This window comes from Grampus griseus (assembly GCF_964374135.1).
Source record: "Grampus griseus genome assembly, chromosome: 16".
NCBI classification, from domain to species: domain Eukaryota; kingdom Metazoa; phylum Chordata; class Mammalia; order Artiodactyla; family Delphinidae; genus Grampus; species Grampus griseus.
Genome location: NC_139010.1, coordinates 41779364 through 41850212, shown reverse-complemented (window position 1 = coordinate 41850212; position 70849 = coordinate 41779364). Strand labels below are relative to the sequence as shown.

General features: G+C 49.7%; 1 protein-coding gene across 5 annotated transcripts; it reads right to left on the bottom strand.

Moving 5' to 3' along the window:
• Positions 1–25579: 25579 nt before the first annotated feature.
• Positions 25580–53925, bottom strand: CXCL12 (C-X-C motif chemokine ligand 12). 5 transcript variants are annotated; one of them, XM_082673798.1, is made up of 5 exons: positions 53794–53925; positions 49454–49571; positions 47189–47275; positions 32961–33067; positions 25580–25902 (listed from the first exon to the last, which is right to left on the bottom strand). In XM_082673798.1, exons 1-5 carry the CDS (start codon positions 53852–53854, stop codon positions 25877–25879), a joined length of 399 nt encoding a protein of 132 aa, XP_082529924.1. In that variant the 5' UTR covers positions 53855–53925; the 3' UTR covers positions 25580–25876. The 5 variants fall into 5 exon arrangements, with proteins under 5 accessions (XP_082529924.1, XP_082529926.1, XP_082529927.1 ...); XM_082673800.1 differs by lacking the exon at positions 32961–33067; XM_082673801.1 differs by lacking the exons at positions 25580–25902; positions 32961–33067 and adding an exon at positions 38757–41967.
• Between the last annotated feature and the right edge of the window lie 16924 nt (positions 53926–70849).

The following is a 70849-nucleotide window of genomic DNA, read 5'->3' as shown; positions in this document are numbered from 1 at the left end:
TTTATCCTTATTAAGTTTTGCTAGCTTGTGGTTTTTGAGGACTGGACCCATTTCTTAACCTGGACCCATTTCTTCTAAGTTATTGAATTTATGAGAGTAAAATTGCTCAAAGTACTTCCCTCTTATCCTTTTAATGGCTTCAGAATCTGTAGTGACATGCTCTGTTTCATAACTGATGTTGATGAGATGTGTTTTCTCTCTTTTTTCTTGTTAGCCTTGCAAGAGTTCTATCAATTTTATTATTTTTTTGAAGAACGAGTTGTTTGTTTATTGATTTTCTTTAATTTATTTTCCTATTTTGAACTTTGTAAATTTCTGCTCTTCTTTATTTTCTTTCTTCTGCTTGTTTTTGGGCTTATTTTGCTCTTTTTTTTTTTTTCCAGTTACTTGAAGTAGAAGCTTAAGTTATTGATTTGAGAACTTTTCTCTTTTCTAAACTAAGAATTTAGGACAAGTTTCTCTCTAAGCACTGCATTAACTGCAGCCCACATAGTTTAATGTGTTATATTTTCATTTTGATTCAGCTCTATATACTTTTTACTTCTTTTGAGATTTCTCTTTGCCCCATGGGTTATTTACAACTGTGTTAACTTCTTTTGTTAAAAAAAAAAATTTAATTAATTAATTTTATTTTTGGCTGTGTTGAGTCTGTTGCTGCACATGGGCTTTCTCTAGTTGTGGCGAGCAGGGATTACTCTTCGTTGTGGTGCATGGACTTCTCATTGCGGTGGCTTCTCTTGTTGTGGAGCACAGGCTCTAGGGCATGTGAGCTTCAGTAGTTGTGGCATGTGGGCTCAGTAGTTGTGGCTCGTGGACTCTAGAGCGCAGGCTCAGTAGTTGTGGCACATAGGCTTAGTTTCGTTGCAGCTTGTGGGATCTTCCCGGACCAGGGATCAAACCTGTGTCCCCTGCATTAACCACTGAGCCACCAGGGAAGTCTTGTGTTAACTTCTAAGTTGGAGATTTTCCTGTTGTCTTTCTGTTATTGATTTCTAGTTTGATTTCCATTATGGTCAGAAAACATACTTGGTATGATTCCAATTCTTTTAAATTTATTGAGGTTTGTTTATGACTCAGCATATGGTTCTATCTTGGTAAATGTTCCATGGGTGCTTGAAAATGATGTGTATTTGGCTGTTATTAAGGAATACTTATGTCAGTCAAATCCTGTTTGTTGACAGTAGTTGTGCAGTTCTTACATGCCTGCTGATTTTCTCTCTTGTAGTTCTATCAATTGCTGAGAGTGAGGTGTTGAAGTCTCCAACTGTAATTGTGGACTTGCCTATTCACCTTTCAGCTCTATCAGTTTTTGCTTCATGTATTTGAGGCTCTGTTGTTTGGTGCAAGCACATTTAACATCATTATGTCTTCATCGTGGTATACTTTTTTAATTGTTATGTGATGTCCCTTTTTGTCTCTCTTCTTTCCTCTGAAGTCTACTTTATGTGATATTAAGGTAGCCACTCCTGACTTCTGTTTTAATTAATGTTTTCATGGCATATCTTTATCCATTTTTTTGCTTCAACCTACCTAGGTCATTGTATTTGATGTTTATATTTGTATATGTCTTGTACATAGTGTATTTTTGACCCTATTGTTAAATCCACTCTGTCAATTTCTCTCTTTTGATTGGCATTTAGATCATTCACACTCAAGGCAATTATTGTTGTGGCAGGACCTAAGTTATCATTTTGTTGTTTTCCTCTATTTCTTATTCCTTTGTTTCTCTCTTCTTGCCTTCCTTTAGGTTACTTGAACAATATCTTAGGATCCCATCTTGATTTACTTGCAATGACTTTATTTAATTGAGAGGAGCTGCCATCTAGATGGCATGAGCTTTTCTGTGGGAAAAGCCACAGCACCCATGGCCCAGGTGTCTTGGGGTGGATCACCCATAACTGAGTTCAGGACTTTTTCCACCCTTCAGCATGAGGAACCTTTGACAGAACTTAGTGTCTGCAGCAGTGGAGCCTCTGGATGACAATAATCACCAGGGCTGAGCTTCCAGGACTGAGAAAGGATTTCTCACATTTATCATGGGAGGGAGACGCCAGATGGGGAAGATAGACTTTCCCACAGCTTGCAGGATGAGTGCTCCAAATTTAATCCTATAAAGCTGTGTTGGCCTTAGTTTGTACCCCAATCTAGTGAAAACTATTCTAGAAATGCCAATTCTATCTTTTCCTTAGCCAGAAATAGCGTCTAACTGCAACCTTCCATGTAGTGACATTTGGAATCCAGATTATCTGCCTTAGATGGTAGAGAAGAATGGAGACAACTTCAGCCACCCTACACGCCCCACAGGAGACAAAAGTGCATGTTCATAGTCCTGTGGCAAGCATTTTCCCCCAAGATGCTCAGAGCACTCACACTCTCAACCTCATTAGTCCTTAAGTTAAAGATCAAAGTCTTTATCCCTCTCGTATGAGTGGGAAGATTAAAGAACAACAGATACTTGCTCGAAGTCACATGCTAAGCCAGGAGTTGAATTAGGAGTTAAACTCCCTCCTTGGATTTGTGAGATAATCAACTACACCAGCTGATATCTGCAATGCTGATTATTTCTGGTGCTTAATTTATAACCCAAACTGAGAATTCTGCCTTCTCAGAAAGGAGCATGTAGTCTGATTCAGGGAGACCTGACTCAGTCATGGTTTATTCAGCACGATATGTGATGTTGTGTGTGATGTATAATGATTATAGTTCACCTCCTCCCAAAGCTTTGGGGACTTTCGCTGAGAGCTTTCCTTGGATTTATCCATTCGTTACTTCCTTCATGCATTAAACAGTCTTTGTCAAATGCCACCAGAGCCCAAGAATACTCCTGACTATGGAGATATAAAGCTGAAAGGTGAGGTAGGCAGCCAGGTAAACAGAGACTCAGAGATATACGATCGAAAAGGGAGCTATGTAAAGCCTGGAGATAGAAAAGAGAGCTGAAGAGAATTTTTCAGAAGTGGCTGGCCTTTATTCAGAAATGTGGCAGGCAGCCAAAAGGGCCAAAGCTATTCTAAACAGAGAAGTGTTCCAGACAGAAGGAACAGCAAGTGCAAAGACACTGACTTGAGCGCTGATGTGCATCCATGAAAGGTGAGGAATTCCATGTGGCTGGAGACCAGGAAGGCAAGTATAGATTTATGGCAAATTAGACCAAGGAGAGAAGCAAGGGTCGGATGATGGAAGGCCTTAAGTCTCTGCCATTTCCCAAGCAGTGCACTGGGTAGAAAGAGCACAGGCAGTGGAATCAGATCTAGTTTTCATACCAGCGCTGCCTTGTGTAGGGCATTCCTTGCTTCCCCCTCCTCCCAGCCACCCAAACAGTTGTCCAAGGTGTCTAAGGCATTAGACGAAGAATGGATTTACAAAGCCATAAAAATACCAGGGCAATGTCATCTAATAGTTTGTGTGTATGTCTGGATTTAAAATCAGCCAAATGAGGCTTAAGCCACATTGCTCTGGTTATAGGATCTGGTGAAGCTTAAGAAATTGGCTGGGGACCAGGTCGTGCATAGTATTTGTTTGCCAGCATCTGCCTCCACGGTACCAGGAGCCACTTCCTTCAGCGTCAGATTTTCCGCTGCTCCCTCACCTTCCTCTCCTCTTGGGGGTGTGTTCCCCGGGGCACAGCTCGGTGTTAGGAATGTTGGCATATAGATCTCAAGACAGGTTAATTGTGTCCACCTCTGGCATTTGCCTTCACACCCTCCTCCTAAACTCCTCCCTGGGAGAGAAGCTCCTGGGATCATTATCGGTCAAGATTGATGCCTTTTCTCTTCTCCCTCTTCTTTTTTATTCCTTTATATTTCCTCCAGAGGAGATGATTTATTGAGTACAGTAGTCAAAAGTGGAAAACATCTAATACTGTGTCTATTAAACCAAAACCAATGGACTTACCATTCCATTTAGAAAGCTGTCTACACCTACGTTGCATAACAGCTGTGTTGACAGTCCTGGGATGAATGAGGAAAATGTTACAGAGATTTAAAACGTGTGACTAAGTGACTCAGTTCTTTGATGCTCCAGTCTCCAAAGAGGGCTACTTGGAAAACTTGGATTTTTCTAGAGCTGAATTCAGCAACAGCTGAGGGTGGTCACAGTTTTTCAGGTTTATTTAAGAACAGCCATTCGTTGGACACGCACTACTTTGTACACACCTCACACCTAAGGATACACACATAACACAGACACACACTGCAAAATGTGTTCATGCATCTTGCAATTTCAAAAGGCCATTGCAGATATTACCATTAGGCACCACCCCCTTGAGGAGCAAGTGGATCAACATTATAGCAGGTGTGACCATGTATACTTATACGATAGCCCAGGTACTCAGATAACTAACCCTTTGAGGCAGGCATTGTCCTCTTTATTCACAGGTAAGGAAACAAAGGCTCAGTGAGGCTAAGTTATTGGCTCAAAGTCACACAGCAAGGAACTTGAAGTTTATCTGATTATCAAGCCCATTCTCTACCACTTCAGCAAACCAGACCATCTCCTACAGACAAGTGAATCAAAGAAAAATATGAAGAGGCCTGATTTCCATAAAGAAGTATAACGATCTCTTCTACTTCCCATACCCATCACGCATAAATTAATTCATCCATTCAACAAATATGAACATGCAGGTCTACTGCCTGCCACACATTGCTCATTTTGAGAAGCCCATCCCAGCCACAACCAAACGTACTGAGAAGCAGCTTCAGATCTAGGACTTTATTTCATTTGCATCTCACATGCCAAGAAGCAGAGATAATTTTGCAAGTCAGGTCATCCAAAGAATAAGAAATTAGAGGTATCTGGAAATGTCACCTCAACTGTTTCAACAGGGATATCCCTTCTCACTCCTGAGTAGGTGTGTTAGTGTCCTAGGGCTATCATAACAAATTACCACGAATTGGGCAGCTTAACACATCAGAAATGTATTGTCTCACAGTTCATGAGGACAGAGTCAGAAATCAAGGTGTCAGCAGAGCCACACTGCCTCCAAAGCCTCTAGGGGAAAATTCTTTCTTGCCCCTTTCAGGTTCTGATTGTCGCAGTCAATCCTTGGTGTCCCTTCGCTTGTGGCAGCAGCATTTCTGCTTCTGTCTTCACATGACCTTCTTATCTATAAGACATGTATTTCTGCATGTCTACTCCTTTTCCGATAAGGACACAAGTCATATTTAGGGCTCACCCTAATCCAGGATAGCCTCATCTTAACTGTTACATCTGCAAAGGTCTCATCTCTAAATAAGGTCATAGTCTGAGGTTCAAGGTGGACATGTATTTGGGATGGGGTGGGGGTGGGGGACACTAATCAACCCACCATAGTAGGAAAGAAATCAGGGAAAACCTAGCTTGGCTTCTCATCTACTCCCTTGCTACCCACACGACTATCTACTAGTTTCCCAAATTTATGTCTTGATGTCCCCTTTTCTGACCCTGTACCTCTTGACTTAAGAAAAATCTTAGTTGGAGAGTCCTTGGAGTCACTATCTTGCCCCATGAATCTAAACCCTTGGGCAAGTAATCTTACTTCAGACCTGGACACCCAGGACAATGGACCCGGTGCTCCAACACTCTTACTTAGCTAGGGGAGGGTGTCAACCCAGTGGTCAACATGAATGAGATCTGGACCAGACTAGCATGGCATTAATTTTCAGCTCTACAACCAACTAATGAGGTTTTAGGAAAGTCACTTTAGGAAAATCTCAGTTTCCTCATCTGTAGAATGGGTATGTATAACTCACAGGGTTACTGAGAGGATTAAATTAGGTAATAATTGAATGTTTTTAAATAGTAGCTTTAGTAGTAGCAGTAAAGGGAAAGAATCACAAGACCCATGGGAAGGCTACAGTGAGCTCTGCTACCTGGTTTACTGGGAGGAGTATGGCTGGGGTGGAAGGAAATCAGAACTCCCTCCCATGTTCAGATTACTCCGGAAATGGTACGGTCTTCCCACTGGACCTGAGAGACCTATTTTACCTGAAGCAAGAGCTTGACTGAAAGAGAAGTGGAGGTGGGGAGAGAGATCTGAAGACCTCAAAACGCTTAACAGCTCATCCTTGGCTAAGCTGAATACTGCTTCTCTGGAACTTCATGGAATTCCTCCGGGTTTTGTTCCCAACTATCAACTCCTCTCTCACTACCTGTCTCCTTTCCTGGTAAAAGAGTGAAACTAGGGCTTCCCTGGTGGCGCAGTGGTTAAGAGTCCGCCTGCCGATGCAGGGGACACGGGTTCGTGCCCTGGTCCGGGAAGATCCCACATGCCGCGGAGCGGCTAGGCCCGTGAGCCATGGCCGCTGAGCCTGCGCATCCGGAGCCTGTGCTCCGCAACGGGAGAGGCCACAGCAGTGAGAGGCCCGTGTACCGCAAAAAAAAAAAAAAAAAAGGAAAAGGCTTTAGTTTCCTTGACGCCTCTGGGAATTGCCTGGTTACCCTCCCCTCTACACGGACCATCATCTCCAGCCCCATTTAAAACATCTGTTCTCATTTTTAGTTCCAGGAATCTGTTCTTCTGCATCATAACTGGACCCTTCCCTTCTTTTTTTTTTTTTTTTCTCTTCCCTTCTTTACCATCTCTGTGATGGGCAGATGGTTCAAATGTTTAAACCTGCTCAGCCTGGCCTGAGCATCTGTGGCCTCTCAGACCCAGGTTTCCAGAGCTCCTCCTGCATAAGAAACAAAGTTTCAACCCACAGTCTCCCCAGAATTCTAACTCTAAGCTTTGTTCATGGGAAATCCTAGGGGTGAGAGCCCAGTTACAAGCCAGTGCTGATGTTTCCACTGAGAAGTGGTCCAGATTGCGCAAAAAATTCAGTTTGGGGATACCCAGACCCAAATGTTGAATTTCACTCCATATCAAGTTTCACTTCTCAGCTGCATTGAGGAGCATCTTCATCAGAGGTGAGAGGACCTTGGTTCAGCCTGGGGCCCAGAGCCATGGTTAAGGCAAGTTAACACGTCTCCCTCTGTGTCCCGGTACTAGGCATGGTTACATCTCATCCTCTGCTGTGTTTCCTTCTCGACTGAGCAGAGGCACAGAATTCACAGTAGTTCTGCCTCTCCTCTTACTAGATGATGTGTTGGATGTATGACGTTTTGCTACTCATCTGATCCATCAATTCTTTTTTTAAATTTAAATTTTATTGAAGTATGATTGATTTACAATGTGTTAATTTCTGCTATACAGCAAAGTGGCTCAGTTACACATATATCAGTTATAGATATATCTCTCTATATATAGATATATCTATATATACATTCTTTTTCATATTTTTTCTGTTATGGTTTATCACAGGATACTGAATATAGTTCCCTGTGCTATACAGTAGGACCTTGTTGTTTATCCATTCTATATATAATAGTTTGCATCTATTAACCCCAAACTCTTTGTCTGTGAGTCTGTTTCTGTTTTGTAGATGTGTTCATTTGTGTCATATTTTAGATTCTATATATAAGTGATATCATATGGTATTCGTCTTTCTCTTTCTGACTTACTTTGCTTAGTATAATAATCTCTAGGTTCATCTATGTTGCTGCAAATGGCATTATTTCATTCTTTTTTATGGCTGAGTAGTATTCCATTGTATATATATCTATACCACATTTTCTTTATCCATTCATCTGTCGATGGACATTTAGGTTGTTTCCATGTCTTGGCTATTGTAAATAGTGCTGCTATGAACATAGGGGTGCATGTATCTTTTCAAATTATAGTTTTATCTGAGTATATGTCCAGGAGTGGGATTGCTGTGATCCATTCATTCTTGACACAGCAGGGACCTCAAACGAGACTCTTAAAACCAGACTCTTGAGTAAATCCCAGGTTTTGAGAAATCAGGACCTCTACAAGAAGTGAGAGGAACTATGAGAGGAAGGGGTCTTCTAGGGGCAGAGATTTGGTCCAGCAACAGTCAGGAAGTAGAAATGTGATGGCATGGTGTGGGGGGGCAGACATGATTGGATCACAGAGAGATTTCTCTCTTAGCTGGAGTCTGAAATTTATGCAAGTGAATAAGTAGAAAATAAGGTCTGAAAGATAAGCCAGGGTCCTTTTTTGGAGGTCTGAGAAATTGGTACTTCTATCTATTGAGGACGAAAACCATAATCATTTTCAGAGCAAAGTAGTGGAATCACTGGGATTTATTTTAATATCAATACTTATTGAGCTACCCAGGCTACAGGAAATAGGCACCCTTTTACTGCCTTACAGAGTCACTCGATCATAGGAAAGTGACCACGCGCACCTCTGTAGGAGCATCGGCTTGTCTACACCTTGGGAAGACCTAGTTGCTGACAGAGTTCACTGTCCTTGAGCCAGACTCCTGGTGTGTGCACTTTGCCTCTTTCCTCTCTCACATCCCATGTCTTTGCTCCACCTTCCTTTATTTATTTTATATTTTTAATGACTCACAGGCACAGATTGCTAAGTACCCATGGAGCCTGATGCTCCTGAAGTGTTCTCAAGCTCCAGAGAAGTGAGCAGGTCACAGAGACCCACCCCCACAGCCCTTGGAGCAGTCTGGAGTGCAGTGTGCACGGGGCCCTGAAGCCACTCACTTCCCTTCTAGGAAGGACCCTAAAGAACCCGCTCCCCACCCAGGACACACGGTGATTTGTGCATGGTGCTGTTCATAGCAGCAGTGTTTATAGGAAGAGAAGCGTTAGATAAATTACGGCCCATTGTGTGATGAAATGGTGAGCATGCTCTCAGATGCATTTTTTTCTAAGAAACTTGAATAATGTGGGGAAAATGGGGAATTCCCTGGTGGTCCATTGGTTAGGACTCCTCGCTTCCAGTGCAGGGGGCACGGGTCCGATCCCTGGTGGGGGAACTAAGATCCCACACGCCATGGTGCAGCCAAAAAAACAAAATGTGGGGAAAATGTTTCTGTTAAAATAATAAGTGAAAATCAAATCTCTGCATATTTATATATATATATATATAACTATATATAAATAATAAGTGAAAATCAAATCTCTGCATATTTATATATATATATAACTATATATAAATAATAAGTGAAAATCAAATATATTTTATATTTATCTATCTATCTATATAAAACTTTATATAAATGATGCCCCCCAGCTTTGTTAACTATGTATGTAAATGTATGCATCTATAAAAGACCAGAAGAAGATGTGTTTAGATGTTAACATGTATTTGTCCAAGTGTGGAAATTTAGAGAGTTTTTATTTTCCTCTTTATACTTATCTCTATTTTCAAGAGTTCCTACAGTTGAACTCATATTAATTCCATAACTAAACACAAAAGGTGTTACTTAAAAAGAAGAATAAAGTACTATACTTAACAGCTGTTAATACTTATTACATGCCTGGTACTGGTCTGTTCTAAGTGAAGAAATAGAGAAGGAGAAAGGGGGAAAAAAGGAAAACAAAGCCCAACTTTCTTCCAAAAGGAAAAAAACACCCCCTCACGTCCTGCACTGTGTGGGTGGATCACAGGCTGGGCTGGAGAGAAAGACGTGCTTCCTGCTGCAGAAGCTGAGCTCAGGTGCTTGAGACCAGGTCGACCCACACCCCGGGAGCATTTCAAAGTGAGGGGCTGGGACTTCCCTGGTGGCGCAGTGGTTAAAAATCCTCCTGCCAATGCAGGGGACACGGGTTCGAGCCCTGGTCCGGGAAGATCCCACATGCTGGGGAGAAACTAAGCCTGTTCGCCACAACCACTGAGCCTGCACTCTAGAGACTGCAAGCCACAACTACTGAGCCCACATGCCACAACTACAGAAGCCCACGGGCCTAGAGCCTATGCTCTGCAACAAGAGAAACCACCGCAATGAGAAGCCCACACACCGCAACAAAGTATAGGCCCCGCTCACTGCAACTAGAGAAAGCCCGCGTGCAGCAGCGAAGACCCAACGCAGCCAAAAATAAATAAATGAATCAATGAATCAATAAACTGAGGGGCCGTTCTGGTCTGCAGGGTCCTGGCAGGCACCCAGCTGGGAGGCAGACCTCTGATTCCAGGCCCAGACCTGCCCCTGCATCTGGGTGTCAGGGAGCCTTTCCCTAATCCTCCAAGTCCCCTCTGTCCCTTCAAGTTACCACAAATGAAGACCCCAAGACACTCTGTCTTGCAGCTGTGAGATTCTCCTAGATAACACAGGCTTGCATCCTTCCTTGACGCATGCATGGCTTTCTCCCAGATCCAGCTGTCCAATACAGATGTCCTCACAGCCCAGTTTACAGTCCAGGTCTAGACGTCATGGAGGCAAGAAGGCCAAAGTTCAGGAAAGGTGGATTTGCTTTCTTCTTGCTCAGCTATAAACGATGCTGTTCTGAATAATAAACTGGGGATAATTACTTTCAAACCCCCTTAGATCCCCAGAATCACCACCTGCTTGATTTCCCAGGGGTGTAAGGTGATCCCCTATGGCTCCAATCACTTCCACGTGCCTGCTGAGCAGGGCCTTCTCCTTTCTGGCTTTGTTTTGTCTTCTTCCTCTCTGTCTCTTTACAGATCCTTTTGTAGAGACTACATTCTGTGACTTTTGCAATGATGCATATTGGGAGCAAAGCGTCTGTCCCATCTGTGTGGTCTCTGAAAGTGCACATAGAACCAGCCACAGTGTCCACATTCCACAGGCTCCACCCCACACTGAAGCCCAGCATCACGTTTCAGGCACAGGGCAAAGGAGCCACTCTCCTCTGTCCGTTTGCCCGGCCCTTGGATTACCTAGAAGACGAAAATCAGCACTGCCACCTGCTTCCCTAATGAGGCCACGAGAAGGATCAATTGCACTTTCCCACGTAAAAGAGCTCTGAGATTTTCGAGGTCTTGTGCAGGGGTAGCCATAGTTATTATTAGCTGGGAGATGGTCGTGACTCATAGGATACAATTAGAGACTGATTCCCTGCTAAATCCCGTGGCCCGGACCACAGCTGTGGCGAAATCGGGCTGCAGTGAGGCCAGCGTGACCACGGAGTAGAGGGACGGAGCTGGGAGGAGAGGAGGATGGACGTGGAGGGAACACTGAGGGGAGGGATGCAGATGGCTGCGTGCAGGTGCACCAGCCCGAGCTCCCAGCCTGGGACACACAGAGCCTGCCAGCACTGGACAAGCTCAGGGGGCCCCATCCTGTAGGAGTGTGTGTTTGTAAACTCTTAGTTTGAAGGTTTCCCATTTAAATTCCAGTTGAGAGTGGAACACAAACTTTGAGAGCGTAACTGTGGTTGTGAGAGGGCTGGTGGGTGTGAATTTCAGTGGGTCACACCTGGTCTGTGTCCTTGAAAAGATCATGTAATCTCCCAGTGCCTCAGTTTCCTCATTTGCAGGATAACAAGAGAAGCAGCCCCACTGGGTTCTAGTCTGCTCACACACATTAATACATGGGAGCCCCCTCACCGAGGGGTCTGGCACAGAATAAATGTTAGCTATTATTACAGGGATGCCTATAATTTAAATTTAGATCAGTCCATGATCTACAGCTACAGTCTGAGAGCCTTCAACTCTCACGTTCCTAAAATGAGTGCCTCTGCCTGCACATCACAGGTGGGCACAGAGCAGGTGATCAAAAATCAACCAGGAAGTGCTAGAGACATCTCATTGGCACTGTGCCCGACCACTACAGATGCAGGGAGGAGTCAGAGACCCGCACACTCAGCAAGCCCCAGGCCAGCAGGGGCTTCGAACAACGCCTGTGAGGAAGCAAGACATAAGGCGGGCAGAGGAGGTAGGCCCAGAGGTCACCCGGCTCGGTGTTCAGGGGACTCCAGCCACCCGCCACAGATTTGCAACTGGAAGTGCAACCTCCCAGCTCCACCCCTGCCCCTGTGTGACCACCCAGGCCGTTGACTTTCTCTGGACCCCACCTCTCAGGCTCTGAGAGAACCAAACAACCTGAGACGAGGACCAGCTTTCTGAGCACTGTTGGTCTAACCGACCAAGCACTGTCACCTTAGGAGGGGGGGCTGGGCTTGCTTCCTGCACTCAAGCCTTTGGAAAGGATGAGACACATTCACAGTCAGGCCTCCTGCCACATAACCAAGCCCAAAGCAGAGGACAGCGGATGCGGAGGGCCAGGCACAAATGATAGAGAAACCTTCCCAGTCAGCTCTGGTGGACAAATCTGGAATGGTTTTCTGCATTCAAGCTGAGCCTTTATCATGGATCTGATATAAAAACTGCAAGTTAAAAGGGGGAGGGTGAGCGGCACTCCAGGAACGAGGGAAGGAAGAGTCTGGAACATAATCAGGGAATATTTATTAGTTTCTCTGCATATATGAACACCGAATTATGCTAGGTATATGCAAAGATGAGTAAGAAAGGAGTTCCTACTAGGCGGGCGGAGACACTTGGGAGAACAATGGGATGAAGGATGCGATAGACGTGCGGGGAGCCCCACCCGTGGAGATTTAGGGCTGGGGAACCAACGGCTCTGGTCTGCTCAGGACTGTCCCAGTTTTAGCATCCACAGTCTCACGTTGTAGAAAACCCCTCAATCCGCTTCAAACCAGGGCAATTACTTCCCTACTTGGGGCTTGGTGATTTGGGCTGAACTGTGTCCCCCCAAATTCATATGTTGAAGTCCTAACCCCCTATACCTCAGCATGTGGCTGATTTAGAAATAAGGCCTTTAAAGAGGTAAGTTAAAAGGTTACTAGGGTGAGCCCTAATTCAACATGACCAGTGTCCTCATAAGGAACAGAGGCTGGGACAGAGACATGTACGTACAGAGGAAAGACCTTGTGAAGACCCAGGGAGAAGGTGGTCATCTGCAAGCCAGGGAGAGGAACCTGGAACAAACCTTTCCCTCATGGCCCTCAGAAGGAATCAACCCTGCCCACACCTTGACCTCAGTCTTTCCAGCCTCCAGAACTGTGAGAGAATAAATATCTGTTGTAGCAGCCACCCAGACCATGGTATTTTATTGTGGCAGCCCTGGCAGACAAATACACTGGGTAAGAGGTAGCCTTGAAACAAGATGGGGGTCATTCATTCAAGGGGTCCAGCATGTGAGAAGACACACAAGTGGCAGTGACATTGTGGTTTAGTAAGAACCAAAATAGGTGGTCAGTCCAGAGACACAGCCAGGACTCCAATAGTTAAAGCCACATGTGCCAAACTGAGGAGTCTGGGAATTGTCCTCAAGGACGAGGGGATGCTGGGAGGTGACATGGGGCCTGAGACATCTGATCAGGTTGGAGTTTTAGCCAGTTTCTCTGCTGGGTAGAGTAGGAAGCAAGTGGGCTCGGAGAGACCCAGCGGAGACACCCAGCACAGCTGATGGAGGGGCTCAGAATCCCGCTGTTCACTTTCACCTTCGTCTCTTACTGACACGTGTCTTCAGCACCGTTCCTCCTGGCCTACAGCCCTCAGTTTCCCCAGAAGTAAACAATACCCAAAACGCAGGCCCCCAGGAGAGCTGACGCAATAATTTTCAGGCCAGAACTCTTCCAGGTGGTACCAAATCTCACTCGGGTGTGGAGTCCTGGAGAGCAGGTCCCCCCGCTTTTGCTTCTGTGGCTTCTGCTGAAACATTAGTCAGTGAGCAGGTCTGCGGGCTCAAGTCAGAGCCAGGCGACTGCCAGAGACAAGGCTAATCGCAGTGCGCTGAAGACCAGGCTCGGCCACATGTGCTGAAACTCCACTCGGAAATGTCTGTCTGGGCCTCAACAAGTCCCTAATAACCAGTCGACCACACACGGGTGGGTGACTGGACCACTGGGCACTGGAGGGCTAATTTAATATTTTAAATGTAAAGCTTTTAATGTTTTAATGTTTCAGTATTTCAAATCTGCAAACTTGGCAGATTTACCAAAGTATTTATTAAAGTCTCTAGCGATTTACATCTGATGGATTGGCAGGTCCTAAGAGAGCTGTAGGAGTCTGGGCTGTGAGGCCTCCATATTCTGCTGATACTGCCAGCCCCTCCCTCTCCGAGTCAGGCAGTCCAGGGGGATCCACGTGCTGATTGCCTTTGCCTGTCCTCCATCAGAGAATTCCTTTACGTCCCGGTGCCCTCCAGGATCCCTACAGCAGCACAAGTGAAACATCCCTTAAAACATCAATAAGCTGATAAAATCATCACATCCAGTAAGATTGCCCAAGTCTCAATAAAGAATCAAAAGAAACAAGTTGTTGATAAATCTGTTTATTTATATGGTCACTGAATTAGTCATTTTGCCAATTGATTTGTGACTTAATTGGCTTTCATTGAATTGGAAGCGCAGTTGGGGACAGCCCAGAAAAAGAGACAATGAAATCTGCAACACTCCAGTGGGGAACCGGGCCTTGAGCAAGGAGAGAGAGGGAGGCACCAGGAATGGATGTGGCCTATGGCCACTGAGCCTGCACGTCCGGAGCCTGTGCTCCGCAACGGGAGAGGCCACAACAGCGAGAGGCCCGCGTATCGCAAAAAAAAAAAAAAAAAAAAAAAAAAGTGAAGAACGGTCTTCCCTTTTTTTTCTCATTTGATCCTCACACAGTCTTGTGAAGCAAGGCAAGTCTTTTAATTCCATTTGCAGAAGACTAAACAAACCTAGAGATGTGGCTTACCAAGATTAAAATTAAGACTTTACAAAACTTAAAGCTCAAACCCAATTTTTTAGAGTCTAAGCTCCATGTTCTTGTCTGTTTCACAGGTGAGCTCTCAGTAAAGGATAGACAGACCCAGAGGATGGATCACTATGTTCTCAGTGCTTTGCACACGGTAGAAATGTATCTTTAATAAATGAATACTGATGATGACAACGAGGATGATAATAATTAAAATAGCTAATATATATTGAGTTTGCAGGAATTATTTAATTTTCAACCATATGTGATAGTTCGTATTATTAAACCCATTCTGCAACAGCATGACGGAACCAACAGACCTTGTAATGAAGCATGAAGAAGAAAACGCTGGACCAAGCAATGCTTTCCCCCAGGAAAACTGCAGAGTAGCTTGATTGTGTAACAGGAAACCGCGTCTGTAATCCAACCCCCGGGTCCTCAGTTTATACTCAGGTTCCTGGGCCACGTGCTTCAAATATTTAGAGAAATTCTAAATAGTCCAACTGTGCCTGTTAACTATTCGTCCTTAGAGGGGATGCTGTGGGGAAGGGACCACTATCCTCACCAGTTTCCAAGTCCCAGGGCTTTGCCTGTCCCGGTGCCTCGCCCATCACTTCTGCCCCATCCTCCACTCCTCCTGCACTTGTACGATTGTACAGGACCTCTTTCCTGGAGACAAGTATCTGCTTTCTCATTTCAGCCTGCCCAACACACCACAACCAGGGCAATCTGCTTTAAGAGGATCTCAGATCACAGTACTCTCTTGCTCAAAACTGCTGCGGGAGCCCCCAGTACCTGGGAGCAGAGGGTCTCAAACAAGAGCCTGCCTCAGAGCTTGCTGGGCCCCCTCCCCAGAGTTTCTCATTGAGTAGGTCTGGGGTGGGACTGAGAATTTGTATTTCTTGTAAGTTCCCAGGTGGTGCTCGTGCTGCCCTTGCTGCTGGTCCAGGGATCACATTTTGAGAAGCACAGCTTTAAATAAAAGCCAAAGCCTCAACCTGGCATCCCAGCCCGTTTTCATCATCAGGTGGCAGTCCTCATGTCCTGCATCTACTTCCATGAAATGTCTTAGGCACATTCAGCTGTTAACAGGGCTGCCATGTGTGTTCTTGCCTCTGCATATCCACTCATCAAGTGTCTCTGACAGAAATGCCTGTGCCTCTCCACCTTCCCCACCATTACCCCAGCTTCTCTGCACATCTGTATCTTACACAGATCCTTCCCCCCTCTGCTCCAAGCCACCTGCTTCAGGAAGCCTTTCCGTACTTCTCTGAGCAGGACAGGTTCATTCCTTCTTTGCTCTTAGAATAATTTATCAGCTCCTTTCTTCTAGTACTTATCAATTTCAACCTCAATTTCTGGTCCTACACATCTGTGTTTTATGTGCCCTGCTAGAATGTGGGCTCACACAGAGGCAGGGTATAGCTGAGCTCGTTCAGGTCTCCTCTCTGCTGCTTACTAGCTGTGTGAACCACCACTCACCTCAGCCTCTCCAGATCTTAGTTTCCTCATCTGTAAGAGGAGAGGAACAATAACATGTGATGGTTTTTAGCATGTCTGAAAGTGCTTTCAGACTCCTTCCCTTAAATATGGCCTGACCTCCGTGATGCTCGCAGCTGATAGAATGCAGTGGAAGTGATGCTACGTGATTCCAAAGTGAGGTCACAAGAAGCTGGCCAGCTTCTGCCTGGTTCTCTTGGGCTGTTCCCTCTCAGCACCCAGTCACTCTCCATGAAGGACCAATGCAGACGTTCCAGCTGACGGTCCCAGTGGAGGTTCCGTGACAGCCTCAGCAGCCAGACCTGTGAGCGAGTGAGCCTCAGGTGACTTCGGCCCTCACTGCCACCTGAGACACGTCCATGGGGCGCTTCCAGCTGAGCTGAGTCCACCCAGAACCACAAGGATGGATAACGAAATGATTGTTCCTGCCGCACGCCACTAGATCTGAGGGTGATTGGTTCAGCAACAACGATAACTACTCTACATGCTTATTTGAAAAGTTAAATGAGACAATGAAAGAGTTTGAGTACAACCTTATACAGTAAGCACACTGAGAGGAGGTGTCTTGTGGGGCGTGCCCTCGGCCATCCCCTCAACCTGACCCACATTAAAATTTTAGGTTCTGCCTATATGCCCTTTTCCAAGTTGTCTACTCTGTCACACAGATTAGACCCATGGTACACAAGCCACAGCTTCTCCCAAAGCTCAGAGCAAGGCAGCAGTTCTCTCGACGGTTGGTCCTACCCAAGACCTAGGACAAATGTGACCTTGACCATCCCCTCTTGTCTCCAGTAAGGAAATGCATTCAGAGGCTGTGTGATGATGCCAGGGCTCTTGGCACAGACACGATCTTCAATCTGTACTTCGTCTGGCTCCTTAGATAATTATTGGGAACCTTTACCCTGTGTCTTAGCCTAGTTCTCAAAGGGCCATTGTGGATTTTATAGTGGGCAGGCTGTAAGACATGGACCCACATTCCTCGACACACTTCCTGTTGAGAGGTGGCCTACACGCCCTCCCCCTGAATCTGGGCTTAACCAACAGAGCATGGAGCAGTGACACTCTGTGCTGGGGCTCAGCCAGGAAAGGCCCAGATGCTTCAGCCTTCCGATTAGGTCTCTCGGGATTGTCCCTCTTGAGCCCCTAGGTGGTAGGGTTCTCTAGAGAAACAGAACTAATAGAAACAGAACAAATAAACAGAACTAATCACATGTTTTAAGGAATTATCTCACCTGATTGTGGAGCCTGGCAAATCCAAAATCGGCAGGTAGGTGGATAGGCAGGCTGAAGACCCAGGGAAGAGTTGATGTTACAGTCTTGAGTTCCAGGGAAGTCTGGAGGCAGAATTCCCTCTTTGGGAGAGGTTAGTCTTTTTCTCTTAAGACCTTCACCTGATTGGATGAGACCCACCCACATTACGGAGGATCATCTGCTGTATTCAAAGTCTACTGATTTAAATGTTAATCTCACCTAAGAAAAAACAAAACCAAAACCACAGTAAAACAAAACAAAACAAAAAAAACGCTTCACAGTGACATACAGACAGTGTTTAACCAAATATCTAGGTACTACGGCCATGCCAAGTTGACACATAAAATTAACCATCATAGGCCCTTTCACTTGGAATCCAAGAAAGGCTACATGGAAAGGCAAGGCCTTCGTGCTGTGGTTGGCAAGTCACAGTGGAGCCTAACCTGCTGGCTGTCTAGCCCAGGTGCCAGACATTGAGAGAAGGCACCTCCAGATGACTTCAGTTCGGCCCTCAGCTGTGAGCATCACTCCTGGCCATTCAGTTCTTTCCAGCTGAGGCCCCCAAGTGCATGGAGGGGAGACCAGTCACCCCCTTCTTCCCTGTTCAAACTCATGAGCCACAGACTCCATGAGCACAGTGAAGTGGTGAAGTGTCTTTATGTCACTGTGTTTGGGATGGTTTGGTAGACAGTAATACACAACTGAACTACTCACATCTTTAGGAGAAATATTCCTCAAATATTGCTGAGGGAGGATTTTGTTGGCATGGCTGAAAGCCTATAGCTCCCCAAACAGTACTCATTACACCAAATACTAAGACTTCTCACCTCTTCCTGTCTCATCTTTCTTTGTTTTCCTTCCCCAGAAACATAGCCTTCTCTGAACCAGCTCAAGAAATCTCAATTTTAGAGGGTTAACTCCCGAGTTCCCCTCATTTCATCCTCTCGTGTTCCACTGAACCCTCAACAAAAGAAGTCTATAGGATGGATCCGTTAAAAGCTTTAAAAGGAATCCAGTTATATATAGGCTCTGGAATTTATATTTGATAAATTGCTTAGCTGAGGCTACATCGGGGGTTACTCTATTAATAAAAAGAAAAAAAAACATCATAATTACTGGAGTTAGTGAGTGATTCTTTCCATCTACAGGGGCTCTCTTGTGAATTTCATAGTTTCCCTTGAGCTGGCTGCGAGCCACTTGTGATGAAGGACACTGAGAACATACACAAATAATAAGATTGCTTTGGAGGGAAATGCATTTCTTTAGGGAGGGAAGAGAAAGGAACAGACTATTTGTTTCCCAGACTCCACCGCCCAGCCCAGCTCGGTGTAAAGAGCAATGCCCACTTCTGTTGAGGGGAGGGAACAAGGGGATGGAACATCTGGCTCTCCACATCCCGCCTGCAGAAGGACTCTAGGCTCATCCTTTCTCTTTAAACTTTTCTGAGCAAGAATGTTTGGAAAAATGTCATTAGAACCTTGGTGTATCTCTAAGATGTGAAAATGGGATTGCAGTGGGCAGCGTGGGGCATCCTTTCCCCATGGGGTGTAAATGGGTCACAATCCAGCTGAGAGAGGCAAGGATGACCGTCAAATGGATTAGACGAAGGGGAGTCCTTGATTCCACCTTTTCCCCTGAGGGAGCGGGGAGTCTCAGAGCCCTGCTTTCTAGTCCAAACTCAGCTCTTGGTGCTATTTCTTAAAAGGCACCTAAAAAACTTGAACAGTACGGAAGAGATCCATGGCAGTAGTGAAGGAATTAAAAGACACGTCCCAAAGGAAAGAAGGGGACATAATGCAAGTTAGTCCTCGACAAGACCTGTCGCCCGGTCTCTCTCATCACCTGCAGACTAGGGGAAGAAGGGTTGAGGTGCCGAAAGGGCATTTGAGACGTTGGTCCACTATAGAAGTTCTGATCAAGACTTTGACCGCGTGTAGATGGAGGAATTTCAACTGCCTTGGATGAAAGAACCAAGATCCGAAGTTAACCTACCAACCCAGAAATATGTACACAATTTAGCAAGCCCTACTGCAGAGAAAAAGACAGGTGAGAACTTGACAGCCTTGGACATGCAGCAGTCATGCATCTTAGGGCTGCCTTGAAGGTTACTGAGATCTTGGGGCGTGTAGATCGGCGGCAGCCTTCCGAATGCACGCACACCTCTCCTCTGCACTGCTCAGGGACCAGCCCTTTCACCCCACATTTTGGAGACTGTCACTCTGAAAAGGCAGAGCCCCAGGGCAGAGGACAGGGCAGCCGTGGGTGCATGGGCAGTTAAGAGTGCCTCCACGGGGTGCCAGCTACATGTGAACCTGGACGTGGCAGCTGCCCAGATCTAGCTTCCCAACCTGACCTGCCACATCTCATTTCTTAGTTAAACTAGCGTAGCTGCAGGGCGTAACTTTTCTTGCATTTAACTTTCTGTACTTTCTTCCAAGGTGGGGCTTGGAAGCATCAAGCTAACATAGATTCCTCTGAATTTCCTGTACATTGTTAAGTTGTCCCTGGGGCTCTTTGGGGGAAGAATCCCATGACTTTTTTTAGGGGGTGGGGGGGACTCTGAAAGGATAAAATATTACATGTCCTATACTTTTAAAAATTAATCAATCTGTTCTTACATTCAGATTCATACCAACCACTCATCCCGCCCAAAAAGTGGCTTCTTAACACAGGGTCACCTGGAACTTGACAGAACACAGGATGTGCTTTCGAATTTCAATAAACTGGGGAAAGAGAGAACTTGGATTTCAGGGACTTGAAGGAAATGACAGGAATCTGCCACAAACTCTTAATTAGTGTACTGCATGTTGAAGCTCACGATTATTTTTAATGACCTCGAGTAATGAATCCAAAGTTTAAAAACACCAAAATTACTTAACTGGCAATAAAGTCAGAGTGCGTATTAGAAGAGCAATTATTTATTTCTGCTCTGGAATTCTTTGGAAAGGGTTTGGACATACTGACCTCCCTGGGTGCAAGCTGGTCAGATGGAGTTCCCTGGTGACGATGTCTCTTTAAGGGGTGTTCATAGTGAGCTCTGAGGAATAGCTCCCCTTTTAGTCTGGTTGCTAGGAGGAGACAGCAGGAACAGCTGGGAGGTCTCCTGCAGTTTGACCACTAGAGGGTGGATATTCCTTTCTGCCCCAAGGTCCGGGAGGGAGAGACACCATGGTGCTGCCAGGACATACTTCCCCAAGAGGCTACATCAGCACAAGAGGGCTAGGTACTGACTACACAGGAAAGTCACATGGAAGTACCTCCAAAAGGAGATGTCATGTGTTATATGATCTTGGCCCTCCACAATGGGTGGGGTTTGAATATGTTGAGAAATGACCCTTTAGGCAGGGGAAAGAACAAAGGTGAGCATGTGGAGAAGGAGCTCAGAGGAGCCAAACTGGAAGACCTCCAGGGGCATCCTCCTGGAAAGGGGGCGGGGCGCAGACTGGGAAGGTCTGGAACGTCAGAGGGAAGGACTTACTATTATGTTCTCCAGCGTTGGGGAGCGCTAAGTGAGAACCCAAGAGAGCAATGTAGTGATCAGCTGTGGAGTCACTGCAGGCTCCCTGCTTCAACCTGGTGAGCTGTGCCACCTCTAAGCTCAGTTTTCCTCTTATTTATTTATTTATGTATTTATTTATTTTTTTTAATTGAAATATAGTTGACCTACAAGAATATGTTAGTTTCAGGTGTACTACATGATGATTTGACATTTGCATACATTATGAAATGATCACCAACATAAGGCTAGTTACCAGCTATCCCCATACAAAGTTACAATATTATTAACCATATTTCTTATGCTGTGTATTACATCCCTGTGTCTTATTTACTATATAACTGGATGTTTGTACCTCTTAATCCCCTTCACCTATTTTATCCGCTCCCCCATTCCCCTCCCCTCTGGCAAGCACCCCTTTGTTCTCTGTATCTATGAGTCTGTTTTTGTTTTGATTTGTTTGTTTGTTTTGTTTTTTAGAATATAAGTGAAATTCCATGGTATTTGTCTTTCTCTGTCTGATTTATTTCACTTAGCATAATATCCCCTAGGTCCGTCCATATTGCCACAAATTGCAATATTTTATTTCTATGGATGAATAATATTCCAAGGTGTATATACACACACACATATATATATATGTGTGTGTGTGTATATACACACCACATCTTCTCTATCCATTTTTCTATTGATGGACAATTAGGTTGCTTCCACATCTTGGCAATTGTAAAGCTACAATGAACACTGGAGTTCATTTCTCTTTTCACATTAGTGTTTTTGTTTTCTTTGGGTAAATACACAGAAGTGAAATTGTTGGATCATATGGTAGTTCTATTTTCAGGTTTTTGAGGAACCTCCATACTGTTTTCCATAGTGTCTGTACCAATTGACAATCCCACTAATATTGCACGAGGGTTTCAGTTTTCCTCTTGTACAGGGATGGGGGGAGAAATAGGGGTACGTGCATAACGTGGTGACTTTGATGAGCAGGTTGATACCATGTATGTGAGATGCTTAGCACAGGGCCAGGCACACAGTAGGACATATGTGTACGTGTCAAATATTAAACCTTGGCTTGAGAAAGATTTAGCTCGTCAAATGCATTGGAATGGAGGAAAACTGAAGAGGGGGACAAATGAAGATGCTACCGCATAGTGCTGTTTGAAGAAGAAGACGAGTTGGGGCAGCAGAGAGGGGACAGGGAGGGTGGCAGGGATGGGGCTCACTGGGCTTCACAAGGGAGTGATTTCCATTTAGGTGGATGGTGGTGTCTGTTATCAATTTATTCACTCAGTGAACAGCCATTGATCACCTGCTTCATGCAAAGGACCTAGTAATGTGTGGGGAGGTGGAGGAATACTGCAGAAATACAATTGCTTTCCAAGCAATCCTTCTACTTCTCATTTTTGATGCACTCCTTCTATTTCTGTATATTACTTGATGATCAGAGGCCAGATTTTAGTAAGTTTGAGGGGTCGATGGGGCATCAGGCTGGAGGTGGTAATAGAACATGTGAGACTGAATTTTGGAAGTGAAATGAGGACAGAGTGGAGATTTGGGAAAGATTTACGTGGAACAATTGGGCTAGATAAGCTCTGGGTGGGAGACTGCGTAGGAAGCAGGGAGAAGAGGGCTGGACAGACCCGGCAGGGATGGTGCTAAGCTGCCTTATCTCTCTTCTCCACAAAGAGCACACACTAGAAAACGGAATTTCTGGAGAGACCCGTTCCTGGAAAGAGAGTGCTTCTGACTCGGGTGTTTGCAAGCAGGGGCTCCACAGAAGTTCTAACCTGTGAAACTTCATATGTTGATCCCTTCAAAGTACCTCTAGCTTTTCAAAGTTCCATTTTGTTTAGTTTTACTTCAGAGAAATTACGTAATCACTCAGCTCTTCCTTTGCTTCTTCCTCGGTGTCTCACCCTGTCCTTCATTTTCCTCGTCTTATTTTCTTCCGCTTTTCACCCTTTTTCTCATGTATCCCTAGTCCCTCCCTCCCTCCCCTCTCCTCTTCTCCCCTCCAGTCCCTCCCCCATGGAGATTGAGCCAGGAAGGAGGAAAGTGTCCACACTTTCCAGTTTGTTTTCCTGCACTGGAGCTGTGGCTTCAAACCAACAGAGAAACTCTTTGGGAGAAAGAGACCCCCGAGGATTCCGCCCTTATCAAAGGCACATCAGCGTCCGGGCAGTGGACTTCCTGTTTACACAGCTCTCCCCCTCTGGGAAGGCTCAGCTGAGCCTGGCCAGCTGTGGCCTGGGCAAGCCGCCTAGCTCCAAAGCCCAGCATCCCACTCGTTGGTGTCGGGCTCAGGCTTGCTGGAAACCCACAGCATCAGCACCTGTCCTCCGCCACACCTGAGTGTGCTCCCCACACCTGAGTGTCTTCGGTTTCTGAATACCCACTTCTCCTGCATCCCCAGTCTCTCTGCATCAGGTGCACTGGGGGCCTGCACTCTTCAGAAGCCAGGCTGGGACACTTCCTACCTCTATTTCCCTGTTGTGTAACTGGTCCACAGGGGGCATGGCTGCCTGGGCTTCTCTGGGCTCTCTGGCCTGGAGCCAGGACCCCCCTGTCTCTAAACTGTGAGGCACTTGGGGAACCATCACCCATCCTCACCTATTTATTAACCCCCTACTATGTTCTCTTCACTGTCCTAGGGGCCTGCTGACACAGGTGGAAATGAACAGGCTCTCTGCCCTTACACGCTTACGTTCACAGACAGACAATGAGGGAGAAAATGTCAAATGATAAATGGGTTGGGGGAAGTTAGGGTGCAGGCAGGACTGAAGAGGAGAGGGTGTCTGCCTGAGGACCAGAAGAGGGCTCCCTGGGGGGGCTTCTTTAAGGTGGGGGTGAAGAGGGGGCAGTGTGGGAAGATGTAGGGGACAGTGCTCTAGGCAAGGGAACCCTAAGTACAAACGTCCTGGTCCTGAGGAGGGAGCAAGTGGGGCTTGGTCAAGGGACAGAGAAATGGTGGGGAGATTGGATCTCAGGAAACAGGTGATGGGGTGTTTTTTGATGAGCACTGGAAGGTAACCAGAGGCAGAGCTTCCTGAGCCTGTGGGTGGGCTCTAGAGAGATGCTTGAATTTTATTATAAAGGCACAGAAAAAAAGCATTGAAGAATTTTACTCAGGGAGAAGGGTATGAACAAATTTATATTTTAAAGATCAGTCTGGCAGCTGGGAGCTGTTGGATGCCCAGTAGAGGGTCTGGTGCCAAAGAGAACCCCACTGGTGGACACGTGTCCTGCAGCTGGGCCTGGGGTTGCATAGTGGACACCAGGAGCTGAGCCCCGAGCCACGCGGACCCTACACCCATGATCTCCGTGATCCTCCCACAGACCTGGGCCATAGATGTGCAGAGGGAGAGTGGCCAGGGAAGGACAGAAACAAGAGTGTGACACAGTCCATGGAGACCAGCTGTCCTTCGAGTACCATCCCGAGAGGCTCCCGTGCGAGCCTTTGCTCCCAGCCCATAGGGGTGGGACAAGGAAGTGGCTTCGGTCTTTCAGGCCTGGAGACGTAGAGCTTCAAGGTGACCATTCCTACCTTCAGCTCCGATGAACCCCTGATGGACAGGGTCAAACACATAATGCTTTTTCCACTGAGGCCCTCTGACCACGGAGGAGTGGTTGGATGGACAGAGACGACAGGGTGCCTTTATAGGGGAATTGTCCCGTGTCCCGTGGGAGCACTGAGCTTGAATCTCATTCAGGAAAAGACTGTTCCCGAACAGCAAACGTTTAAGATGGCAGCCCCCAAACTACACTGAGCCAGACACAGAGCCCTCGCGTGACCGACAGCAAGATGCTTGTCCCAGCTGACCACCAGGCTGGCGGCTGGAGTCCTGGGAAGCTTACTGGAGGGAAGCTTTCCTCCTCAGACATCAGGTGGTAACACTCTGTGCATGAAGTGACCTTTGAATGACTATAGATCCTCAGACTGCGGATCTTCTGCCAACTGTGGCAAAGCCCTTGAGAGGAGGGCTTGCCACCCCAAGGCAGAGCAAATTGGGCCTCAGGTATTTAGGGACCCTCAGCTGAGGACGGACAGAATAGGGGCTGAAGACCTTGGAGCAGCCCAGGCCAGACTGGGACCAAAAATGCCTCTTGCCACACATGCCATGTGAAAAACTAGAAGTGTGTATATTGTCACCCATCTTTGTATTCACGATTGCTCAAGGTATGGAATAGCATTTATAATAATTATAGGAGAATTATCTCCGTGTTTTGAGGACTTGCTGGGTGCTCATTTTGCTAAAGATTGAAAATATATTATCTCATTTAATTCTCTCCACAGCTGATATTCTGCCAATGACAAGGTTGGGGTTCAGAGAAGTTAGGTGACTTCTCTGAGGTCACACAGGCTGGAGCCCAGGTCTGCCTAACTCCAAAGCCTGGCCTTGTAGCCTCTGAGCTTGAGGTAGACCTTGAAATGAATGCAGAGTAAAGTTATAACCTTCTCACTCCAGAGGGTGAATTGAGTCGTTCTTGGCAAATCCTTTTGCATCATCATAATTCGCTGAGTTAAAATCTTCCCCTGGGTATTTTATGCACAGATGCAGGGACCTGGGTCAGTTCTGTGTCCCCTTGGGGGTTGAAACCTAGGCCCAGAGTGGGCCAGGTCAGGGAGCAGCTCTCCGCCCCATGCAGCATACTGACTGCTGCCTTTCCTCGCTTCTCCTCTTTGCTGTTTACTTCTTCTATTGTAAAAGTAACATGGGCTTGTTATAAGAAATGCAAACATCATGGAAAAATATAATCTGAAAATGTGAAAGTAAACGTAGCAATCAGGGTCCCAACAGAGATGAGACGGCACACTCCAGTTAACATCATTTCAGGAGAGTTTAATAAAGGAATTCCTTACAAAAGTGCAGGCAGGACACAGAGTCACCTCCCCTGGAGAGGAGGGAGGGGAGGGAGAAGTCACCAGATACAAAGTCAGGGAGCAGGCCTGGACAGGGGGACAGAGTTCCCACCTTCCATCAGCAGAAGCGGGCCGGGGGGGTGGGGGAGGTGGGATGACTTGGCTCAAGGTTCCGGGGAATAAACATCCCGTCGTCCTCAGCTCCTGCTGGTGATGCCGGCAGTGGTGTTGGCCAGGTTGGTTCCCAGGGCAGAGGTCAGGCCCAAGAGTGTGGGACTGGGTCTGGAAGGTGACAGAAGATATTCCACACAGTGCCCCAGAATCCCATCCTATAAAGTAACCTCTATTGGCAGCTATGTCTCTAAATACCATCTTAGGAACTGAGTGCTTGACACACTCACTAAACCTGGACCGTTCCTCCCAACCAAAGCCCCCGCAGCCCACTGCCCTCAAGTTCTGCAGGGCACTGAGTGAGTAGCATGAGGTCGGCCATATACACTCAGAGAATCCCACTAATCAAACGAGAGGGAAAGAAATCAATGCAGAGGAAGAGGGAGCAGCAACACAGAGGCTGAGTCCTCAATGACAAGCTGAGAAGAGGAAGAGGAGGGTGCCCATGGCTGAAGGCAGCAGATGGGCAGGACACCTGCCCCAACACGGCTGCAGGGCTGGCCCTGCCTCTGCCTCCGGACACCCCTCCCACTTCCACGTGCCACTCTCTCCCCGAAAGCCCTGAAAGCTTCCTGTGCAGCCGGGTGAGGTATAGGCAAAAGCAGGTATAAGGAGGCATGGGGGCCCAGAGGCTGTGTGAAGCTATTAGAGTGTTTGATTTAGTTCTCAAACAATCCCTGGGGCTTTGTCTTTTCCCCAAGGCAAAGCATCCCAGGTCCAGAGCACAGGCTCGCTGTCATCCTGTGGTCCTGGACCTGCAGCGTCACATCCCCTGGGACCCGTTAGAAATGCACCTGTTTAGGGGCCACCCAGGCCTGCCGAGTCAGAAGCTCTGGGGTGCTGCCAAGAAGTGTGTCCTAAGAAGCCCTCTGATCACCTCTCCAACGTGAGCACCTGTGGTCTGCAGCAGTGATTCCCACCATGAGTTTCCCTAAGAGCAAAGAAAGTACTGCCACCTGGTTCCCAACCCCAGACTCTGATTTTGTTGCTCACAGTCTGGGAATTGTGGTCCTAACGTGCAGCTCGGGCGGAGCCCCTGGACTGGGCCTTCCTCCAGGAGGACTCTGTTGCCTCTGGACTTTCTCTTCCTATCTCTTTGCTTTCCCGTATTTCTTTTTACTAAATCCTCTTCTTGGATTTGCCTTCTCTTTTTTTCATCTACTCACTGAAAACAAGTTGGGGTGATAATCGTCTTTCCAAACATGCACTGCCAAAAAAAAAGTGCCTGAACAAGATAGATCCTTGTGAGCAAATCCTCTGGGGGTTTTGCACAGTATGTTAAAAATAACGTATTCGATTTTTCCTAATGCTTCAGCCTGTAGTCTTGGGGACTTACAGTGTTCCATATGAAACTTGCCAAATGATTTTTTTTAAATAAAATGAATACTACAGTTTATATTAATGTATTAACATACATTACAAATGTAACCACATGAAAGTTTTTAGAGAAATATTAACGTACCACATTATTCAAATTATGTCAATTGGACCAATGCAAAACCCTCAGGGCGTGTAAGCAACAGCAACAAAAAAGGTACTGCTTTGTAAATAGTTAACAGGAGACAGTTTTGCTGCCTTTCTTCTTGGGATAGTAGATCAGGCTTTGGCTAAAGACAAGGTAAACAAACTTGGACTTGGCTGTGTGACAGGAGAAAACTTCCAGAGAGACAAGACCGAGGAATGCCAGCTGCCCGCAGAGGCTGTCCTACCAGGGACAGCTGGGGTACGGTGTGGAAGAGAGTGCCTGGTGGGGCTGGCAACCAGGGGGAGGACAGACCACAGACACAGACACGTGAACAAGGGAGTGAAGATGATGTGGAGATCTGTGCGTTGTGAGGGAAACAGGGTGGAGCAGAAATGCTTATCGCGGAGGCATCTTGGTGGAGGGGAGGGTCCAGATGAAGGATCAATAGAGCCATGGGGTGGAAGGTCTGGGAAGAGGCTTGGGCAAAGGAAAGATGCATTTGAGGACCCTGGTGAGATGGTGTGATTGAGGATGGGGAAGGGAAGTGGGGCTGCAGAGGGGAGCTGTGGGAATTTCTTGGAGGGTTTCAAATAAAGGATGTTAAGATCCACGCAGAGCATTTTTATTTAGTGCCTACAATGAAGTCACACTTTCTTGAGCACACAGGGAACCCCAAAGCAAGGTGAGGCTGATCTTTCTTCTCCAGAATCTAACACGTTGCTACCTTTGAGCTACTTGTCATTCGTCTGTGAGGAAGGACACTGAATCCAAAATCCTAAAAGGCTCAAGACCATTCCAAAGGCTCTCCTCACATTGTTTAAAATTAAATGTTTAATATTATTTTGTAAATTATGTTTTCCTTCCATCCATTTCCATTTTTGCTTGGTTTTTCCCTCCAGGCTCTTCTTAAATCACTGCATCTCTTTTCTCCCCATGGATGACGCCCACCGGCCATGTCCAGCGAATCAGGTAACCTCTTTTGTTTCTCTTTCTGGATGCTGGGAAGTGCAAAGGTCCAAAAACATGTCTTCCCTTGTCCTAAGCATTGGGGGCACACCCAAAGAGTCACATATCAGGCTGGAGTTACTCCCAAAGGTTGGCAGCAGCTCCCTGACTCATTCATTTCAGGTTTGGCTGGGTCCCTGAGACGGGATTTCTCATGTGTCTTTAATTCCAGTCACAATTCCAAGCCCTAACCCGCCAAAGATGCCTTCTTCTGTCTTTTGTTTCACTGTGATAGTGAATCGTGCAAGCATGTGAGCAAAAACAATGGGGAAGTTGCATTTGGTTGCTGGAAACTTCACAAGTTTGTTCCACTTTGATCTGATTCCTGTAAAACAGCCCACGGTGTGTGTTGGGAGAAGAGATGCAAGTCATTTCCAAGCTGCCTTGGACGTTCTGTACGTGTTTCTAAGCAACCTCTGGGTGGAGACCAGTTTGAGCGGTGAGTGGCTTAGGTTGAGGGGACGAGGTGGAAGACTCTGTCTGCCTGTCTTATTTTACTTGGAAACCATTTTTAATTTTAAAAAATTTTTGCATAAGAGGCCATCTGGCTGCTCTGAGAAAGGATCTGTAACACTGGCATGAGGTGGTGCTGGGGTCCCCTGGCAGGACAGCTGGTGAAATAAAATTGCTGAAGCTGGAACAGTTGGGAGTGAAGGATGAAAGCTGGGAATTTGAACTCCCAAGAATACATATGTTCAACACTGTAAAGATCTGTGGTTTGTGAACCCTCAGCAAAATTAAGCAATGGTAAAATCCAGATAGAAGAATTTCAGTTCAAGATAAAGGAGCAAAAATGATTTTCAAACCACATCCTCATTAGCAGACTTATAATCAGATGCGCCACGTGTGTTGAAGTGTCACAGGGATGGGCAACTCTTTCTGGGTCCAGCCCAGAGCACAGTTGTCCCAACACTTCCAGAGCTGCGGGTCAGGGAGCTGCAGCCGGTGGCAATTACACAACCTCAGTTGTTTGTTTAAATATTTTCTTCAGCAAGTAATTAAAATTTCTTGCAATGAGCGAGTGGTAGACCCAAGATGGAGCCTTAGGAGCTGGAAATTTCCATGAAATTGGGCAGAGCTGGTGACTCTTGATGATGGGCCCAGGGGAACAGGGCCCAAAGCCCTGGGTGAGTGGGAAATCTTGGAGAAGGGCTGAGCTAGGAGCTGGGGTCCCTGTGGATGGGGTGAGACTATAGACAGAGAGCAGCATGGGGATGAGGAAGGGAAAGGAAGCAACAGGCTGAGCCCAGGGTGGGTGGACTGTGGGCCTGTGTACCCTAAGGCCGAGGACAGAGCCTAACCACATGAATCTGAAAAAATTCCTGAATCCTGGCTTCATGAGAACATCCTGCCCTGGGTACTTCAAACAGCCCAGGCCACCCCAGGAGGAGCCCACTGGGAGACAGCCCTAGGGAAAAAGCTGAACGGGGGGTGGGGTGGGCTTTAACCCTTTATCCCAGTCTGGTCTCCAGCAAAGGAACACCCTCAACACAGACAGCTGAGGGGATGAACGTCACCAAGAGCCCCTGGCGCTTCATAAAGATATGGGTTTGATTACAAATGGAGGACGTGGGAGGCAGCCCTGAAAAATGAAAGAGTCTCATGCTGGCAGCTTTGAGGGGCAAAGACAGGGAGGGGAACCCCAGCCCAGCACCGCACTCCCTGGAACCCAACATATCAAGCTGCAGAGCCCCCATCGCTAGCCTTCAAGCCCACACCATGCAGAGATGGGGTGGCTCTGGGCCGCGTCTGCCACTGATCCTGCGTGGCCCTGAGCAGCTCACTCCCTTTCTCCCAGCTTGAATGAGGTCGCAGACCTAGAGCAGCCAGCCCTGTGTGGCACACAATCAGCATGTGGGGAACGTTAGCGGGCATCATTCTTGTCCTTGTTATTCCTGTTATTCTTTATCAGCCTCTACCTTGGCTCCCTCCATGCCACCTGCTCAGGGCAAGGTCTAACCCCCACCCCTTTTCCAACCCAAGAATGCATTTCTTCCACCCACACTCCTGAGTCCATGGCTGCGCGTGGCTGGGGGTATGTCAGTCAACAGGGTCACGTCCAGGAGACACTTCTGCATACGTTGCATGTGCAGACCCCATGAGAGTCGCGATCACGTCACCCCTCTATCCCTGGGCAGCCCCCAGCTAAGTGGATGGTGAAAGAGTGTCCATTGCCTTTTAGGCTCAAAGTGACTCCCGCCTGTCATCATAACCCCTCTCCACCCCAGCACCTCCCTTTCATCCCTTCACGGCTGATGGTTACTTCTGAGACACACAGGAAGGAGGACTAACTGGTGATACAGATGGTGCAATAAAACATGTGGAGACTCAAAGTTCTGTTACTTTTACACACATGGCTTGGGAAAGTACTTAACTTGACTTTTCTGATGTGCAAAGTAGGAACACCATCTCCCTTGCAGTGAGCACCCATTAGTGTGTGTTGTGTGCCGGGCACAAGGAAGATGCAATGAATGCAACGTTGGTAGCTTCCCTGCACTCAGGCGCCTGCCCTGCCCACCTCCAGGGCAATCCAGGGTTGTCCCTTCTCCCCTCTCTGTGAGTTCCAGATGAGGAACCACAGACAAGGAGACCAGGGCTCAGGGAGGTACAAAGGCTTCCCTGGGTCCCCAGTGTGGTCTGAGACAGGTGGGCATTGACTGTGGGTCCAGTGACTCTTCCAAAGCTCTGTGGGTTGTGATGTCTCCTCTTCCTGGGCCAGCTGCCCTATCTTGTACCTGGCCTCTGGGGAGAATGAGGGGCCCAAGGCTGGGCCAGGGATTCAGATAGCCCAGAAAGCAGCTCTGGTTTGGGTGAGCAGAGGAGATGAGGGCCAGGGGAGGAAGTGGGACAGGAACCTGAGGCTTGTTCAGGCTTTCCTGAAGGGAAAGGAGGAGAAAGAGGGGAACGAGGGCTGGGAGAAGCAGGCATGAGCTTAGCGGAGTCCACACACTCATTCCTCCTTTGATAAGGCGGCCATATAATTTGTCATTCAAACTAGGACATTCTGAGGGAGAAAGGGCACTATTAGTGATTTTGTTGGGACAATAGGCAGACACTGGGACTGTTTGGGCACATCGGGGGCCAGGATCACTCCAGTTTTAAGGACCCTGAAAGGGCATTTTAACAGCATCACCGATACTCTTTATTGCCCAGGGGACTACTCCCTCTGGCTTCGCTCTTCGGGAACCTTGAGGTTCAGGCCCTACCCTCTCTGGAACCCAGGCTCCAGGCCCTTGCTCCTTGGGCTTCCTGCGTACAGACCAGGCTTGGGGAGGTCAATTGGGGTCCCCTTTGGAACTGGACTCCCTGGAAAGGCATAATGGTGGGGATCTGGCTCCTGCTCCCCTGCCACTTGAGAACATGGGCCAGAAAAGTACACGGTAGGTTAGATCTGATTTTGCTATTCTAGAGAAGCCTACAGCTCTTTAGGAAAGAAAAAAAAAAGTAAGTAGCCATTTGATGCATAATGTTATTATTACTGCATCCTCATTTTAGAAACATAAGAATTTTTTTAACTCATTGAATCAAGGAAATCTAGTGCTATCCTCTAACTTCTTTCCTTCTACTCAGGGAGGGTGAGACACATTCATCACTGGGTTGTATGTACACAAGACCAGTACACTTTTGACCACTGTCTACAATAAAAATTGCATTTGACGTTATGAAACATACACACACACATACCCACACGAGTGTGAATTGTTCTTCCCTTTAGTAAGTGTGACATATTCCCATATTTTCCAATTTATTCTCTTCTTTTCTATTCAGTGCTGTTTCATTTTTAAAAACTGCTGCTTCTGACAGGCTATACTGACATCACAGCCAGAGTCTGCCTAGCATTTCTTCTACATGGATTCTCATTTAAGGTCTGGAAATACGCTTGGGCCATATAGGGCAGAAGGGATCCGAAACCCGGCAGCCCTTGCGCCCCGCCTCTGCCCGGGGCCCCGCTTTGCAAACAGCAAGGACGGGTTGTCTGGTGCACTGGAGCCAAAATGCCCCCTCCACGTCCCAGCTCTGAGGCATGAAGGCTCCATGGCCGCCCAGACCTGTGTCCATCACACGGGAGAGGGCTGGTCTCTCGTGGGATTGTTGGGAGGACAAGAAGACCATGCCTAGAAAGTACTGCTATGGGCCTGGCAGGTGCAGGCGGCACCAGAAATGTCAGCAGGATGGAAAGCACCTGACCGAGGGGTTTGTTTTCCCCCCGGGAACTCTGTCCTGCCCACATAGGAAACGCGTGGTGAATGCATTAGCCCCTGGTTCCCCTTGGCCTCCTGAGCAGGGGGCAGGCCTTGGCTGGGCAGGTGATCTGTCAGGGGAAGAACTGGAAAGAGCTGGTCCCTCACAGGCCTCGTGCCTAGGTGCCAAGGACCTGGCTTGGTGCTGGGGGCTCCCACAGTGGCTGGAAGGACAGTCCCCTCCCCCACAGCTCAGGAATGCTCAGAATGGTTGTTTCCTCACGGCCTACAAGCCTGTGTGACCTGGGCTGATGTTCCCGTGTTCAGGAAAATGCCCGGGAAGAGGCCAGGACAAGGTGAGAGCCTGTGGCTGCAGCTGGGGCCTTCTCGGCTGACAGGTCACCCCTTCCCCTGAGCAACTTCTCCAGCGGCAGTGCAGTGCTTTGTTGCTGCTTAGGAAAGCTGAGCACAGCCCCTGCTGCCACCCACCTTCCTGAGCTCTCAGCCCCTGGCCTTACCTCCTCCTGGGTCTGGCTGCCAGCATCCGCCTTCAGGCCAAGCCAGCAGCATCCAGGTACCTGGAGCCCTCCACTTGGGAAGGGCAGTGGGAAAGACACGGGCACCCCTAGAAATGAGGCAGGGAATCCTGATGGTTATGGAGGTTGGAACCCCTCCAGCCTGTCACTTCCCACTCGTGTCCATTTGTGGTCACACAGCCTCAGTTTCCTGTAGCTGACCCCTGTAGATTGTTCTTTTCTGCTCAGTATTTCGGGAATCGTGCTCCTCTAGGGTTCTTGCTGGGTCCTAAGGTCTGGCCAGCCATCCACTGCCTGTGATGAAACGCCAGCAGCAGAGATCTCGTCCCTGGGGACCTGTACTGGCTGTGGCCGTCCTCCCCCTGAGCCCCCGGCCAACTGGACCCCAGCCCAGCACTCACCGGCCCTGTGGTCTACACAGGGAGCGTGTGCAGATCCTCACAGGGGGGAGGAACGCTCAGAAGGAGGGGCCTCTGGGGAAAGGGATGATTCTTTAATCTGGACTCACAGGAAATGAACCACTATGGTTCTTCATGTGATGGGGACTTCAGGGGGGGGAAGGGTCAGGCACAGGGGATTCTAGAGAAGGGTCATGTGTGTGACCACTGACATACGGACAGTAGAGTAAGATGAATTGGATGCAAGTAATGACTTACCAGTGTGACCTTGGGTGCATGAATGAACGCACAACCTTGCGAGCATTGCTCTCTTTATTTTACAGATAAGCAAAGAAAACATCCAATATGTTAGCATCCTGTTGATTTATCAGGCAGTCATTCAAAAAATATTGCTTTAGTACCTTCTATGTACCAGCCGCAAAGAAGAATAATTAGTGAGTGAAACAGACCAAGCCCCTCTCTTCCTGCGTGGTATTAAACCTCTCCTGTGGGGAAGCAGTCCGCAAGCAAGTAAACAGGGCAGGTGGTGCTGTGGACAGGAAAAAGCAGGATAAGGTGCCAGGGTACATGCAGGTGAGGAGCTGCTGTACAGGATCGGGGGTCTGCAAAGGCTTTTCTGACAAGCTGATGGCGATCAGGGACGGAAGGAAGGGAGGGGGTAAACCATGTGGTTTCTAAGCAGAGATCACCAAGTGCAAAGGTCCTCTGCCAGGGGCAGTCCTGGCCTGTTCAAGGGAGAGGAGGCCAGCGTGGCCAGAGTAGAGAGAGGTGACATCAGAGAGATGACAGGGGCCCACAGGGGTAAGCCTCTGTTGGCCACTGGAGGGTCTGAGTAGGGGTGACATCACCATGCCCGGCCACCCTTCCTGCTGTTGAGAGGACACTGCAGGACATGACGGTGGGCCAGCTTAGGGGCTAGTGTAAGGATTCAAAGAGGAGATGACTGTGGCTTGGATCAGATGGTAGCATGGTGATTGGGTTCTGGATATATTTTGAAGGCAACTAATTGGGTTTGGTAATGGTTTAGCTGAGGGCTGTAAGATAATACAGTAAATCAAAGATAACTAAAAGGTTTTGGCCTGAGCAACTGGAAGAAATAGAGCTGTTATTTGCAGAAATCGGGATGAGCAGGTTGGGGGAAAATTGGGAATTAGCAGTTTCATTTTGCATATGGTAAATTTCAGAGGAGGTGCTGAGTTTACAAGGTGAGAGTCCAGGACAGAGATCACTGGTTTCCTTAACCTTCACATGGAGTTCAAGGCCAAGAGAGTGAGTGAGTTCACCTGGTGCTTAAGAAGAGCATCTGAGGACTGAGTCCCGGGGTGTTCCTGTCTGGATGACGTCTGGAGGATGAGAAGGAAGCAGCAAAGAGACACGAGAAGGCATGAAGCCAAAGAAACAGTCAGGAGTGGTCTCCTGACAGCCAACCAGAAAACGTTTCCAGGAGGGTGTTCCACGATGTCCAATGATGCCAAGAGACTGAAGAAGCTGAGGACTGATAAGCGACCATTCGATTTCCCAACGGGGCCCAACGACGCCCTCGACAAAGAGCAGCCCTAGTGGAGTGAGCGGTAGGGTGGGTTCAGGAAGGATAAGAGAGAGGGGGGGAAAGGAGGTGGACATAGGAAATACAGGCAACTTTTCTGAGGACTTTTGTGTGATAAGAAACAGAAATACTGTAGAAGTTGTAGGGGGACCTAGGGGTAGAAGATACAGTATAGAGGCTGTTTTTATTTTTGCTTTGTTTTGCTTTCCAAGGGCGCTATCATAGCATGTTGGCATGACGGAGACAGTGAAAGATTGATGGTGTAGGAGACGGGGGAAGTTAGGAGAAATGTTCTTTTGCAGGTGAGAAGCACTTGGCACCACTCCCAGGTGACAGCAGGGACAGTGGGTACAGGATGGACAGACAGTGGACGAGAGGGGAAGCTCACGGAAATTCCCTTCTTACCTCTTCCTTTCATTCTGACATAGAAGCCAGACCATCAGCTGGGAGTGTGGAGGGAGAGGGAGATGAAGACTTAAAGAGAGAGGAAAGTGTGGAATCAGCACCCAGGAGAAGTAGGAGAAATGGAACAGGGAGGTGTGGTAGCATCCGGGCGGCACTAAGGACCCACTTGTGGTGAGTGTCAGGAATTTAAACAGACCGGATGGCGGGGATGTACTTTTTTCTCTGAGCTCCAGTCAGCTACAGAGGTGCAGGCAGGCGGCCTGTGGACTGAGTTAGATTGAACTGGGGATGGGTCATACAGCAATCCGCAGCTACTCGCTTTCACTACGAATCCAAGGCTCCTCCCACCCACAAGCACCCCTTGCCACTCTACTCTCCCCCCTCCATCTAGGGCTTCACTCTGCTATGTTTCTGTTTGGTTTCACGGGCCGAGAGGTAGCTGCAATTCATTTGCTCTAAAATGAGTGTTAACTTCTGGAAACTTAGCAGAACCACCTCCTTGGAATTTGAGATTAGCTCCAGTGCCAGGTAGGAACACCAGGGCTTGGTTGTGGCTTGCCCGGGAAGCTGCTGCTAGGGTCTGTTGGTGCCTCACAACTCGAGGACATCAGCTCACATATCAAATGTTTGTTAAACACCCACTATGACGAGCACTCTTCACCGCAGAGCTCCCCCATCCCCAACAGGACGTTACAGAGCCTGCAGCCCGGCAGGGGATGCCCTGGGGATGGATGCACTTGAGAATCCATTGTCCCAGTTTGTTCTCATTGGACACATAGGCTGTGGGTGGACTGCAGCCTCCGCTCCACACTTCTGGGGTTGGCCTAGCGCTCTCCACAGGCTGACGGCTCAGCCATCTCACCACAATTTATGCTGGGCGGGTTGGGTTGGTGCTTTTCAGGGAAGGAAGAGCATCTTGGTCCTAAACAGAATCTGTACTTTTTTATGTGGGGAGGGGCTTAGGGGATGCTTCTGGGTCATTTATCAGTCTTAACAAAGTAGCAAGCACAGGCCTGAGGGGTCTTTCCTTGGAGTTCAAGTTGAAGCCAGGGACAAACCCCAGAAAAGACCCCTGGGGAGGCTGGGGAGGAGGGAGGGAGGTCTCCAAAATGATTCCTTGTGCAAGTGCGAGCCCATGTCCAGAGCCTCATTGCTCCCCACCTGCCTTGCCCCCTATGCCTGTCTAATTGCCTCCAGTGATGGTTATTTGGGTGTAATTAGGAGAAATCCTCATCCTAGCTCTTGACAGGGATTCATCTGGAACACACAGAAGCCGAGGACAGGGGGTGTGGCTGGACCTCCCTGTCTACTTCTCACCTGCCTCTAGGGCCTCCTGCTCTCTCACCCCCCTTCTCTCCCTGAGTCTGTTTCATCCAGTTGTACCTCCCTCTACGTCTCTCTCTCTCCAGCTACCCACACTCCCGAGAACGAGGCTCTCAGTTGTAGGCCCCGAGAAACCCGGAGAGCCTGATGAAGTGTGAATCACAACTCTGCACTCCCGGGGCAGAAAACTGGACCGGGCAGCCAGGGTCAGGTGTCTAAACCACGCAGTCAGCTGTACCGAGGGTACCCCTTTATCACGTTTCCCAGCTGTCAGGACCCCATCCGCGTGGGGGGCCCAGCCCTTCTCAGCCGCCGTGTGCAGTTTGTGCCTTACGCAAGGGTGCAGCAGGGGAGTGAGGGGCTGAAATCCAGCTCTCTCTGCCGTCATGCTGGGCTTCCCGTGGGAGCTGCACCCCTGGCAGAATAGGCTCCCATTTCTAACTCACAGCAGGACACCATGTGGGCTCACAAGGGCAGTCCTCATGGGTCAGTGGATACTCCCCTCCCTGGAAATAATCTACTTCTCTCAGGTCTCAGCTTCAGCAGCACTTCTTTTAAGGAGCCCTCGATGGTGCTCTAAGCTTCCCTGACCCCTGGATGCACCCTGACCTACATTACCAAGCTTTACGAAAATGCTCACTTAATTGCAAGACAGTCCCCCAGACTACAGGCTCCCTGAAATCAGGGGGCACGCCAGCTTGCTCACCACGGTATCCACACTGCCCACCTAGTACCGGGCCTGGCGTGGCGGGTGTTGTCGGCTGGCTAAAGGGGGGCCATCTGCTGTGTAAAGCATGGTAGGACATGGGTCCAGTTATTCGTTATTATTATTTTTTAATGCAACATCATTCTGAAGAGTCAACATCATTCCGTGGAATTAATCCAGAGGTTAGGTTGTGAGTTCCCGCTGCCAGGATAGTGGTGGGACATGCTGGGGCCAGCACCGCACAGGCACCGGGACACCTACAAGACCCAACCAACAGACTTTCCCCCATCTGTTGGCTAAGTGGGTAAAGCTCAACTTCTAAGATCACTTTGAGCTCCAGCTGGTATCAGAGCTTTGCTGAGGGTCTAAGCAGAGGCAGGCAGGATCTTATCCCAACACTGGAGACCCCGGGGAGCAGTGGGGTGAGAGAGAAGGATCCCAGTCTAATCCTCACAGCTCTTGGTGATTCTAAGCTCCAGCGTTACATGGGGAGACTGAGAGTCAGGCAAGGGCCTCAAGTCACACAGTGAGCAGAGAGAAGACCAGGGTTCAAGCACTGGCCTGCTAATCCTCACTCCCATGCCTGTCCCAGGACGCCACGCCGCCTCTTGACGTGGTCTCTCTGATCCTTCCTTCTTCCTCCAGTTCATCTGCAACTTGGTAACCACATTGCAGTCACCCTAGAAATAGCCGGGATGTACTGAGCACAGGGGTGACGTGGTCACATCTGGGCATGTGGGCAAGAGGGTCTGGAGGACAGAACAATCTGGATTTGGGGGCTTTGTGCTGGCCTCTTCTTTCCATCATGGTTGACTGGCTCAGAGAGGATGTGGTGGAAAATGGGAAAGGCTGACCGACCTCTGTGAGGACAGAACCCTGTCTGTTGGGCTCAGCCCCTGTCCCCAGTATTCAGGACACTGCTGGCTGAATCAGCAACTGGCTTCCAGCAGAGGCCCCGGTGCAGGACAGAAAATACAAAAGGTGCTGGGTGTCTGGCCATGCCTTCGGGGACGGGGCCTCTGTTGCCTTCTACTAAACCAGAGAAGTACAGAGTGGAAGTTTCCTTCCCCACGGCTGACAGGCAAACACCCAGGCCCTTGCACAAAACTATCCCTCCTGGAGTAGCGGGCTGGCTCGCTTTTAAGAAGGGATTCCCGCAAAACCAGGGACATTCAGCGAAAAGGGAGAGCCTTTCCCCCTGCTAAGTACACAGACTAGGAGACGCAAGTCTGCCCCCAGAATTCTTGCCTATGATGAGTATGATTACAGTGGCCTGTTTTTCACTGACTATTGCAGCTAGAACTACATAACCCCTCCGTGTTGGGTTTGAGGAAGAAAAACCAAGTCTGGAGAGTTCCAAATGGTAACACTAATTTCAAACCGTTGGCTGCTACATTTGAGTACATGTCTTTATTAGGAAAATTATAAGTGCATATACATCTTTTCATTGATATGACTTCAAAGTAGAAATTGTTGTTTCTCAAAAGGAGTTGTTACTTGTTAAAAAAAAAAAGCACACTGCATATAGAAAGCTGCCTTCTCCTGGACCATTTTCACATTATGTGGGAGATGCAGTTTAAACAATACAAAATACAGTATTTATCGCATTTAACACTGAACCCATCACCGCTCAGAGACTGAGAGTCCAGCGAGGTTGCAGAGTAACAGTCTATGGGATTTTTCAACTTGACAATGTCAGTGGTCTCCTTAGGGGACTTGAAGGTTTCCAGGGACATTTCCCAGGGATGGGAAATTTCCCAGGGAATATGTGTAGAGAGATCAGGACCCCACAATTCTCATCCAGCTACAAAAGGATGCACCACCTGGGAAAGGTGATGAACTCCCAGTGAGAGATCCCATAGTGATAACACCAGGGGGCAGTCAGAAAAGGAAGGTCAAATCGGATCAAGTGAAAAGGCTTAGAAGTTCTCTGGACTTCACACAGTGGGGACTGCAACCTTTTGCTACTCAGGCCCTCTGCTCAAAGCTGGCCCTCCTTTCTCTGGAGGACAGGCAGATAAGCAGAGGGTCCTTCGTGTGTCTCGCTGGGGTCTCAGCACCTGGCCGGAGTGGGACAAAGAACGGTGCAAAACAACACAAGGCACAAATTCGGATTCCAACACACAACACGTCTGTGAGTTCAGTGCCCCCACGTCTTCTCTGCCTGGGTCCTGATGCAAAGGCTGGCAGTGGAGGACCACCCTGGAGGTTACACGGAGCCCAAGGGAAGGTCAGGTAGAGGCAGCACTGGACCAGGAAGAACAGCTAGGTGACCCCTAATCAAAGTGATCCACTTGTATTTTGAAAGCAAAAGGGGATCAGGAGAGCCTTTTCCTTTGCAAATGGACTATTTAAATGCATATTTGCTTCAGCTGGGCAGTCTCCACTCAGGAGCAGATTGCAAGTAGAGGGATTGTCACACAAATCATTTTTCCTGCAGTTTCTCCTCTTATCTATTTTTTCCCCCTATAGGGGAGAAACAAAAATTATTCTTAACTGTAGTCAAGATTTATTTAGGGCCATGTTAATTTTCTTGGAGAAAGAGATTTAATGGTTCTGGTTCATGGGTTCCAGGGGATGGTAATTCCAAAATTTCCATGAGATTTTAAAATGTCTTGGATTACTTGGAAAATGACTCTCCCACTGAAAATTAGATCATTTCATGTATAATTCAGAAGGCCTGTAGTGACAGGTTAACTTCAGAAGAGGGTTTTGAAACCAGCTCTGTATCCCTTATAACTAATAAAGGCCCCTCCATACTCTATTGTTTTCAATATAACAAAGCTGGTTTGAGGATGTGAATTTTTGTTTGGTTGATGGATTTGCGTCTATTTGCATGAAGATCTAATTTAAAGGCATATTTATGGAAATGCCTAACACATGGTACTGATAACCCAAAGGTTATTAAATCTGAGAACACCTACAATTCAAGATTATTTTACAAGAATATCCTTTCTGCATGTTGTTTACATCATCCTGTCAATTGATACATTTCCTTGTTTTGCCCTTCTTTTTTTTCTGCTTTCTTAATTAAAAAAAAAACTTAACCAGAGGGGAAAAGTATTAGTGAGACCAAATGAAAAACAAAACAAGCCAAAAGCCCTCAAGTGCCTCCTTTTCAGAAAGTGAGATTTTTAAACTGTTTAATGCAGCTCTACAAACTGCTCTCAATAAAGGGAAACACCCTAAACGTCAGGATTGTTAAGCTACTTTCCCAACCAGCCCATTCTTTTCTAAGAGGAATGCCCTGCTGGACATCCTGTAAGCACAAGATGACAGCGGCAGCAGAGAAGGTCCAGGGGCCACTGTGCCAAGTTAAGAGATGATGGGATCATCAAATGGTGAAAAAAATGAGGTTAGATTTTAATCGGGAAGGAATCTTCATGTCCAGGATTGATTATTTTAGGGATTGGGCTTTCAAAACCAAAAAAAAGTTGAAAATTCTTTTCTTGTTATTCCCCAAACAGTGCTGACACCGCGAAGACAAAACTCTCTGTAGTTCTGAGGTACCAACAGTTACAGACGCCTTGAGGGTCTGCATCCTCGAAGGTCATACTGCTGCAAACCGAATTCCCTTGGGCTCTGTTGATCCAACATGGGTTTGTGATCATGGGGAAAACAAGGTTCCATCCAAAAGGATCACAGCCCTAATCAAAAATCTGGTCAAAGGCCCCAAGGGGCATCTCCTCACTCTCAGGCTTTGCATTTAAGGAACTGACAGTGCATGCACCGAGGACATTGGCTTTGAACAAAAACACAGGATTGGACAATGGACAATATTCCAAACAAGCCACAGACGTGCACAGTGCTTCCAGGACCAGGTAACACGAGACATTTTGATTTACTTCTTGGTGCCCAGTTTAAAGTAAAGCTTTGCTCTTGAGAGAGTCCTTTTCCTGGGTCATGGAGACAGTCTTGGATACACATGATGATGGATGAGAGAGAGAATGATGAGAAGGACGTGATGGGATGTAGAGGAGAGCTTGGGATGAGGGGTGAATCTCACCCTGCCCTGGCCTCACACTCCTGCCTGCCTCAGCTCAGGGAAGCCCTGCGGTACTCGCCAAAGAGGCAGAACCCTGCTCTCACCCTGAGGAAGGGTGAGGCTCCTGCCTGGCTCCCCAGAACCTCTCCCCCACCCGCCTCCGCCCCTGCACAGGGCAGCCTTCACTAAGGTCTGCCCACGCTCACTGGTGCTGACACTTCCTGGTGGCTCTCCACCCTGGACACGGTGATGTGGGCAAGGCTCCCTCCGTCTGGGGTTCCAGCCTGCACAGCTCAGAAACCTCTGGCTAGATAAGGGGTTCCGGGAAGGATATTATAACAAAGCAGGTAAAAGAATGGCCTTAATCTAAGTTCCTATCTGTCGCCAGTGACACTGGATAATCAGACTAAATGAGAAATAAACGCCATATATTTTGCTACATAATCAAATGGTGAAGTAAGGCAAACTGTGCAAGACAAGGCTCTTGGAAATGCATTCAGGCCTGCCTGGGTGCAGGGGGGTGGCTAGCTACAGACCCTTCCTAACTCTGATTTCAGACCTGGGCTCCTACTGTAAGGTTTCCTCAGGCGTCTGACCCAACCTGCGCCTCTCACATCTTGAACCTCCTGTTAACAAGAACAGAGGGAGACACCATTAAGGCGGGTTCCTGCAGTGGTCGGGCCGCACACCTGAGACGCTGAACCCCGCTCCAGCCGGGGACACACCCCTGATTTCCAAATCTCTGTGGTGCTTCTGCCTTCCGAGACCCTGAGCAGGGGGACTGAAATGAGAGAGACAGCATGGCGGAAGCGAAGGACGGATGGAAGGCGGGAAGCAGAGAGGGCAGGTGGGCACAGCAAGCACAGGGCGGATGGACGAACAAGGGCACGGAGATGGCATGGCACAGTGGTCACAAGGCAGGACGAAGTGCGATGCCTTAGCCCAGCATAGACATTAAGCCCCAGGACCTCTGGGCTGGCGCGGCGGAGTGGCCCCGGAGCTAGGCGCCCAGGCAGCCGGCACTGGGACCGCGCATGCGCACCTGGTGGCAGACGCGCGAGCGCTGCCTAGTCAGTTTCAACCCACAACGGAATGGAGGTCCAGCTCTTCGGCTCTTCCACGGCGACCCTGCCTTCAGCGGGGCTGAGGCCCGCTGGTCAGATACAGTGAGGCCCCAGGGCCAATGGAGTCATATAAGGACAGACAGGGGCTTGCCTATGTTTTCTAATGTGGGTCCAACCCTCTGAGTCCCCGCAGCCCTGGCTCCCCCAGGAGAGGTGGCCCGTGCTGTCTCCCTGGGCACTGCAGAAAGCAGTCTGTAAGCTATTGCTTACCTCAGGGAAGCAATAGCTTGACCCACAGCTGCTACAGGGCAAACAGCTCTCCCAGAACAGACCTGTCACCCTCTCTGGCACAGAAATGTACTGCTCCTGCGGTGTGAAAAAGGGAGCGTGGAGTCACAGGTCTGACCCTCTGCAGGTGCTTTTGTAAGAGTAGCGCTACCCTGGCCAAGGTCCTGCAGACAAGAACTGCTGCTGGCTTCCACGGAAAGGACTGCAGCCCTGGGTAGCCCAGCAGCCATGCAGAGGCCTTCGGAGGCACCACAGGCAGGATGAGGTAAGTGAGCAACCCACACGCCCAGGAGCAGGCCTGCCATCCCTGTTGCTGGCAAGAGGGCCACAGGCTGGGGGAGTTAGCCAGGTACAAGGGATGGCAGTGGGAAGTAAAAGTCTTTGGCTACAGTGCCCTAGGGGGACACTTCTCCAGTGAGGAAAAGTAATGGCTGTAATTCCTTATGCTGCAATTAAAAGGAGCGCACTAAAGCGTGAGGGGGACACAGCGCTCTGTGACCCAGGTGACAGGCAAGGACCTTGGGTTTCTTCTCCTGAAATCCATGTGCCCCATCCTTCAACCATGTCGTCTTTCTGGATCCATGTACTGAAATTATGACCAGGGGTCTGGGGTACAGGGTGAGTGTGTGTCCATGTGTGACAGGGGGATGGGGAGAAGAGTAGATATTCAAGGTTTCCCTTTTCAAAGCACTACTGAAATCAGGGCCTTGCTCTCCCCTGTGATCCCCCTCCTTCCAGTCCAAATTAGAGAGACTTGGCAAGAAAGCTCAGCCCTGAATCTGCGTGTGTATGTGTGTTGAGGTCGGGGTGGTGAGTGAGGACCGAGGCAGCTGCGTCCCAGAACCTAATCACTTGGGGTCATGCAGAAGGGGGAAGGGAATAGGCTAGGGGTCCCCAGAGCTACAGGCCCTTCACACAACTCCTCTGCATCAGGGACCCGTTTAAAGAATCTACAGAGTGAATTGCCCTGCAAAGAGGCTCCCTGAGAAGCATTTCCACAACTGCTCTCTGGAAATGCGGAGCCGTCAGCCATTCTCCCCACACAGTCTGAAGAAACCCGCCCAAGCTTGGAGGTAAAGACGCTCATACAGCCCCAGGCCCAGGGAGGGAGAGGCCAGAAAAGTCCTACCCCAGGTGGCAGAGTGGTGGAGAGCCAGGCAGCAGGCATTTGGGGAAAGGAGTCAGTTACCGCCTGCAAATGGCATGGCCACAGCCAGCTCTGCCCCGCAAAGGCAGTGATGCCACCGGCAGTGGCAGGTGAGAGGGTGTCAGGCACATGGCCCTTGCTGGGTGAGATGCCGGCTGCTGGGCCAGCGGGCCGCTCTGTGCACAGGCCAGGTGGCCACACGCTGGCCCCAGACGGGAACGCAGATCGTAAGGGTGTGGAGCTGTGTGAGCTCTGAGCGCTCGTGATCATGGGCCTTGCGAGAGAGGGAGCGGAGGGCAGGGTGGAGGCTCCTCAGCCCAGGGTGATGCTGGAGAGAGACCCTGGGCCATTCTAGATGGAGCGCTGGGCCATTCCGGAGTCCCAGGCTGTTCTAGACAGAGTCCTGAGCACACAGGCTCTGTGTCATAGACTCCAACCCCGGTCTTTGTACAACTACTTTCTTCTTAACTTAGCAGACCAGGAAAGGCCCTAAAAAGCACATAAATACAGGACCCGGGGTGGCCACAGTGGCGGCAAAATGCTGCTCCCCCATGGAAGTCTGAGCGCCCGCCCGGGAAGCAGGGGCTCTGCCCTGGAGGAGGGTTGGGGCAGATTTACAAAGCGCCGGGAGACACAAGAGCAGAGTGCACTGTGGTCCTTCTCGAGGTGGCAGATAACTAGTTTTTCCTTTTCTGAGCAGCCTTTCTCTTCTTCTGTCGCTTCTTTTTTCCTATCTTTTCTCTTTTCCCCACTTTTTCTTCTCTGCGCCCCCTTAGATAAAATTAGTAGAACCATTAATAACGTTGAAATAAACAGGAATCTTTCTCAGTCTGCACAATATAAAAGTGGCCCGTGTATTTGTTTAACCCTGTCTTTAGTCTCAGGTCTGGAGGCCCCCGGGCAAAGCACTGTCTGTCAGTACTTCATTAAAATAAATTAGACATTTTCCCCAATTCCAAAAAATGTTAGACGGGCTTCCAGAACACAGATACCCGTGAACTGATCCGAAAGGGTGGGAAGGCACGCCCAGGGCCAGGCTGGACTGGTCTTCCGTCTCACCCCAACCTGCTCTCCTAGGGCTTCTTTACATCTCAATGCAGAGCTGAACTCTCTGCTTTATCTTTAAAATCTCTGCATTTCAAATCGAATAAGCTTTGGAGGTTGGAGGCCCAAGGTTCACATGGCCTTCCAGGAGGAGAGAAAGGAAGCAGCCTGATCCCACCTTCTCCTTTCTGGACGCCTGTGCACACACCCCCTGGGAATGACTGGGATTGTTCTGGAGGGCAAGGGAGAGAGCTGGTTAGCAGAATTTTATTACAGCAACTTTATTAGAGCAATTGGCTCTTGACTGTCACATTAAAATGATTCAAGCTGAATGGTATTTAATGATTTATGGGGTAAGGCCACCTGTTCCTGAGAAAGCTTGATATTAGCCATGGGCTGGAATGATGGGATTTTTACATGGGAAAATGTGAAAGCTGGATATGATGAGGATTGAGTCTCTGGAGATTACGTGGGGATGTTAGGAGGACCAAGGAGCAGTAAGAAGGGGAGGAGGAATTAGTGAGTCAAATATGATTCTTCAGAAAACTAGCCCCACTGCTTCTACTGGGTTTAAAAAAAAAAAAAAAGAGACATAAAAACTTGAGCTGCAGATCTAATCTGCTCCTGAGCAAGGCCCATGTGCTGTCACTTGCATGTGAACTCGGCAGGAGGGATGCAAGGCACCTGACCAGCAGGCCAGCTTATCCGAATAAATTCCAGAAATGTGTGTGAGCCCCAAGTCTGAAAACTAATGGACTTCACCTCAGGTAAATAAATTCCCACATACAGTAGGAGGTTTATACCATGAAACAATGTGCATTTTATTGCTAGTGCATATAAGGTCACATTTGATACAATTTTAGTACAAGTGGAAAAATACACTGTGGGTAACATTAAAAAGCTGCAGTCACACTTATATATCATATATATTTCTTTACAAATCGCCAGTAGTTTACGGTAATAGAGAAATGTAACCCACTGACATTCATATGGTTCCACTTCAAATATAGGAATTGTTCGACTATAAATATATTCTGAAATACATTTGTTTACTAAAGTAACGTTTAAAAAATTGTGCACGAAAATATATATAAAAAAATGCCTTGCAAAAAAGTTACAAATACCACCAGGCCCATCTGTGGATCACGTTTATGCAGGGGATTCCATCTCGCCAACAGTTCTGATTGGAACCCGAAACCATCTTGTGGCTTCAGGAGGAGGGGTTAGTGGCAAGAGGCTCGTTGATTCATCTATTTTTTCACTCCTGATTTCAGAAACCTCAGAGTTTGTAGAGCCTCCGTGGCATACGTAGGTTTCAGAGGCAATTACAGAAACCAAATTCCTCAAAGCAAGCTCTCAGATTGAAAACTGCCTTTGATTCTGCAAAGACCGTCTTTCACGGGAAGGAGGAGACATGATCTCATACCCCCAGCAGAGGGCCAGCCCCGTTCTGGAGGAGGCCAGAGAAGGATCTCACAGAGGGCCTGCAGAGGAGGGGCGGGCAAAGGGAGGAGGGGGCCACAGGGTGGGAGCCCTGCGGTCACCCTCCTCCAGCTGGGTGCGTAGAGAAATGAGAAGCAGAAGCGAGATGAAAGCATATTCTGGGAGGCAGGAAGAGGCCGGGAGTGACCCGGAGAGGGTCTCTGAGCACAGTCCCCAGTGATGGCGGTTCTGCATGGAGCCCACCCGTCCAATCACTGAGCTTGAAAGAGGAGGCGAAGGTAGTGGCCGCTGCCTAGCACTGGTCAGCACGTGGGTTGTCATTTCAGGAGAGGCACCCCCTGCTGGAGTCGCCCACAGTCTTCCTCCGAGCCTCAGCGTCTGGAGGAAGGATGCTTATCTGAGCTCCCTGCTTGGCCATCACCTGACTGTGCTCAGACTCCCCCGGGGAGAAAAGGAGAATCTCCAAAACAAACCAAATACAAAGCTTGAAGTAATCATCGATTTAAAAAAGGGTAATGAGAATGATGATGATTGTGATGATTATGAGGGAACGGACTGGTGGGAAATGCTATTGGGATGATACAATGTCTTAGAAAAACCCCAGTTATAAAACAGCCAATGTGAAAGGTACGGGGCACAGATGAACACACGCTGCGATATTGTACCGTAGGCTATAAATGCAGTTGTCTACATGCTGGGCAAACCTCTCGCCCGTGCCCAGGTCAGTGCGCTGCCCCCCAGGCACACCTGGTCCTCACCGTTCAGGCCTTCCTCCCCCACACCTTTGCCCTTTCATCTCACATGGGTTTAGCTTTCCTCAAGTGGATCTAGTGGAAAGTCCTTTTTGGTGGTTGTGCTTACTTGTTTAAAGCTTTCTCCAGGTATTCCTGAATCCACTTCAATTTCGGGTCGATGCACACTTGTCTGTTGTTGTTCTTCAGCCTTGCCCTGGCAAAACAGAAGAGGCGACAGTGTGCAGCTGATCGGAGGGGAGCGTGGCTGTGACCTGGGCATCTGCTCATCCGACACCCAGGTTAGGACCCAACTGGAGCGGGGTGCCCCGCCTGGCAGGCTCAGGCTCGGCAGGAACCCCAGGTGTGCTGGGGAGACAGTGCTAGCCGTGCTGCAAGTTTTACCCCAGAGACACTGGGGAGTGAAGAAAAGTCTTTAAGGAGTCCAGGGAGAATTCACACAGGGAACATTTGAGTTGCCTTTTGAAGGATAAGTAGGAGCTGGGCAAGTGAAGTAAAGGGGGGAGGAAAAGCAAGAGCAAATAGCCCAAAGGGGTAACAGTGCAGAGACGGATGTGAGGAATTTGGGAGACAGGACATTCAAGAAGCCCGCGGCCAGATGTAAGGGGCAAAGCAGTGGGGCTTCATCTGCAATTCTGTTTATGACGGGACCTTGTGGGGTGGCAGAAGCAGATTTTTCTTTTGATGGACCATCTTGATAGTACATGGAAGACAGACTTAAGAGTAAGCCTAGAGGCAGGAGACCTACAAAGGGGTACCGCATAGGCTGGGGGATGGAGAGGTGAGAGTACAGTGCGGGGAGGGGCAGTGGGGGGGAGGGGGAGGGGGAGGGGGAGAGGTAGTCTAGGTAGTTTGCCAGAAAATGGTTTCCAGAGAGATTTTACAAGTTCACTGAATGTTCATGGTCTCATTTGTTCTTTGAAAGTTCGTACTGCACCTTCCTCCCAATTCTCACCTTTACTCAGAGCCTCCCTCTCTGAAGACTCCTGGAAGAGGACCTGGACTTGTCTCTGGATCCCTCTCCATAAAGCCCCTGGGTACCAGGTAATCTCAAGCAGGCCGAGGACACCACCGCCCAGCCGCTCGGGGTCTAGGAGGACCCGTGCGGCCAGCACAGAGGCTCATGGACACCAGGAGTCTTCACACAGCCTGCCTGTTGAGTCAACGAGCTGTGCAGAGGGCCTGGCTCAGAGCAAGGCGTATCCAGGTCCAATTCTGGGGATTGCTGTTTGTTAATGTGTTTGCCCGGAAAGACATGAGGATTCTATCTGGCTCCTTCAACCTCGAGGCAAGGGAACCCACAGAGTCTGCACTGCAAAGTGGGCCCATCCTCGCTGAATTCATTATCTGATTAAATACTTCTCAAAAGAGAGTATTTTATTACAAGCAAAGAAAATGAAAACAAAAAAATTCGTCTTCTAGTGCCCTAAAGCATACTGTAAATGACAAACACATTCAAGGCAGCAAAGGCTAGAGAAAAAGAAAAGTCAAACCTAAAACCAGTTGGTGTTGGGTGGAGAGTCGTCAGATGGGTGTAGCTTTTGCTCCAACTGCTGTGTTCCCGTCTTGCTTTTAGTGCTGGGACTTTTCAGGAGGTGAGCTCTGCCCAGGAGACCCTGAGCCTCCACTCCCCGACATCTAGACACATGGTCAAGCTCGCTGTGAGCGAGCACGGGGACACATGGGCACCGGAGGGCCGAGCAATGGACGGCCACGTGTGGCTTTCTTTCTGGACTTGGTTCAGGCTCCTGCTCTCCAGGAGAGATCTTAGTGTCTCATGTATGTGTGATTTTGGTATGTCTCGTTTCCCACATGAATAAAATCAAATGTTAGCAGCTGCCATCAACACCAGCAAAACTGAAACCTTGTGTGTTGGCTTTTCAGAAAATGCAGTTAAGTGCGCTGGTAATTTTGAGTTTCACCAAACAGTTTAACGATGACTTCAACTGAATTTGAGTCTTGTGAGTTTGTGCTATGTGATAAAGGATTAAATTAGGGCACCAAAGCCCTGAAATTGGCAGAACTGTTACTAGCAAGGGGCTGGCTAATTTACTGTACTTCAGCAGAAAGAAACTTTGGTGAATCCCATGTTTCTCCAGTCTAAGGGTGCATCTGAATGTGCTCCCATCTCTTGCACTAAAGGGAAGAAGTTTGGAAAGAAGAGGCAAGGACCCTCTGTGAGTGAGCACGGCACCAAGGGTAAGAGAAGCTTTTAAAACTCCTGCCTGGTGGCACTATCAGCTGCCTCTAATTATGCCAGGTTCGAGCCTGGACACTCGGCATGTGTCATTTCTCTAGCTTTAACAAGTCTGTGAATTAGGTGTTACTATGGCCATCAAATGGAACATCCCTGGAGGAGGATGTTCAGACTTACACGATTTGAAGGGCACAATTCGGAGTGTTGAGGATTTTGAGATGCTTGACATTGGCTCTGGCGACGTGGCTCTCAAAGAATCGGCAAGGGCATCTGTAGCTCAGGCTGACCGGTTTCCCTAGAGAGGTAACGAGAACAAAGCAGCTTGTTATTATCCTGCCAGGCCTTGGGGATACAAGTGTGTCTGAGTCTGCAGCCGAGTGATCAGACGGTGGAATGAGGGTAGGATGGGGAACGATGGGAGGAGTCATGGGTGCATCCTGGCAGAGACCTTTTCCTTGGGCAGCGCAGGGAGCTCTGAGTGGGCTGAGGCTCAGCTTCTACAGGGCAAGAGGCCAGAAGGACCTGAGGAGAGCTGGACCTTAGGAGGGTAGGGAAGCTAAAATCGGAAGGCCCCCGCTTGGGTGTCTCAAGATGAAGGACATTAATCACAGGAGAGAACTGTTTCAGTCCAAGGTACTGAGGTTCCTAGTTATTCTTTGCAAAATAAATTCCTCCATGGCCAACTGAGAAAGACTTCCCGATTCAGGGACCAGGGAGGGGGAAGAAGGAGGCTCCAGGCTCGCTCTCTCCCAGGAGCCACTGCAGCTCCCCTGGGAATGCTCCCCTCCCCCACCTGCAGTCTTCTCTGTCCTCACATTTACCTTAAGCCCAGGCAACCACAAAAGAATCCCACCGGCTTCCTACCTGGGCGTCCCCAGAGGGCAGGCAAGGGCCCATCTTCTCCCTGCACTTCCAGGGCTGGAGGCAAACGTGGCTTTCATTGCCTGTGCAGGGATGCTCCAGCCTCCTGGGTTGTATTACATCTTTGTTTGCCAATTCACCAATTTGCAAAATACCATAATTGACACTCATTAGTGTAAATTAGCAAAGGGCTCCTGCAGAACCCACAGCTCACCCTGGAAGTCTAGAATTGCAAGCCCCGGGGGATGGGTGGTGGGTACTGACTTTTGTGTGTGTGTGTGTGCGCCCGCGCGCGTGTATGTGTGCGTGCGTGTATGTGTGCGCGCGTGTATGTGTGCGCGCGTGTGTGTGTGCGCGTGGATGTGTGCGCGCGTGGATGTGTGCGCGCGTGGATGTGTGTGCGCGTGTGTGTGTGCGCGCGCGCGTGTGCGCGCGCGTGTATGTGTGCGCGCGTGTGTGTGTGCGCGTGTGGATGTGTGCGCGCGCGTGTGTGTGTGCGTGGATGTGTGCATGTTTTCTGCAGATTTTATCCAAGCCCTACTTAATAGCCCAAATTATTTGAATTTGTGGATCCTTTCATCAGGGATTAAATGTACGTCTGAGAATATTTAGTCCAGAGATTAAAAAAAAAAAAAAAAGTTTGCCTGTTTACAGAGCTCCCAGAGGGCTCCTGGTGGTTCTGAAGCTCCATATGTGGGGCAAGAGAGCTGGGGAGGCCTGTGAGTGAGGGACTTAATTTTTTTTCCTCAAGGCTGAACTCCGTCAAGAGATGGCATGGCCAACAAGTCAGGCGGAAAGCAGACCACCTTGGCCCCCCAAGACCAAACTCGACTCCCTGAAAACCAGGAAGAAGAAAGCCTGGCTTCAAGGCTCTCAGTGACTCGTGGCACTGGAGAGCCTGGAGCAGGCTTCAGGTTTACGCCTGGGCTAAGTCCAGAAAGTCGCTGCTGGGGCCTGGCTTTTAGCAAGTGTACCGGGTCCCTGCAGAAGTCTGTATGGCCCTGTAACCAGATCACCTGGGAAAGTGGCCTGCAGCTGGGGGCTGGGTGGCCAGGGTAAAGGAAGAGCCAAAGTCTCCCCTCCGAGTGTCCTGCCTCCAGGTTCCCCTGAAATTCTCAGGGGTCCTTCAGAGCTGAGCAGAACCGGCATGTGGGGCCCACTGGTGAGGCAGGACTGGTCCCAACCCCAGAGCAGCAGACTGCAAGGTGCACAGTAGGACAGCTGCTGGGGGCAGCGCTGTGCAAGATGGGGGCTGCTCCTCCCCCGTGTCCCTGAGATGCTGTTCTGAGTCCATTAGCGAAGCAGTGGCGATCAGGCCAGAACTCAGAGCCCATTCTGAGCTCAGAACACAAGCTTTCTCCTTCTCTCTTCTCCCCTCTCCACCTCCTGGGATTATCCATTTCCTTCAAAGGCCATTTTTATTCCTGCTCCCAGGACCCAGTTGCCTGCCTGTCAAGTGGAGAATTTCAACAGGTTTTTTAAAGTGACAGAGCCCCAAGTGTTCTTACCAAGAGAGCTAGGTGCTGTGTCCAGCTGGTGACCTTCCTGCCAGCTTTTTGTCAATATTACTAACTTTTCCAACTGTTTTGCATGTGGTCCGTGTACAGGCAAGAGGCCTGACTGGTCCAGATGTTACCCAGGGCTCGGGGGAACTTGGCTTCTGGTGAACTTGGCTCCGCTCCGGAGCAGTCCTTCCACTCTAATGCAGAGACAAGAGCGCCCAAGCCAGCCCCTCCAGCCAGGCCTAGGAATGGGGCCCACCCTGACTTTAACCCCTAGAAGCCCAGGGCATCCGGGGACCCAGCTGCTTGGCTGAGGTTAGCCAATGGAGGGAGGGCAGGAGCCCGAGTCAGAGCCTGAACAAGGGGACCCAGCATGGGTACACAGGCTCCAGGTGGTCAAAAAGTTCATTCTGGCCTATGCGTGCAAGGAGAGCCCGACTAAGCGGGAGCCCAGGACCCTGACTTGGCCACTTGGCTGCCAAGAGGGCAACTCAGATGGGCAAGCAACCAACCCTTCCCAGAGTCAGGAGGAGTCTGTGGATGAGGCCCCCACTCCTTCTGTGCTCCCCCCAGGTCAGCCATGCCCAGGACTCAAGGACCTGGGTCCTTGCATTCTAGTCACTTCTGCAGTTCCCCAGGGGAGGGGGCAGCTAGAAGAAGCACCATTTCCTCCCACAGCTGGATGATGACACGTCTACTCTCACCAAACCACTCAATTGTTAATACCCAAACCAGAGTGTGCCCCATGACCTGGGTTGGGGGTGTCAGTGTCAGTGTAAAGACACAGGCTAGGATACTTTTTCAGCTTACAGAAAAATTCTGAATTCCCTTTGGTGCCAGTCTCTCTGCAGCTCTGACCAGCAACTTGCTACACTTTTAAAGAACACTTCCCAGGTGGTCAGCCACCAGCCAGTGAGAATGCAGCAGAGGTCTTCAGCTGGCACCTAGCAGACTGCTCCAGGGCCTGGGGCCCTGCACAGACCTCAGCTGCACCAAGCACAGTGTCCTTCAACCCTTTGCAGGATTCGTTGGAAACTTCGCAGCCAAGAAAGCTCAGCATGGCCTGACCGTGCTGACATGGTTTTGTTTTGTGCGTTCAGAGGCAACAGTTTATTTTGGTTTGCAGCAGTGGTGTCCTGTAACAGGACAGTGAGATTTCGCTTAAGCCTCAAAAGGAAAAAAGCTCTCTCCCTCTCACAGTGAAACGGTACACCACCTTTCCCCATGGCCTAAAGCCTTGGCGACTGAACTTTGCTGCAGCGCTCACTCCGAGATAGAGCAGTGCTCGCCTGTCTGGCGACAAAGGCGCCAGCCTGCAGGTGTGTTTTGGGGGCTGGGCAGGCGCATGCATGACCCAGATCGCCCCTGGGCCTCTCCTGGGTGACCCCAGAAAGAGGCAGGGAAGGCACTGTCTGGACGCGCTTCCAGCTTCGCCGCGTCGCTGCGGACCGCGTTGCGGTACAGAAGCGCAGCCAGGCGTTCGCTGCAAACCCGACAGCTGCTCGGAACGATAAGACTGCGAGGGACGCCTCGCAGCTGCACCCGATCGCATTGCCACCACAAGCAAGTCGCGATGCCAGACAGGCTTTGCAAAGCGCTCTCTCCAACAGGAACCGCAGAACGCATCTCCAGCGCGGTGCTCAGCGGGGCCTTGGCGCGGGCCGGGGCAGAGGAGCCGTGGCCTCGCACGGAGCCAGGAGCCCATTCTACTCTGGAAACCGAGCTGGGCCGCGGGAAGGCACTAGCTGGGAGGTGGATGGTCAAGGGCCAGGGACCCGCGGCTCCCGACTCGGCTCCACACCTCCGCGCCCTCCCGCTCCGGCTCCGAAAGCGCCCTGGGCGCGCTCGCATCCAGTTATCCTGCCCGACCTCGCTCTGCAGCCCGCCCGAGGTCTGGCGGCCGCTCCCGCGTCCCGGAACCCGAGCTCAGCAGCGGAGTGCGAGCCTCAGCGCGGGGGGCGCTACGCTGGGGACCTCAAACGCCGCACGCCGAGGGAGCGCGCCCCGCGAGGTGGGCTGCCTCGACCTCCCGGGTGCAAAGCGGCTCGGATTAGGTTCGCTCGGGACGGCGCGGGCCGGGGCAGAGGAGCCGTGGCCCCGCACGGAGTCAAGAGCCTGGCGCCTGCCCACGCCTCCGTCGCCGGGCGCACTCACCGTCGCTGAGGCACAGCGCAGCCAGCACAAGGGCCAGCACAGCGATGATCTTGGCATCCATGGCAAGAGCGGGCGGCGGGTGGACGGAGGCAGGACGTGGAGGGGATGCGACTGCGGAGAGTGAAAGTGCGGCAGCAGGAGGCGCGCGCCCAGCACTTTAGAGGCGAAAGCGGGGCGGGGTGGGGCGGGGCGGGCGCGCGGCAAGGGGCGGGCCTGGAGCCGAATTCTGCCTGCGGCCCGGGGCTCTGACCAGAGTCCCCTCCCACGCGGCCGCTCCCCCGTCCCCTCCCTCCCACCCCTGCTCCGCGCCCGGGATGCTCCTGGGCCTGCGGTGCGCCCCAGCCTTTGACCTCTCGGTTACGCTGGGCCCTGCTTTGTAGGCCTAACCTGCACCGAGGAAGTCAGCCGCTCAGTGAGGGTCGGGGATGGGACTGGTTACTGTTCCCATTATGCAGATGGAAAGATTGAGTCCCAGAGGCGGGAACAGAATGAGAACCAAAGAAAAACAAACAGGTCGGTCCTAGAGGTGAGGGCCAGCTAGGCCAGCTGCGTCCCGGGTAGCTAAGAGGGTCCTTTTGGGGGAGTGTAGGACCTGGAGGTGACCACCGGCTTCAGCTCGCTGCTCCGCGGCCGGGAAAGCTGGGACTAAGGGAAACAGACTAGTCTTTGCAGTCAGAGCGACTCCGATTCGATTCCAAGCCAGAGCTATAACTTATTAGCCGAGCCTCAGTTTCCTCAACTGTGAAATTGAAGCTCTAAAATAGAGTGCTCTGCCACCGAAAGGAAATAACGGCAGTTCGCCCCGGAGGCTCTTAGTAAACGTGAATTTACTTAGCCCTTTGCACCCCTGCTCTTTCCACTGTGAAATGGAATAAACCCAGTTCCCACCCCGCGGAGGGGAGCTGTGGGATTTGACTTGAGACTCCCCTCCCGACCACCACGAAGTGCTCAGCACTGCGTCTGGCACATAGTCTGTACTCAAGAAATGGAAGCTAGAAATAATTGTTTACACTTCAGTTATTTTCTCCCTCTCCCCAAAGGATGCCCGAAGTGATGAAAGAACTCCCCTCCCCCCCCCACATCCAGGAGGGTGCTCCACGTCTTTCTGGTGCAGAGAACTACACCCACGGGGTCGTTTCTCGGCGGTGTCCAGCCCTCCTGGTAGGTTGCCGCACCCTAACCTGGACACCCGAGGTGGCCCCAGCAGAGCACAGGGTTGCAAGCAGGCGGCGGTCTGGGAGGCGCAGGAGTGAGAAGAGCGCCCTTCTGAGCCTCGCCAGTGGTCACAAGCCTCTCCGGCCACCTCCCTCTGCTCTTTCCCTCATAACCTGACAATGGAGTGGATTCTGTCCCCGCGTCCATTCAAGGGGTGTTTGGTGGGAACAAGTCTCTGGAGTCCCGGATCTCTGGCTTTGGGGGAGTGGGAGGGGCCCGTCCGGCCTGGGCTCAGCTGCTCCAACTGGGGGCCAAGGGAAGGGGCAATCAGCAGGAAGCTGCGAGAGCCCCGGGTTTCCGGCCGTGGGGATGGGTGTCTTTTGCATTTTTCGTTTTTTTCCCCAAACTACTTTCGCGCCCAATTAGGTGCTCTGTGAACCTGTATTCATTCATTCATTCATTCACTCTGGGCCGAGCCCGCTTCTGGGTGCTGGGTGTAGAGCCGGGAATCCCACTGACTTGGTCCCTGCCCTTAAAGAACTAACAATCCAATGGATAAGACGGTCCTCCGGCATTCCCCGGTCTCCACCTCCTCTAGGGAGACCTGGGGAGGGTAATCTCCCAGTTGGAGCCCTAGCCCGCTGCTGACAAGCTGGCGCGCGGCGGCTGAGCTCGGACGCCCTCTGGTGGCGAAGTCTCTCATTTCCCCCCTTTCCCCCCACCACCTCCCCCGCGCTCCTGCGGTCCGAGTGGACCAAGACTCAGGCCTGCCCCAGATCACTGCACAGACCGGTGAAGCTGCAAGGTTCAGTCATATATCGGGTGGCCGGGACTTAGGGGCACACCACAGAGGCCAGAGCCCGGCGACAGCCGCGCTTGTGGAGCCTTACCTGCAAGTCCGGCCAAAGCCAATGTCAAAGCATCTCGTTTGTTTGCTTTTGGTCACAAATCGGTTGTTGCTCCCACAGCCTGAGGGAGCCACTGGGAGGGACCCGCGTGGGCTGAAGGGAAACCAGGGCCTTCTGTCTGGCCGCGCCCCGCAGCCCCAGGACAGACATTAGTGTGGGACCCATCAGTGCCATCACTTCCTCCATTCATTCATTAGAATTCTTACTGAGCACCTGTTATGTTCCAGACATGGGATAAGTGTTTGAAATACTTCAGTAAAGGAAGCACAAACAGACGAAACAACCCAAACCCCCTTCCTCCTGGAGTGTACATTCTGGGGGATGGGGGAAAAGAAAATGGCACTATACATAAGTAATTAAGCACGTAAACTATGGAAGGTCATTAAGTTCTTTGAGAAAATGGACCGGTTGGCAAGCTACTTAAATTTAAAACTCTGCACAAGTCAACACTCTGGGGACCAGACTGTGCCTTTTTAACCTGGGCTCTGGGCTCTGTCACAGGGGTGCCTCCCAAATTCAGGGTAGCAGGGCCCACTACCCTTTCTCCTCTGTCTCTTGCTTATGGCACTATCTCTGCTTAAAAGGCTCCACCTTTCTTTCTCTGCCAGGAAACTCAGTTCCCTGTCAAGGCCCAAAGCAATACCACCTTCCCTATGAGATCTTGCAGATTTCTCCCACACTCGGCACTCAGAGCTGCAGCTCCTCAGAGACACCTCAGTCATGAGGAGTTCAAGGTGAGAGGGAGGCAGGGGTCTGGCTGTTGGGTTAACAGACAGGTGCATCTCCAAGGCTCGATTTTGTACTATGGTCTCTAGACCCCTAGTGACAGTCCAGGTGCCTGCCCACAGCCCTCTGCCCAGCAATAGGCTGTTCACACCTTCAGAGTTCAGTGACTGGATTTTGGAGAAGGACCTTAATACAGGGTTGAAAGTTTGCACCCAATCATTGTTTCCCAGTGTGAAACCAACAAGATGACTTCAGTTGGTACTCTGAAAACATTACTTTAAACAACATAGATTTATAAACTTATTTTTTAAAGTAATAAAAAAATAACTAGCACATTAAAGCAGACATTTCAGATATTGCTCAAGACTGATTTCATGATTTAAGTTTTAAAAAATAAGTAGATTTAAACTACCAAAGCATGCAATAGTATAGGTGGTTGGGGAGATAGCAAAAAATCAGACAGGGGTACAAAAAGATCTGAAGTTTGAAAATAAATAAAGAACATTTTTAAATTGCTTGACATTCCCCCTTTTATAAACAAACCATTTGGTCTCAAAGTAGTAAAACGAAATAATACAAAGGAGATATGGCATCTTCACTCTTGCCATCCAGGTAAGGCCAGAGAATGCTCACCCAGGAGTGTTCAGGTCCTAGGAAGGGTGCGGGGATCCATGAGATCCCAACCCCCTGCCCTGGATACCCATGACCCTCCCACCCCAATCATGAGTCTTCTTTCATACAGTCTTGAGTGCGGGCCTGGAGGGGCTACACCCCACCCACCCCTGCTCTCCCACCTTTGACATCTCGCATCGGGGTTCACTGGTATATGTCCTACCCTGGGAACCAGGAGGCCCGTGAGAAAGACAAAACCTCAAAGCCTCGATGCTATAATCTGTGGAATGGGTATATTATCTCTCAGGGTTGGCCTTTGGATTTACTAAGTGTGAAAGCACTTGGCACAGAGAAGGCCTTCAGGAAGATATTTACACAGGACTTCAGTTTGCTTTCTCCGAATTCGTCACATTTGGTTCTGACAAAGATCACACCAGCAGGATAAGCCCTAACATCTCAGCTTTGAAGACAGGAGCCTGAAGTTCAGAGCGGTTCGAGGCCTTGGCCAACGTGGCAGAGCTGGCCAAGGACAAAGGCGCAACTCTCTGGACCAGCGTCTCTGGATTCTGGAACACCAGTGTGTGCGGGGATGGAGGTCACTTCCGTGGCAGGCGTCTAGGGAACCTCTTGGAGTCCTGTTCCCAGGACCTGGGCTTAGCATCTGTCAGGCTGACTATGTTTTCATTGACTGGATCCAAAATTGACCTCAGGAGCCAGTTCCAAGAGCCTCAGTTCATCCTGGAGGGAAGGACCCAGGGAAGCTGAGGCAGGGCTCCTGCATGGGGCTCGCTCTGTGCTGGGTCCTGGCTGGCTTTGGGACACAGCTGCAGGCAGGGCTCACCCTAGGTGAAGGTGCATGTCCAACAAGCCAGATCTTCTGTGTAAGGTGGCTGTACCCAAACACTCTCCCTTGATGGACACTTGTAAAGCAGGGGTGGTATTTTCTGGGACATCCTCGTGCCCTCAGCCTGCACACCAGCTCCCACAGACCAACGCAACTCTGCCTGCACCCCATCGCCAGAATCAGTGGAGGCAGGTCCAGATTTGCTCTGTCAATCCTAATCCTACCCCTCTCTCTTGGTACCCTTGCCTCTGGGCAGCCTGGCCTCAGCATCTGGAGCTCCATCAAAGTTTCTGGAGCTGGAGTATACACCAGCCCCTACCATAAACCCCTGGGTGATAGGAAGTGTGTGCCCTGGGGGATAAATAACATTTACACAGGAGTTACTCCGTGCTGTATACCTTTTGCCTCCTTTATCCCCACATCTACCTGCGAGGCGGGTTCAGTGTTAACCCCATTGCCTGGATTTGGGAACTAAGATCACACGGCTACTCTTTGGCAGAGCGGGGATTTCAACCCGCTTAGCCTGCCTCTGCAGTAGAGCTGTTCCTGGTGAAGGATAGAAGAGTAGATTTGCCACGTAAACTAGAGGACACCCAGTTAAATTTGAATTTCAGATAAACATGTCTCTTTTTTTTAGCATAAATATGTTCCACATATTGCATGGGACATAGTTACACTAGAAGGAATTATACGTTGTTCATCTGAACTTCAAGTTTAACTAGGTGTGCAGGATTTTTATTTGTTGGGTCTGGTAACCCGACCCCAGGGTCTTACACTCTTCGCGACACAATGGAGCCCCTCTCTGTGAGCTCCCTGCCTGCAACTTCAGGACCTGTGGGCAGAGGGTGGGAAGGGCATTGGGAAGGTAAGTTGTGAAATCACCCACTTTCTCAGTGAGAGAATTTCTTGAATTTTACTGCAACAGAGTCTTATTAGGCTGGCAAGTGGCGCATTAAAACAGTATGGGAGTGATCGTTTTTTATTCTCCTTTTTGCTATGAACAGTTTAATGACACACTAGCCCCAATTCTGACCTTCCAGAAATAGTCCTGGTCATGCCTGAGGCAAGGAGATCTAGGCTTCTTCTCTCCAGCATCACCAGCCCTCCTCTTCCTCTGGTCTGGGCAGGTGAATGTGAAGTCCAGCTACTGACACCCTTTCTGTCTGTTTAGGAGGCCTGGGCTGTGTACGGGGGAGGAGGAGAAGCCGTCATGCCAGGAATGAGCATCACATGAGCAGTATCCTATCTGGAGGGATTCTCAGATGTAGAAAGAGGTCAAGCACTGTTGTGGGTCATGGAGGAGGGGCTGGGCCTACTGCCTGCACAGCTGGGCCCCTAGTCGGAGAAGTAAGGATCCCAGCCCCACTGGCCCTCCCTGTTCAGAGGAGGGACTTGTACATTTCCTCCACCTTACATCCCTGTGGCCAGAGTCTGAAGTCTTTCTTCACAGATGTGCTGGACAAGAGAGGCTTTCAAAGCCAAGTGCAAAGGCGGGTCCCCCTGGCAGCCTGGCCCAGGGGATATAAGTGGGAGATGGACTCGGGTGAGGATTGCCAGCACCTCTAAGGTACGCATCCTCCCACCCCACTGCTCAGAAGCAGACTGAAGAGGTTAAACAAGTTGATCATTAAAAGATATTTTTGTTTGGGAATAAGTTATCGATAAAACTTTGTAAATTAGCGGTGTTGTTGTTGTTTTTAAGCAATGCAAATCCAGGATGCTGACTGGGAGTTTGAGTCTCACCCATGAAATCTCACTGGCTTCCAGCTTCCAGCAAGCTTTCTCTTCTTAGGTTCCCAGAATGTTTTTACGTTTGTAATCAGACTGATGGATCACTGATGCTCCCTTTGTCTCTGTAAAGTACCCAAGTTTTGCCTCACAGCCCTAGGCTTGCCACCAAGAGATGCTATACTTCTTTCATAAGTCTGCAATCCAACTTTCCATCCATTCGTCCACACATCCATTCACCCTTCCACCACCCATCCATACATCTATCCATTCCTCTATACACCCACTCATCCATTCATCCAACCATCCCCCATCTGTTCATTATCCACCCAACAATACATCCATCCATTTGTCCACTTATCCATCCATCCATCCACCCCCCCATCTGTTTACTCACCCATCCATACATCCATCCATCCAACCACCCATCTACCTGGCTCTCCCTTTCAACCACTCCACACCAATTCTCTCCAGGTACTGCTCTAGCCCTGAGAAGCCTTTTCCACCAGGAACAGAAAGATGTACCTCCTGATTTCTGGGCCACAGGGGAAGAAGAATCAAGCATAAAGGGCCCAAAACCCAGAGATCACCCAGCAAGCCCTCACCTTGAAACAGATCAAAACCTTCGCTCTCTCCTTGCTGAAGGAATGGGCTCCCAGAAAGGCAGGGAAGGTTTCCTGGCTTCCCACCCAGACAAGGCGCTAAGGAGGGACGACATCTGAGTACCCTTTACCTCTTATTGCCCATCCCATGATTTTCTTCCATAAATAACAAAAAAAGAAAAAAGAAAAAAACAGCAAAGAAACAAACCTTTATTTCACTGTTTACTCCTTCGCATTTAATGAGCAGTTGTTAACATGACTAAAGCCATCTGATGATTTTTGCCAAATGGAAAAATCTCCCTACAGGGGCAATAAAACAAATATTCAGGGTAGAGAGAGGCAGTCATAAAAGGCATTACCCGGTTGTAAACAGAGACGGGTGGTGGTGATGTATTACCCCTGCCTTAGCAGGTTTCAACAGAGTTCTGAGATTCCAGGAGGGGCTCTGACCCGAGGCAATATTTACTTCTGCGGCTTCTTCCGCAGGTCAGTGTGGGTATAATTCTGTCTACCAGTTGACTGGAGCTGAGATTTTGAGCAGGAAGCTCCAGCCCTGAGCACTCATAACTCAGGAGGGGTCAGGAACCCCTGCCCAAAGTGGGCCAAGAAAAGCACATTGTCCTGTCCTGGCTGGGCGGGGTGAGAGTCGCTGCACACCAGGCCATTATCAACAGAGATGGGTGACTTCAGTTTGTACCCGGTCCAACAGCACCACTGGTTTGTGAAGTTGTAGGCTGTATTTCGTCCCAGTGCCCTCAGGAGGCCCATGCTTTTCTGATATTCCACCATGCAGAGATAGCAGTCTTAGCTGTATAAGAATCTCATGCCTCAGTAGAAAGAGCCCATTAGACCTCACACAGATCTTGAAGTCTGAAGGAAAAGCAAAGCTTAAACTTATGCGGACGGCCGTCCTTCCTTAGGGACCAAGCGCGAAGCCGCCTTTCGAGGCTGCATTTAGCCTGAGGTCCTGTGTGTGAAGATAACCACGACAGAATGTCAGACCCTGACGATTCCAGAGCTGGGTCACACTGCCAGCTCAGCGGAGCTTCCCAGCAGCGCTGTAGGGTGAGCGTGCTCGACCCACTCTGCAGATGCTGACACCCAGGCCCGGACAGTGAATGGACTTCCCATCACCTGCTGAGCTGGCAGTGCAGACCAGACTCTGCCCAGAACTCATGCTATGGCCCATGTGTTCCCGGCTCGCTCCAGTTTGGGTGTGGAGGTGCCTGTCTTTTGGTTGCTTTGGACGTGGAAGGGAAGACTCCCCCCTGACCCAAGGCCCACTTTGCAGAGCACTGGCTGGTATGTAGTAGGGATCTGAAACTTCACAGGTAGGTTCTACCCTAGAGCTGAGAGGAGGCAGTTTAATAACCCTACAGATAGCTGACCGCAAAGACCAGAATGAGGCCCCCAGTCCTTCGGTCTGTGTCTGAGGCCTGCTGTGGGGTCTGCAGAGCCTCGGAGGCCCAGGCCGACTGGGAGCCCCAGCGTGGGCCATGGGCCTCCTGTCTCATACCCATTGGCGCCTTCCTGGAGGATTCCAGGCATGGATCTCTGGGCTCCTGACGAGGGCTCCCCTCATCCCTGCCCTAGCAGATCTGGACTCCTCACAGCTACTTAGAATGGAACATTGTTTATAGGAGCTAGAAGAGGTGGTGGGGTCTGCTCTTCCCTTCTGGTGGAGCCAGAAGCTTGGAGGACGGCACGCTTGCATTCTGTGTACGTGCAGGAAATGCCAGCGCTTATTATTACTTGCGTCTTCCCAATTTACAACTCTTCTTGGCTTATGAAGCAGTTCTTGCATGCATTTCTCTCTCCCGCTGAGCCAGGGGCTCTCATCCCCATTTTGATGACAAGGAATGAATCCAGGACTCAAAGACTTGAGGGAGGTCGCTCAGGGGGCGGGTGGAGAGGCAGGGTCCTGGGGGGTTTCACGCCCTCAGCTGCAGGACCTCTAAAGGCTGGTGTACACATTGAGAGGGTTGGGAGTGCCGTCAGGAAGAAGCAGCTCGTGCAGGGGTGAAGGTGCAGCTGCTTCGGCAGATTTGACCTTAGCAAGACGCCAGGAAAACAATTCATTGCCTGTAGTCACTGCTGGCCACCTCGATCTAAACACAGAGGCTTCTCAGGCAGGTGTCTGCATGCAAATGGTCCCTGCGTCAGACCTGACAGCAAGAAAAACAGGTTTTGAGCACCCACTGCTCACCCCACCCCCTTGCTGCTTTCAGCCTGGCACCTTAACAGGCTCTTAAGTGGGAGCTTATTTTCTGTAAGCACCTGCCCCTGGAATTCGGGCAATCATGGTTTCAGTGAGAACCAGCCTATCTGCAGGCCTAGGAACTGATAGGAGATGGGAGTGAAGATAAATTGATCTCTCTACCCAGGGCAGCTCCCCATCAGCACTGGGGAAGGGGAAAGGGGAGGTGGAAGGAGACAGGAGGGCAGGACAGGAGAGCTGTACTGAGGTCCGGGGAGGGAGGGCATTTCCCAGGAGCTGCATCTTGGTAGGAGGAAGAGGGTGCTTGTTTGTAAAAGTCAGTCACCCTCCCTGGAGCAAGCCTCCAGTTCCAGGACCCCAGGGAGAGCAGTGAGGGCAGGGCCAGGCTGGGGTTGGCTGCCACCTGTCTGCCCTCCACCCCAAACAAGGGCAGGCCTCTCCTGCCCCGGCCACAGTAGTGAGACCTGCCTTTCCCCTCCTCTCACTTAGCCAGCCCAGGGGTGTCCTTACCCCAGAGTACTTCTGGGGCCAGGAGGTGGCCCAGGCTGTGAACAGCTGGATCGATTCTGAGAACGACCAGGAACCAAGAGGGGAAAAAAAAAAAAACCCAATGAACAAAAAACTCGTTTATTCAGGCAGAAATTCTTCATGTGTGCAAAATTTGACCTCCATCTCCCCAGGTTGCCAGATGGTAGATGTGTTTAGTTTGCAGATAAGATAAAGGAAGAAACTGGACTGGATGGAGAGCTACCTGTCAGACCTCACAATGGGCCGCTGCCCACTTCAGGCTCCCCTTAGGGTCTGTGCCCAGTGAGGAGGGGCACCAGTAGGTGGTAGCACCCAGCGTGCCCCTAAAAACAGCCTTAAGCTCCCTAGCCTGGCCCCCTCCACCTTCCCAGCCCCTCCTGCAGTGTCCACGCTAGGACCCTGGGCACTGCTCAGCCATCGCTAAGTTCAGCTCAGATCACAGCCGTGCAGGGAAGAGGGGCATTCAGCACTGCAGCCAGCGGGAGTCTCCGCCCACCAGCCAGGCACCTTGGACAGAACCCACTTGGCTTACATAGCTGCAGATTTGGGACGCTTTGGAGCCCAGCATGAGTGTGAGCCCCACACATTCCGCCTCTGGTGGGTCAGCTCAGGGAGGGTGAGTTGATGGTGAGACAGGCCAGCCAGCAGCCACGAAGGCTCTGTGTTCCTGCCCAGTAAGCCCCCCACCTCCTGGGATCTATTTGGGGCAAGAATCTGGAAAGGCACCTCTACTGCTGTCCTTGGGCACTCAACGGCCTCCCTGGCCCCTCGCCCCACACCCTGTGTATTTGCTTTCCCCGAGGGACCAACAAACCGAGTCATCTCAGCGATGCCACATCTCCAGCCCCAGCAGTCACACCTGAGCACCAGGACTGGCCCTCCTGGGCACCCAGCGCCGCCCTCGGGTGCTCCTTGCTTCCAGTCTGCCCTGCAGTGGCAAGGGCACACTCCTCCCTTGTGGTCCCCTGGGCTCTTCCTCCCTCCCTTTCAGGGGGTAACTGGAGGTCCTGGCAGAGGCTGACCCGCAAGAGTATGGCTTTCAGGCAGAAGCCAGAGTGGACAACCCGAACTCCCCAGAAGCTCTTCTGCTCCCGGGAAGGAGAGTCCTCGGAGCTCACCTGGTGCCTACACGTGGTTACCCACCCCTCTGTCGCAGATGAGGAAACTGAGGGTCGGGGAGTTTGTCACCCATAAATGGAACAGATGGGATCTGAACTCACACTCAACCGCAAATCCCAGCTTCTCCCCTCCTTCATGCGGCACACACCCTCTCAGGGCAGGAGGAAGGGGGTGTCTCATCAGGATGGGCCTGAGGTCTTGAGCTACAAAAAGGAGGGGGGGAGGGCAGAGGAGAGGCACATCGTGGGGGAGATTTGAAAGGTTGGATCAAGGAGGGGGTTTCCTAAATGCTTAAGACGGAAAAGATCTAAAAAGTAAAGATGAGGCAGGTGGAGGGAGAGGGTTAGGGGAGCACAAGAGAGGACGAGGACGCTGTCCTCGGGGCATGTTGGGGGCACCTAGGACCATGATTTGGTGGAGTACCAGATGCTAAACAGTGAGGGCAGGTTGTGACCAGGTCACAGAGACCTCGAGTGTCCGACCAAGGAGTAGGGTGGTATTACTCACTGTCCCCACCTTTCCCAGCCCATGGGCACAAATGGGCTTCATCTGCAGGAGATGGTCACTCTGCCCCCTTTCACTGGAGCCCCCCCTTCACAAAGGCATCTGGCTGCGGCCGGCTATTTCATGTCCAGCCCGCACAGCTATTTGAGGACACGCCGACGCCGGCCCTCCTACTGGGACTCACCCTAAAGCCACGGTGCGTGCCATGGGCCGAGTGGGACCACGCTGCTCCAGCTGCCAAGGCAGAGGCCGTGCTCCTCTCAGCGCTGGCTGGAGCAGCCCCTGTTTGTTCCCTGCACCAGGCTCCAGGCCTCAGAGCTTCCATCTTGGTAGCTGTCCACCTTTGGCCGTCTCAGACCCACTCAGGGGGCTTGGCCAGGGGCCAGAATGCCCCCCGCAGCCCTCCTGTCCCGCCACCTACAGCTTCATGTCTCTGCTTTTCTCTCTAGACACTGTCTTCGCCATCTGAGTCCAGCCAGTCCATCCCTGGCAGGACATGCCTAGGATGACCTGAACCCTCATGCTTGGCCTCATTGGACCATGGTGGGGAGTGCAGCAGAGTTCTGGGGGATAAAGGGGGCCCCCTGAAAATGTTTGAGCCCAGGACTACTGGGATTGCAGTTGATGTCTTCATTTACCTGTGTACTTTGTTAATATGCAGCAAATTTATTCTGGAGTACTCCCGAGGCTGATACCTGTGGAAGGGGAGGGAAGGAAGCAGGACCGAGCAGAGGGGGATGCCTTAAAAAGATGCCAGTTAAGAGCCCAGACTCTGAGGGAAAGGGGCCCTCATGCTCCCACCCTGCTGGGCTGGTGGTGATGCCGCCCTGGGAAGAGCACGACCGTGGGTGAGGCTGCTCTCTCCAGCAGAGGGCAGCTTCAGATGGGGCAGCCGCAGGCTGGCCTTCAGCCGGTGACACTCCCAGCACTTGGAAGAAACAAGTCCTTCGGGCCGGAAAGGGGACCTGGTGACCCATTACAGCGTCTACTACAGGCCGCCCCTTGCCTGGCCAAGCCCTGTCTCTCAGGAAGTGTTTTCTGTTAGAAGGGGACCTGGCCTGTTAAGGCTCTGGCCTTGGACTGTGATAAGGACCCACGCACATGCACGCAGGAGGCTCCTGGGTGTGGGTGGTCTGTTTGGACAAGCCGGCTGGACAAGGCCTCTGAAATCTCAGGGTGCCCAGTGGAGTTTCATGGCACACCTTTCAGAGCAGCGGTTTGGCTTGGTTTAAGATGAAATGTAATTCTAAGAAGCTTTTATAATGGAAACAGCAGGGATATAAAAATTCCACCGGCTTGTTAGAAGAGAACATCTACAAACCTTCTGCAAGGGTCTTTTGCAGTCACAGGTGACTAAAACCCAACAGAACAAACCCAGGCCAAGGTTGGGGGGGCACGGCGTTGGGATTGACTGTTTCTCCTAAATAGACGGAGGAAGGGAAGGGCTGGCGGACTTGCCTCAGGGAAGATTAGGTCTCTGGTTCCCTCCCCCTTTGCATATTTAAAGTATAGAAGGAGCGCTGCTCCAGAGAAGAGGATGTGGACCCCTCCTGTATTTCACTCCTGGGCTTGGTCCTAAGGCAGGTCGGGGGGCCTCAGTGGGGCCCCTGACTAGGGAGAGGGGAGGAGCAGAGCGAAGGATGCCTGGGAGTGCCCGCTGGAGAGTGGGCCGGCCCAGCCCCAGCGGTTCAGCCAGGGGTGCATAGATCTGGGTCCTGTGGCTGCAGTCCCGATCCTGGTGCAGCGTCCTTGCATTCTAATGCCCTTCCACTCCCTTTCTTCCCCAGCTACTGGGAAATAGATGAGCTACTGGATATTCCCCAGAGTGGGGAGCTAGCAAGAGCAGAAGCGGGGGGCTGGCAGGGTTCAGAATCCAATGTAGGCTCTCACAGCTGGCTTTTTTCTGCCTTATTTCTTAGTGCTGGATTCTTTTCAGAACGTAGTAGGATACTCAGGATGTCTGGTCAGAGACAATAGTACCCTCCCTCTGGGTCGTATGGCCTGGCGAGGCCCCTCGAGGGTGAAGAGTGGCATTGCGGGGGGCTCGCGTGGTTGCTTTGAGGGATTTGGTCCTCATGGGCCCCTTAATCCTGAGCTCACAGTAGACAGTGCCAGACAAGGAGGGCGTGGAGGATACCAGCTGCCAGGTGACCCGAGAACCAGGTCTGGGCATCACCAGCCTTCAAACAGATGTGCCAGCAAGTGCACAAATTGAACATATTCTCTTCTGGTTACTACTGTCCGTTAATATGTGTGCAATACCTACAGTGCAGGAAACACAGTGAAAGAAGCGGGGAGGTGAACTTAGCTCTACCGAGCATATACTGTGTTGACATGCTCCTGGGAAACAGACATACGTTAGATTTTTAGTTGACACAGGAACTCTACAAAGCAGGCAATCTTATTGCCATTTGTTAACTTAAGAAAGAAACAGGCATAGGAGACATAAATAACTTGCCCAACCGTAGAGCTGATGAGTGGCCAGGACTAAAATGTGGGCTGTCTGATTGAATCCTGGGAGGACCACACTGCCTGTCTCTATCAGGCAGCACTCCTGCTGTGCTCCAGGGAAAGTCATTTAACAGTGCTGAGCCCCCATGCTCGCAGACAAGGCTGACCAAAGCCTTTGGTTACAAAGAATAAGTAGGTGAAAGTGCTTTGGAAACTGTGAAGGGCGCATTGCGCCTCAAGGTGCCACAATTCTTACCATCTCAGCTGGTCACAACACGGCTCCATCAGGTTACAAGGGCACCGCTGTTTGCTTGCGTTCTGTTGATTTACAAAAGCCTCAGAGGGTCATGGGAACACTGACGTCTCATTCCATTAACGTAGCACCTGGCCCGTTGTCATCTGCTGGCAGGTGGTTTTGCAGAGGAGGCTCTGAATGTGAAGCTTGGAAGGTGCACTAGACTCACTGTCACTGGAATGATCAGCCTCTGCTTCCCTGACCTTGGTACCCTGATGCCCAGTGGATGCAAAGCACAGAGGACCCCTCCTTCCTGGAGGCCACTCCAGGAAGTGCTCTGAGGGATTGATGTGGAGAGAGGTTAGGTGACCTGTCCGAAGTCGGTAAGCCTGGGGATCTGACCCCAAGTCTCCTGATGTCCAGTGTGGGCAGATTTGACCAGGAGAGCTGCTAAACTAGAGGGAGCTGCACCCCAAACCACGTGTCTTTTTTAAAATTAACCCTGGTGGGCCCAGCGGTGGAAGGACCTGTGTTCCTTGTTACAAAGACCTCAGGAAGCCCACTTCTCCCCACTGATCTGCAAACACCAAGAGCTCAGAGACCGTGCAGGTGCCAGACTCTTCTCCACCCCAGCTGGGCCTGGGAAGCACAAATTGATTTACTTCTCTTTCGAGGAAGGCAGAGCACAGACGGTTCAAGGTAGAGATTTCTGTTTGTTTCTTCCCCCAAGAAAAGCACAACTAAAGGCGCCAATCCATTTCACACCCTCTTTTCAAAGCCTATTAATAAGGAGCCTGGGGCCAAATCATAAACATGGCGAACTCTGTAACCACCGAGGCCAGCAGAGCGAGGGCTGCATTAAGGGGGAATTTCAGCAAAATGCCGCACGGTTCCTAAATTCATACCAGATGAACTCCAGAAGATTAAAGTTATTACAATAAAGCCCCAGGGAATCAATCATGCTCTGCCATATAACCTTCTCGCTTTACCTCATCATTTACACAAATCACTTTCTCCAGGGCCTCGCGGAGGATGTGGAATCAATGGAGTTAAATGTGGCAAAGGGCAGAGGGACAGCTTCATGGGTTCAGAAGACGCTGGGGCGTTCCAAGCTGGGTTGGACTTCAAGCTGGAAAGCCCCAACAGTGGGGAGAACGAGGCCTGGATGGGTGGCTGGACCTGGCATGTGACTTATTTTGTGACTCATCATAGTTGGAGGGGGAGCACAGCAGGGGAGGGGTGTGCTCCCTAACTTCCCAGCCTCCCTGGGCGTGGTCATTGTCCAAACCTTGACAAGAAACAGGCTAAAAGCTGTAAAGAAGCTTGGTAAGTTGTAAAGCAAGGCACATTTCTCTTTGTCTTTTGTCGCTACTTTGATGTTTTCACTCTTTACACTTTTATTTTTCTCAAAGTTCCTCCCCGCCATCTAAGATAAATCTCCTCTGTGCTCAGGAACTGTGAAGCCCCTGAGTCTGGGCTTCAGGCTCCTGTCTTGCAGACCACTCTGTTCCTGCTTAGAGGAGAGTTCTCTCTCCCAGAGGCCACTGTGGTCACCCCACGCCCCTGCACCTCTGTCCTGGAGGGAGAGCCCAGCCCTCATTGCTCACCGCACCTCTGAGGCCAGGCGTCAATGCTCACCGCTACTTTCCAGCAGAGTCCCAGAACCATTCACAGAGGCGTTTCAACCTCTCAGACTCAGACCCGCCTAGAGTCTTTGCCTGGTACCGGCATTTTGCTCCAGACCCGTCCTCTACAAACACCCCTAGCTCAGCCGCACTTGGTCAAGCCCCGGAGGCCCTTGGTCCAAGCACTCAATTGCATTCCATTTCCTCCAGCCAGGACCCTGCCTTCAGTCTCAGAAACGTAGTTGGACCCAATGACCAAGAAAGATACTCACAAATTGGCTGCCATTGGCACATTGCCCCATTTCTCATTTATGCATCCTTACTTAAGCTAATGTTTAATTTAGGATTTATGCATCAATATCTGTGAGAGTTTTCTATACTTTTTCTGTGCTATCTCTTTTAGTTTCACGTCAGAGATGTACTACTAGCTTTCCAAAAAATAATTGAGAGGCTTTTTTCCCCCCTAACTTTACAATCTGGATCAGTTTAAATTCAGTGTTTGCAAAAAGCTCAGCTAGAAAAAAGTTTGGATCAGGTGTTTTAAAGGGCGTAGTTCTTTGACAACTGTTTGGATTTGCTCTTTAGGCTTTCCTATCTCTTCTGGAGTCCATTTTGATAATTTGTATTTTCCTAGAAAAGAGGGCATCTTATTCAGGTTTTCAGAGTCACTAACATGTATGTATATTTCTGTTTCTTCTTTTTTAATACCTAAGTTTGTACATTTGTGCTTTCTCTTACTCTATTTTTTCCCATCTTCTTTTCTTCCTTTCTTTTTCTTTTATTAGTTTATTTTTGTTTTTCTTGACTAGGCAAATAAATATTCTATTGTATTCTATTCTATTCTCCTTCCTCCCCCCAAAGAAATACCTTTTGTATCATGATGAATTGTATGCTGCTTTTGTGTGTTAACTTCTTAATTTGCTTATATTCTGTTTAATGTCCTTTTTAGCAAATTTAATTTTTTAAATGTATTGAATGGAATTCTCAATTCACTTGTTTTTGTTTTTTCATATTTATTACTAAAAATATTAATGGCTGTACATTTTTCCATGATTATAAACAGAATCCCACATTTTTTGATAAGGAGTTTTAAGAAAGTTCCATGAGCTATCTTCAGCTTTTCTTGACCAAAGTATTGTTTGGGGAAGAGTTTTTAAAATTCCAAAATTGTTCCTTGTTATTATTGGCAGTGACTAACCTTTATTATGTATTTCTAGTTTGACTCTATTGATTTTGTAGAAAGTAGTTTCTGCTATTTGTCATCTTATTTTCTTTTTTAATTTGAGATCTTCTTCATGAAGTAATATAAGAAAACGGACAGTAGAAAAGAATGTAAACTTTCTGTTTGCAATGCATGGAGACCTATTCATATAAATAAACGTGTTTATATAAATATATGTATGTGTTTTATATATATGGTCAGTCTAATTAATTGTATTATTTAGATTCTCTGCATTTTAATCATCCTTAATTTCTTGACTTATTGGTTTGAATGAGAGAGCTACATTAAAATCTTCTAATGATTTTGTGATTTGCCAAATTTATACTTTTACTTACTTTGGCTATTGCTTTGTTTATTAGTGCTATGCTATTTAATAAATAAAACTGACTCTAAATCATTGAACAAAAAATCATACAGTATTTTATATTTTTATATTGAATATTTATGTTGAGCACAATATTTTTATATTGAATACAGTTCAATATTATTATGACACAATCCTCTTTTTTGGCCCTGAATGTAACTGTGTATGATATTAACACCCAGATTTCTATTTAGGTACAATGAACTGGGGTATTT

What these genes read in the sequence shown, in the direction of transcription:
- CXCL12 (XM_082673798.1), bottom strand. Translation starts at nt 53,854, where the DNA reads ATGGATGCCAAGATCATCGCTGTGCTGGCCCTTGTGCTGGCTGCGCTG. An exon ending in AATTGTGCCCTTCAAATCGT is followed by an intron (nt 47,276 to 49,453) that starts GTAAGTCTGAAC and finishes CTGTTTTGCCAG; the next exon opens with GGCAAGGCTGAAGAACAACA. An exon ending in CTGGAGAAAGCTTTAAACAA is followed by an intron (nt 33,068 to 47,188) that starts GTAAGCACAACC and finishes CCTCATTTCTAG; the next exon opens with GGGTGCCCGTGTCTTTCCCA.